At 34.5% G+C, this 72089-nt stretch overlaps 1 pseudogene across 1 annotated transcript; it reads left to right on the top strand.

The window, feature by feature from the left end:
- Window positions 1-23630: 23630 nt before the first annotated feature.
- Window positions 23631-51852, top strand: LOC309661967 (large ribosomal subunit protein uL23 pseudogene; annotated as a pseudogene). Its single transcript, XR_014268340.1, has 2 exons — window positions 23631-49916; window positions 49949-51852. The product of XR_014268340.1 is annotated as a large ribosomal subunit protein uL23 pseudogene (transcript).
- The last annotated feature ends 20237 nt before the right edge of the window (window positions 51853-72089 follow it).

The raw sequence follows: 72089 nt of genomic DNA, 5'->3' as shown, positions 1-72089 counted from the left end.
GCAAAACCCCCTTAGGCATCACAATAATTTCCCTGAATAAAGGCAGCCTTATTGTTTTAACAAAGGTCATAATAGTATTTTAGCATCTCCAAAATTAGAAAAACACTAGTGAACATCCAGATACCTCACTGTAAGCCAGATATATCCCAGTCTTAACTTAATGCCAGGCATACTCAGAACTGCCTGTGAAACTGTAGATGCTAAGCTAACACAGCATGGACTTGGCAGCTGGTAGAGGTGGGACCAGGGAGGGAAGAGCTGTGATTAGTACTGTGACATTTATCAGTAGATATTTACATGTCTTTTCCTAATTCTGAAAATGTTTGAGTGTGAATAGTTATGTCTGAACTAATTTATAAATCACCTTCAATGCTTAAATAAAATTCTGATTGATCAAAATAATTAAAATCTTAACCTTGTCTTTTGTTCAAAATAAACAGACAGTGACACATGTTTTCAAAAGTGAAAATGTTTCTGAAGTAAAATGCTTCTCATTTTATGGAGTTCTCATTTTTTGGCATTTAACATACATTTAGAGCCATATGTCTCTTCTGATTTAAAGGTCAGATGGAATGAGTTGAATTTAAAAAGGTTTTGGCATTTAGATGGTTACCCGCATAATACATTAATGAGTTAATTACATTTTCCTGAATCACACAAAGGGATTTGCACAGGTGAGTCAATATTAACTTTGGAGAGTGGACACATTATTGCTGAGTATTAGAATCTCACCTGAGTGTATCTGTGAGAATTATTTGTGGATATGGAGATGCAAATCATGAAAATACTTCAAAATGTCATATCAAAGAATAAACAGACTGATCGAAGAGAATACAGAGCTCAGAGACAAATCCAAGAAACTTATAAAATCTGTCTTGCAAATGCATTATATTCATAAAGCAAAATTATCTAACTATTATAAATATTATATTTCACTCAGGAAGGTTATCAAATTTAAAAATTAGTTTCAGGTCAGCTCCCCTACCTTATCACTGGCACAAAAGTTATGTTCCCCTATTATGTAAATAATATCATCATTTATACTCAAGATAATGTTTGTTGCTTTTAATTCTGTTTGTCCATCCCCTAAGAGGTTCACCTTACTGTGTAAATTCCCAGTAACAAGACATTTTATATGATTAAAATTTTAACTGTACTTTAATGGGGAGAACTTCAACACTATCTAATCCCCCATCTTGGCAGGAACAAAACCCTAATTTAGGCTCTTTGTGTATCCCATTCTCTTATTAGAGGAAGAACCAGAAGAAATCCAGGGATGAGACTTTCTAGCTTAAGTTGAAGGATTGGCTTTCCAACAAGACACTATTGTCTTTTTTAACATTAAATTACAAATAATGAGAGTAGAAACAGCATGTTTATCATGATCACATATTGTACTATATAAATAATTTAAATAATATCAAAATACCTTATTTTTCTCATAATTGAAAGAATTACAACTTGTTAAAAACCAGTAGGTATTTGGGCGAAAAAATTGCTGTCCTTTTCAAAAGCCCATGACAGGAGGTAATGCACATCAAAAATTTCATTTAGAACCTTTTGTTTTTTAAGTAATAGATTAGAAATATTCATGATTTATCACGATGCTGCTTTTACTCTTTATTTATATTGTGTATATATATATATATATATATATAGTATATTAGTATATACCATTAAATTAGGCATTGTAATTTGTTGGGGGTTGTTATTGTTGTTGATAAAAAGGAACAATCTACCTATATGTTATATTTAAATTATTGTCCTCTATTTCTGATTCTAACACATTCTTCTTGCTAGTTTTCTTATCATTCAATAACAGGTCAGGGTGAATTTGGCAATATATTACCTCTGTTATATAGAGTTAATGACTACTTTCCTAGAGGAATATTTTCATATATACTTATTTAATTTATTTATATATTTCTGTTTTTAATTTATTTTTAACTATTATTTTTAAAACATATGAATACTTCTTCAATTTAGATAAACATTGAGATCTTCAAGCATTATACCAAAATGTTCTTCCTAGAATCTAAATTTAGGCTCCCCTTTAAAATACAATTTCATAAATTCCTCTTACTTGATATATCCTCAAAAGCTGTTTTAAAAGTATAGAGTGTTCAAGTTCAGTTTTTTACTTATTACGTCTTAAGACCTCTTCTCCTCCTTATATCATATAAATCAAAGATTAATCTGGCACATTTCACCAGTAGCTTCAATAACACTATGCAGTGTTTAAAACTTATTAACATTATGTACCATCTGTTCCCAATTTAAATATCACACATTGAAATTTCTAAATTTGTACATCTTAAGATATTCTTATTTTTAAAATGTTTCTAGAATTTTCTTCATGTTCTTACAGTCGCCTAAACACAATTTTATTTTTCAGATCTGAGCTGTAATCTGAGTGAAATTATATTACAAATATGGGACAATGTGAATGAGGTGTTGAGTGAAAAGGGCAGAGATAGAGTCAGGCAGAATTCAAACTTGAATCTTGACTCTCTCATTTATTTCCACGGCAGTGTGTATAAATTCTTTTAATATCAGGTAGAGGTATTTCCTCCACTGCACAGTATTTACAAGGAGAAAATAAATACCAAACTGGTAAACTTGTTGTGAAAATTAATACTAATAAAATAATAATTAACAGTATTGTTATCACTATCAATCTAATGTTTTATATTTTTTAACTTTCCTCATAACAAGTCAGTGAGGTGGAAAACAATTGGCATTTCCATTTTACAGATGATAAAACTAAAGTGAAGAGAGGTAACTGCCTGATGTGATACAGTAAGTGATAAAGGGCATTCCAATTCAGATAGCCTGGCCCAATTATCTCATTGTCACTAAGATTAAAGAAGATAACACATGCCAATGCATGTCTGATCAGTGCTTTGCACACTTTTCATTGTTTCGTAGTTAATATTATTTATATTCTCATGAATTATAAAAAATAAATTAATTTCAACATTATGAAAATGTGGGTTCTGTAATAATAAGATTTTTGCGTTTACATTCTAAAAAGGACTTTACATGTATTACAGTTTTGGTTCACTTTTCTGCCATCACATAATTCTTCTCATGTTTCCAAGTTAATGGCAAAAAAAAAAAAAATGTATTTTGGACTTAAGATTCTAAGTTTAAATGAAAAATTTTAAGTGGAAAACTATTCTGTAAAAGCAAAAATGTAAAAGATAAAAGGAAGAAATTTCGGAAATGCAAACCAAAGAGTCATTTTAGGCAGAAATTCTGGCACAGAATCCTTCCTCTCCCTTGTTTCCATTTTCACTAAACATTTTGCTGGGTTTTAACTTTCTGGAGAAACTATAACAAATGAAAAATTAATTCTATGTAACAATAACAACAAAATCAAAGAACTTCACTATTCTTCCATGTGTGTTTATCTGTATCTGTATGTGTGACATTAAATAGGTTTGTCTTGAAACTACATCCATCACCCAAATTTTGTTGATTCAAAAGAATTCAGCAATTGTTATAGAAGTATGTACACTAGAATGCCGTTGGCTTACATATTAATCATTTAAGATACATATTAAAATGGTAAATTCTCATTTTCCACCTCCAGAAAAATGTATAATTTGTAATATTATTTATACCATACTTCTGTAATATAATTATATGCAAAGCATATAATCAACAACCTGTTACTTGAACATTTTATATTCCAGATCTCAAAACATTTTTTCCCCATCTTTGGTGGTTTCAATATTTACTCTTTATGTACTCTTATCCAATAATTATGTTTTCTGTCCGACTTAGCCAACACTCTGTTGTCATACGTGAAGTCTTGTTATTATCCATAACTGTACCATCTCCATAATATTGATTTCTAGTATCTCTCCTTTTGACCACTATCATCTGTCTTTCCAGATCATCCCTCTCTTCCTCTTACTTCAAAAGTTACTTGAGAGTATGGGGACAACCAGTCTATTGATTCAATCATCTTTGACCTTTTTTCTCTACCTCCACTTGAATCCTTTCTCTCTTATTTACCTACATAAATTTATCTCCTCTGGCCCATCATTATAATTGAGAGCTACTCTCCCTATTTAGTTACAGTTGTTAAATTACTGTCTCCAATATATTCTTCCCCCTGAAATGTACCTTAAATTTACCCCCTCCTGTTCACCAATATAATCTTTTAAAGGTTACCTGTTATCATAATATTACTAAATTCAGTGGTCAATCATCAGGAGACTTCTTACTGGACTTATCAGAATCATTTATCACAGTTGATCACTCCTGACATCTTAAAATATCTTCTTCATTAGTTTCCACCTTGTTTTGATTTTTTTTTCTTTTACTTTAATGCCACTTCTTATATTATTTTTATTGGTTTCTTTTCACCTCTCTGAAGTTGGAATTCAGATCTGCCTTCTGTAGCTATACTTCTACCATATATGTTATTACACATTTGGACAGCTTAAAACACCATCTTACGCCCATGGGTCTCAAATTTTTGTCTTTAGGCCATACTTCTCCTGCAAACTACCAATCAACATATGAAAATACCCATGGACATCTCCACTCAGATCTAAGTGAGGCATCTCATTCAACATCTCTAAATTATTAAATAAATGCAACTCAAAACTATAATGAGGTATCACCTCACTCCAGTCAGAATGACCATCATTAAAAACTCTACAAATAATCAGTGCTGGAGAGGATGGGGAGAAAAAGAAACCCTCCTACACTGTTGGTGGGAATGTAATTTGAAATGGTACAACTGCTATGGAAAACAGTATGGAGATTCCTAAAAGAATTAAAAGAGAGTTGCCATATGAGCCATAGATCCCATTCCTGGGCATATATCAGGAGAATACTCTAATTTGAAAAGATATATACACCCCAATGTTCATAGCAGCACTATTTACTATAGCCAACAAATGAAAGCAACCTTAGTGTCCACTGACAGAGGAATAGACAAAGAAGATGTGGTATACATACACAATGGGATTTTACTCAGCTATAAAAAATGAATGAAATAATACCATTTGCAGCAACATGGGTGGACCTATAAATTATCATATTAAGTGAAGTAAGTCAGACAAAGACAAATGTCATATGATATCATTATATGTGTAATCTAAAAAAGATACAAATTAACTTATTTACAAAACAGAAATAGATTCACAGACAAACTTATAGTTACTAAAGGAGGGAAGGGATAAATTAGGAGTTTGGGATTAAAGTATACACACTACTATATATAAAATAGATAACCAACAAGGACCTACTGCATAGCACAGGGAACTCTGCTCAATATATTGTAATAACCTATAAAGGAAGATAATCTGAAAAAATAAAATAGGTATATATGTATGTATAACTGAGTCACTTTGCTGTACACCTGAAACTAAAAGCTCATCGACCAGCAATCGTGAGAAAAGGAGAGTACAAATGCAGAATATTGGAAATGCATTTGAAATTAAAAGACCAGCAACTTAAAACAATCTTGTTTATGTATAGACTGCTATATCAAAACCTCACAGTAATTGCAAACCAAAAATCTACAATAGATACACACACAAAAAAGAAAAAGCAATCCAAACACAATGCTAAAGTTAGTCATCAAATCACAAGATAAGGAAAAAAAGAAGAAAGGGGAGAAAAAAGACCTACAAAAACAAATCTAAAACAATTAACAAAATGGCAATGAGAACATACATATAATTACCTTAAATGTAAACAGATTAAATGTTCCAACCAAAACACATAGACTGGCTGAATGGATACAAAACCAAGACCCATATATATGTTGTCTACAAAAGACCCACTTCAGATCTAGGGACACATACAGACTGAAAGTGAGGGGATCTAAAAAGCTATTCCATGCAAATAGAAATCAAAAAAAAAAAAAAAGCTTGAGTGGGAATACTCATATCAGACAAAATAGACCTTCAGATAAAGACTGTTATAAGTGACAAAGAAGGACACTACAAAATGATTAAGGGATCATTCGAAGGAAAAGCTATAATTGTAAATATATATGCACCCAACATAAGACCACCTCAATATATAAAGCAAATGCTAACAGCCATAAAAGAAGAAATTGACAGTAGCACAATCATAGTGGGGGACTTTAACACCCCACTCTCATCAATAGATAGATGATCAAAGGCCCTAAATGACACATTAGACCAGATGGACTTGACTGATATTTATAAAGAATTCCATCCAAAAGCAGCAGAATACACATTCTTTTCAAATGCACATGGCATATTCTCCAGGACTGATCACATGCTAGGCCACAAAGCAAGCCTCGGTAAATTTAAGAAAATTGAAATCATATCAAGTATCTTTTCTTACCACAGTGTGAGATTACAAATCAACTACAAGGAAAAACATAAACCACAAACTCTTGGAGGTAAACAGTATGCTACTAAACAATCAATGGATCACTGAAGAAATCAAAAAGGAAATTTAAAAATACCTAGAGACAAATGAAAATGAAAGCACGATAATCCAAAACCTATGGGATGCAGTAAAAGCAGTCTAAGAGGGAAATTTTTAACAATACAATCTTATCTCAGAAAACAAGAAAAATTTCAAATAACTTAACCTTTCACCTAAAGTAACTAGAGAAACAAGAGCAAACAAAACCCAAAGTTAGTAGAAGGAAAGAAATCACAAAGATCAGAGTGGAAATAAATGAAATAGATATGAACAAAACAATAGAAAAGATCAATGAAACTAAAAGGTGGTTCTTTGAAAAGATAAACAAAACTGGTAAACCTTTAGCCAGACTCATCAAGAAAGAAAGGGAGAGGGCTCAAATCAATAAAATTAGAAATAAAAAAGGAGAAGTTACAACAGACAGCACAGAAATACAAATGATCATAACAGACTACTACAAGCAACTGTATGCCAATAAAATAGACAATCTAGAAGAAATGAACAAAATTATGGAAACCTACACTCTCCCAAGACTGAACCAGGAAGAAACAGAAAATATGAACAGACCAATCACAAGTACTGAATTGAAACAGTGATTAAAAAACTCCCAACAGACAAAAGTTCAGGACCAGATGGCTTCACAGGCAAATTCTATCAAACATTTCGAGTAGAGTTAACACCTATCCTTCTGAAACTATTCCAAAAATTGCAGAGGAAGGAACACTCCCAAACTCATTCTATGAGGCCACCATCACCCTGATATCAAAACCAGACAATGACAGCACTAAAAAAGAAAACTACAGGCCAATATCACTGATGAACATAGATGCAAAAATCCTCAAGAAAATACTAGCAAACCAATTCAAGCAATATATTACAAGGATCATACACCAAGATCAAGTGGGATTTATCCCAGGGATGCAAGAATTTTTCAATATCCGCAAATCAATCAATGTGACAGACAACATTAACAAACTGAAGCATAAAAACCATATGATCATTTCAATAGATGCAGAAAAAGCTTTTGACAAAATTCAAAACCAATTTATAATAAAAAAATCTCTAGAAACTGGGCATAGAGGGAACCTACCTTAACATAATACAGACCATATATGAAAAACCTACAGCTAACATCATACTCAAAGGTGAAAAGCTGAAAGCATTTCCTCTGAAGTCAGGAAGAAGACAAGGATGTCCACTCATGCCACTTTTATTCAACATAGCTTTGGAAGTCCTAGCCATGGCAATCAGAGAAGAAATAAAAGGAATCCAAATTGAAAAAGAAGTAAAACTGTCACTGTTTGCAGAAGACATGATACTACACATGCCACCAGAAAAGTACTAGAATTCACAATGAATTCAGTAAATTTGTAAGATACAAAATTAATACACAGAAATCTGTTATAGTTCTATACACTAACAACAAAAGATCAGAAAGAGAAATTAAAAAAGCAATTCCATTTACTATTGCATCATAAAGAATAAAATACCTAGGAATAAACCTACCTAAGGAGGCAAAAACCTGTACTCCAAAAACTGTAAGATGCTGATGAAAGAAATCAGAGATGACAAAAACAGATGGAAATATATACTGTGTTCTTGGATTGGAAGAATCAATATTGTTAAAATCACCATACTACGCAAGGCAATCTAGATTCAATGCAATCCCTATCAAATTACCAGTGGCATTTTTTACAGAACTAGAAGAAAAAATTTTAAGATTTACATGGAAACACAAAAGAACCCGAATAGCCAAAGTAATCTTGAGAAAGAAGAACAGAGCTGGAGGAATCAGGCTCCCTGACTTCTGATTATACTACAAAGCTGCAGTCATCAAAAGAGTATGGTACTGGCACAAAAACAGAACTCTAAATCAATGGAACAGGATAGAAAGTTCAGAAATAAACCCATGCACCTATGGTCAATTAATCTATGACAAAAGAGGCAAGACTGTACAATGGAGAAAAGACAGTCTCTTCAATAAATGGTGCTCGGAAAGCTGGACAGTTACATGTAATAGAATGAAATTAGAACATTCTTTAACATCATACACAAAAATAAACTCAAAATGAATTAAAGACCTAAACGTAAGACTGGATACTATAAAACTCTTAAAGGAAAACATAGGCAGAATGCACTTTGACATAAATTGCAGCAATATCTTTTTTGATCCATCTCCTATAGTAATAGAAGTTAAAAAAAATAAACAAATGGGACATAATTAAACTCAAATACTTTTGCACAGCAAAAGAAACCATAAGCAAAATGAAAAGACAACCCACAGGATAGGAGAAAATATTTGCAAACAATGCAACTGACAAGGGATTAATGTCCAAAATTTACAAACAGCCCATGCAGCTCAATATAAAAGAAAAATAAAAAATAAAGAAAATGAGAAGACCTATATAGACATTTCTTCAAAGAATTATTAGAGAAATGCAAATCAAAACTAACGTGAGATATCACCTCACACTGGTCATAATGGCCATCATCAAAAAGTCTACGAACAATAAATGCTGGAGAGGGTGTGGAGAAAAGGGAACCCTCCTACATTGTTGGTGGGAATATAAATAGGTACAGCCAGTATGGAGAACAGTATTGAGGGACTTTAAAAAACTAAAAATAAAGCTACCATATGATCCAGCAATCCCACTCCTGGGCATATATCCAGAGAAAACTATGGTTCAAAAGGATACATGCATCCCAGTGTTCATTGCAGCACTATTTACAATAGCCAGGACATGGAAGCAACCTAAATGTCCATCAACAGAGGAATGGATAAAGAAGATGTGGTACATATATACAATGGAATATTACTCAGCCATTAGAAGGAATGAAATAATGTCATTTGCAGCAACATGGATAGACCTGGAAATTATCATACTAAGTGAGTAAGTCAGACAAAGAACAACAAATATCATATGATATAGCTTATATGTAGAATCTAAAAAAAATGGTACAGATGAACTTACTTACAAAACAGAAACAGACTCACAGACTTAGAGAATGAACTTATGGTTACCAGGGGGAAGGGTGTCGGGGATGGATAACCTGGAAGTTTGGGATTGACATGTACACGCTACTATATTTAAAATAGATAACCAACAAGGACCTATTGTTTAGCACAGGGAACGCTACTGAATATTCTGTAATAACCTAAATGGGAAAAGAACCTGAAAAAGAATAGATACGTGTATATGTATAACTGAATCACTTTGCTGTACACCTAAAACTAACACAACATTGTAAATCAAGTATATTCCAATATAAAATTAAAAATTAAAAAAAATACAAAATACATAGTGAATCAACTATATTTCAATAAAAATTTAAAGATATAATTAAAAAAATAAAAGAGGCATCTCAAAGATGAAGTCCAAAAGGGAACATCTTATTTTAATCCAAAGCATGGTCTTCCTTCAGTCTTTCCCACTTTAGAGATGACAACTTTATTCTTTCATTTACTAAGTCCCAAACTTAAAGTCCTCTTTAACACATATTCTTTTATACAACACTGTAACCCTGTCTCTTTAAACTTGTGTATGAGTATGTGTTTATATATGTGTGTGTGGTGTGTGTGTGTGTATGTGGGATATTGACCACTGCCCACCACATCTACCATTAATGTTCTAGACAAATTAACTAGTAAGTTTCATTGGATTACTACCACAGATTTATTACTAATGTCCTTTTTTCTACTCTTAACTTTTATTCTCTGTGTTCAACAAAGCAACCAGAGTTATCCTTACCAATAGATACCAGATCGTATTCTCAGTCCAAAATGGTTTCATTGCTTTCCATTTCACGGAGAGGAAAAGGCAGTCCTTATTTGGCCATATTTCTGCCCCTGCTAATTCACTGACATGTTTTACTGCATACCCCCCTCCCTTTGCTTGCACCAGACAAGCTGGCATCCTTGTTACTTTGCAATATGTAGGGCATGTGGTAGAGTCAGGTTTTTTGCACTTATTCCATATCTCTAGATGCTATTTCGCTAGATATTTGGATGACCTACTCCCTTACTTCCTTCAAGGTCTTGGCCTTATCAGAGAATCCTTCCCTTACTCTTTTCTATGTGCCAGTTATCACTTATTACCTATAAATGCCAAACCATCATTTATTGCTTGGTCTATGAAAATGAATCTGGGCTCCTTAAATACTTGTCCTTGTCTAGTCAGTAGTCTGCTAAGCTTTGTTAATAAAGAGCCAAACCATCATTCATTGCTTGGTCTATGAAAATGAATCTGGGCCCCTTAAATATTTGTCCTTGTCTAGTCAGTAGTCTGCTAAGCTTTGTTAATAAAGAGCCCTGGAGACACACGGAGGGACGGAGCTGTGCTTCCTAGTTCTGTGGTCCTCCTAGCTGCTTCCTGATGCTGGTGCGCTCCAGTCTGCGGCCCCCAGTGTGTTCAGCATCTTCACAACACCAGCTTGGTGGCCAGCAACGCTCAGCAGCCAGCACCTTCCCCCAGATCATCCCTAGGGGGATTCTTCACCTCTGGTGAAGTTTTTCCCAGCACTCTAGAGGACAGATTTCCAGGAAATTCCACTGGTGAGACACCACGGTGACTGGTTTGCCATTTGATGGTCCATCACCATACCCTCTCCAACAGAGACTGGATCACAGCCCTGTCCAAGGTGAGAGAAGCCTCTTTTGTGCTCCATCTCAGCCCTAGTGGGAGTGGATGCTACATCTACAATCGCCGTATTCTTTAGAATTTTCTTTACTTCCTAGTAGCCGATTCCTTGCAGTGACTCTAATCCCCTTTCATAGTGGCTAATTCTTAAAGTCGAACCTTTGCTATTCAAATTCCTGAGTGGTTTCTGTCTCCTAATCAGAAAGACTTTTCTTGACCACATTATATAAAATATCAATCTTGAGCCATATGGTTATTATTAATCTAATTTCCTCTGCTTTATTCATCTCCAAGACAATTACCATCATTTTTCTATATATTTGTATATTGTCTGCCTCCTCTCCCATGTAATGGAAAGTCCATTAAATATAGGCACTTTGTTGTTTTTATTGCTGTACCCATTGAACCTAGAACAGTGCCCGATAATCAATAGGTATTCAAGATATATTTGAGAGAATAAATTAATATTGTCCAAGGATAATACCTGGAAAAATATGTAGATCAGTCAGATATTGTAATCCCATTCTGATGGATGTTAGTGATAACACATGCAAAAATTTGTATAATATTTTAAAAAATCTATTGGTAATATTTTATAAAATATTAAGGTTTTTCTAAGCATGTAACAAGATGATTATTGTAAAGTGGGAATTGTTTTCTTTTTTGATAGCTATTCCATGTAATAACAGACATTGATAGAGAATGTAAAAAATTAATAACTTCTTGATAGAAACAAATTTAACCCATAGCATGATTTAAGATGTCAACTTTGATTCTTCAAATTATAAATTTCTAAAAGGCTTACTTTTTCAAGGATGTGTTCTGATTTTTATTACTAGAAAGAGTTAACTGAGAGAGATGTTGTGGTCACTGTGATTTTACATCAGCTTGTTAATATAGAAAACATTTCTTAGAAAATTTGGTTTATGATTAGATATACCAGTGTCATGACAAAGTTCCTTGGGAGTTCCCAACTCTTAGTGGTTGGTACTGGTCAAAAAAATTTCCTGATTTTCAATGTGAGTTTAGCCACAAGTGTCATGGGCCTGGGAAGAGGCCCCTTTCTTTATCCTCTACATTTATTAGACTTCCTTTCACACAATTACATAGATCACATATATCAGCAGTTTAATATAGACAAAGTGCAGTCATATATATATATAAATTTAAAAATAATGCATTTGTCTTATCTTCAATAGCATACTTAAAAAAAAGACATTTCTTATTAAGTTATTTTGTTTATAATGTCAAAGCAACTGAGTTTTGGAAATCCCTAGATTACTAAAAAGTGTAGGTTCTTTTCTTTTTTCTGTTTGATACTATGTAAAATAAATTGAGAAGTCAGTCATTTTTGAGGATTCATCCTAGATGTTTATGCATAGCACTGATGCATTGAATCATCTCACCAGAATATACAAGTGTGTATTTATTTCTGACACTTCTGGTTCCTGGACTTAAAAGTCTGAAATTTAAAAACAAATTAACTTTCAACGCTTCAAAGGCAGAATGACATTCATCCTCACTCTACTGCAGCTACAACAGTAGGAATTGAAGAAGAAAATGGTAAAGCAGATGTCAGGGCCCCTGAGCAATGTGGATTCAGCAGGCTACTTAGTGGAAAAAGACTATTGGGTCATAACTTTAATAACTTGCACATATCTGGTTTTAATTAGTCCTTGGCAGATTGGATGACCTCTTTAAAGCAGTTAAGGAATATTTCCATACTGTCAGCCCATTGAATAGTACCCATGAGTGACATACACTGCCTCTTTTCCTGGAAAAACACGACTTATTCCAGGATGTACAAGGAGCAGTCCAATTAGTCTCTGGCCTTGGTAGTTGCAGGCTTTTACAAACTTGCCAAAGTTCAGTTTCTTCCGAGCAAATCCTCTATGTATTCATTACCTCAATTTATATTTCAGTTTCTAAATAGCCTTTCCAATACATGTCAATTTGGTAATCTTCTCTTTAGATTTTCTGTCACTATAGAAATGAAAACAATTATTTCTATCATTCATCATATTATATTGTTATCTTTATCATATAAACTTTGAAGGTTAATATTATTGAATTTACATAAAATATAGCTGGGTCTAAGTATGTGTAGAATTGATTTTCCATGATCTTTTCTGTCATAACTTGGCAACAGTGATACCATTTTCATGCCTTTTTACAACAGTGATTTTAATCGCTGCCCTTGCCAAGTCCATATTCAATTTCATATTTACCTCTTTACCATTTCTCACAACAAAAATAATGCATACTAAAAGTAAACATAACAAAAATAACCAAAACGACAGACAAGCACTGTAGAAAAAATATCTTAAAATATCTTGTTGCAAATATTTCTTTCACTAAACCTTTCCTTAATGGACTTTTCAATATTCTCTCCAGTCCCTATACTCTAAGGAAGATTTCTGAAGTTACTCTAAATTTTATAGAAAAAAATTAAAAATAAAACCTTCCCAAAGTTCTTTAAAATAAGTGTGTGCTTCTAAAACAGCTCTATATTTTCTGAATAGATATTTTAATTAGATGACTGTAAGTCTCTTCAGTTTTATCTGTACTAGCAGCTTGGGTCTTCAGCAGGACTGCCTGCTGCCTTTTTCTTTAGAGTTTACTCTGCTCACTTTAATTTGTTTCCACAGATGAAGTGCAAAAAGGAGAATATTTTATAAGGAAAGAGGTAATTCTGTGAATATCTGAGAAAGAGCAAAGGAAGAAAGAACACAAATGTTCAGCAAAAAATGACGGCCGGGCACGTTCTTGTTAATGTTGAGTGTTCACGTAACATTATCTAGTTTCTGATGATTCTTATGCTATTTGCTCTGTAATGACATTAATATCACACCTCTCTGCCTGTCTCTTATAATAATGCCTTTGTCTCTGAGTTGAAAAATTAACACTGTCATTTTAATATAGAAAACTCCACACATCAAACATCATTTAACGTGTATGACTATATATTATAGGCACATTTCTACTGACAGTACATGCCACATGACCACTGAGTAAAATTAAATATATATAATTTAACTTTCCATGAAAAATTTTGCACCAAAGGGTGTTTGAGATTTTGTTTTGATTTGTTTTTAATATTATATAGATAAATCTGTAAATAATAAATAAAAAGATTCACAAAAGAACTGTGAAATAAAGCCAGAATAACAGTTATAAAACTCCTTGATATCTAGAAAATACATTTCCAACCCTTATATTTGACATGCAAACAACCTATGAAAGTCTGTGAAAGATAAAACTGACTTGGTTAGAAATAATAAGCCTATAACTAAAGATTGCACAAAGGATGTTTCACATGCATATATATCATTTTCTTTATAAGCTCATATCATTGTGAATTGAATTACATAATAAATAATAATTGAGCACCAATTATAAAGCCCAGAAGAGTATTTGATATTTTGGAAATATACAACCCCTACTTCCTAAGGCTAGCTGGGGATATGGTCCTAAATTTTATAGAACAAATCAGTAAAAATAGAAGATAGTTCATAACAAACACATGAATGATTTGTGTGGCTTTGTTTAAAATGATAGGGATTTAGTGGCAACGAGGATTTTAATTTAGCTAAATGTTCAGCGTTGATTCTTTGGAGAAACAAAGATAAGACTGGGACTGGAACTTGAGAGAGATCTGAAAGAAGGAAAGACATCCTGGGAGAGATGAACAAGAATGTGGCTGCCATTCCTCTTGGGAGATACCTCTGATGTATCCACTTATAAAAGCACCCCTTCCCCAACCAAGGGCCTACATTTTTACTTAGGAAATTCTAGTATTAATTTCAATTAAAGGGGTTACATCTATGTCTCTAAATAGATAAGTAATGAAGGGATATGTTTTTAGGCCTTTCCTTAAACACTGATAATTTTCTGTCCTGTGACGACTCTTCTTTTAAAATTCATGACCAAGTATGAACACTTTGTTTTTGATGGTTCCTGAAACATACAGCTGAATAAATGAGATCCCCAACTATCCTGAGGTGTCCGTCATACCAATGATAATATTGACAATAATAATAATAATGAGGAGGAGGAGGTGGTGGTGGGAAAAAAGGAGGGAGGAGGAAGAGGAGATATGAAGGAAAAAGATGTGAAAGAAGAGGAAGAAGAAAGTGAGAAGGACCACAATTCCCATATATAGCACATCCTACTATGGATCTACATAAATGATGATTCGATTCTCCCAAAATCCTATGAAGAAGGTGTTACAATTTTCCTTTTTATCACGAATAAATCAAGAGAGCATTTTAAGGACATTTGGGTGAGTTAAAAATCAGGAAACAGAACGTCTGTCTAATTCTACAAGCCTTACCCCTGACAGACATATTTTCCTTCAAAAAGGTAAATTTCTCCAACGTTCTTTATTTTGTTGACTACTGTATCTGTATGACCTACAAGAGCTTGTATATACATAATACGTTCTGAATAAAAATTTCTTGAGCAAAATATAATAAAATAATGGCCATATTGTGGGGAGAAAGTCAGCTTTCACCAAGGAATGAAATTATCTGCTTCATAGCCATCATCTGTAGGAAGCAAACAATAGTCCTTTTTGCTTTTGAAAGACCTCAACCAGATCCATTCTTGCCCAAAAGGAAGGGTAGACCTGACTTTCTTTAAATGTTGTTAGTGATTTCACGCATGGCCTCTAGACACTTAAAGTTCAATTGAGCTTTTCCCTTACTGTCCACAAAGGATTTGTATAAAACCAACAAACAGGAAACATAAGGGTGGTGTAGACAGGAATGTGTCAGAGATAGAAGCAGCAGCAGCAAAAGAGAAGATTGTTTAATGCAAAGGACATTACACCAGAGAAGTGACCTTAGAGAGAAAGACTGCTGTGAGGGTCACGGTCTGAGTGCTCAGAAGCGATGCTGAATCACACTCCTCTATGCCTGAAACCAGTCTCTGTAGGTGGGGAATTTCATAATGTCAGTATTCATGGTCTATAGATACCCGACAAAAATACCATCTTCATAAAGGTGGGGATTGTACTTTACTCAGCATCTACCACCCTCACCAGCACATCGACCAGTGGGGCAACCCCAGGACTTCCTTGTGGCATTTTCTGCTGTTTCTGACTCTTACATCCATATTTGAGATCTATTTTGTATACCCAAAGTTGGAGGAGAATGGATTCTAACGTCACAAAATAATTTCCCAAATCTATCTGGCAATCATAAGATGAGACTTTGGGGTTCCATAAAAATTCTCAAAGCTATTCATTCACTTGATAGTTTTCAAATTATTGAGAATGCAGATAGTTTCTAATTATATATTTATGTTCATAAAAATAATCTGTGTGGTAAATTTGAGAGTGTAGAAAAATGGTGCCACAAATTTTAAGGGAAAAAAAACAACTGGAAACTTAGTAAAAATATTTGTATTTGCAAAAGAGATGTCATCCAGGAAGTTGAAGATTGATGTTTAAAATACACATCATCCTCTGTGTACCTAGAATAAAAAAGAAAGTGTCTAGTTGCTATCCCTATTTTGTGAACACTGTGATACCCAATGCTTCCTGACTCCATCAAGTATTGAATCAAGACTAAAGTTCCAGTTGAACTTGGCCTTTCAGTATACAGAATTTTCAAATTAAGATTGGTTCACTTTACACACAAATTCTAAGATTTAGAGCTTTAGTCTATGTTTCTGGCTTGTAGGTTTAACTTAAATTTATTCTATATTTCACAATCTATTTATAAAAACAACCCAAGCAAAAAACAGGCAGAGGACCTAAAAAGACATTTTTCCAAAAAAGAAATACAGATGGCCAACAGACACATGAAGAGACGCTCAATATCACTAATTATCAGGGAAATGCAAATAAAAACCAGAATGAGATATCATCTCACATCTGCTCAGAATGGCAATTATCAAGAAGACAACAGAAAACAAGTGTTGGTAAGCATGTGGAGAAAAGGGAACCCTCTTGCACTGTTGGTGGGAATGTAAATTGATACAGCCACTATGGAAAACAGTATGGAGGTGCCTCAAAAAATTAAGATAGAACTACCATATGATCCAGCAATTCCACTTCTGGGTATTTTTCCAAAGAAAACAAAAGCACTAATTTGAAGAGATATATATTCACCCCTATGTTCATGGCAGCATTATTCACAATAGCCAAGATATGGAAGCAACCTAAGTGCTCATTGATAGATGAATAGATAAAGAAGGTGTGATATATATATATAGATAGATATAGATATAGATATATAGATATAGATATTGTTATATATGATATATATAATGGAATATCACTCAACCATAAAAAAGAATGGAATCTTGCATTTGTGAAAATATGGATGGACCTAGAATATATTATGCTAAGTGAAATAAGACAGAGAGAGACAAATACTATATGATTTCACTTATATGTGGAATCTAAAAAACAAATGAACAAACAAAACAGAAACAATCATAGATACAGAGAACAAGCATGTGGTTGCCAAAGGGGAAACAAGTGGGGAAATGAATGAAATAGGTGAGGGAGATTAAGAGGTACAAACTTCCAATTACAAAATAAATGTCACTGGGATGAAATATATGCTGTGGGGAATATAGTCCCTGACAATGTAGTATCTTTGTATGGAGACAAAGGTAGTCAAAAGGTAGATATTTCCAATTATAAGATAAATAAGTAATACGGATATAATGTACAACACTATGAATATAATTAACACTGCTGTATGTTACAAATGAAAGTTGTTAAGAGAATAAATCCTAAGAGTTCTCATCACAAGGAAAATTATTTTATTTATTTTTAAAATTTTGTATCTATGTAAGTGATGCATGGACTAAACTTGTGGTAATTGTTTCATGATGTATGTAAGTCAAATCATGATGCTGTACACCTTAAACTTATATAGTGCTGTATGTCAATGAAGTCTCAATAAAACTGGAAGAGAAAAAAAAAATTTCTTTCTCTAAAATTTTACTGACTGCTGCATTTTAAAAATATCTCCATCCTATATTTTCTTCCACAGCTCCACTCTTCCCTGGATTATTTCCAATTTTAAGACTGGTTATTCTCAGGATGTCTTGTGGTTTTCTATTTCTTCTCTCAGCCCCTAAATGTTGGCTTTCCTTGGTAGACCATACTCTATTTTCTAAACACTTTCCCTGGAAAATTTCATCTGTGTAAATGAGTTTAATTCCCATCTATTTTCTAAATCTATATTCATCTATATCAAAAAAAAATCTATATTTCTATTCCAGAATGCTCTTCAACCCCTGGACATGTATACAAATGCAACTGTTCCTGGATATTTTTAGTGGTGTGACCTACTAGCCTCACAAAGTCAGCTGTTCTGCAAATAAATTACTTTTTTTTTTTTTGCATACCCAAACTTAGTGAATGGACCCAGTATCTATTCTTGACCTTAGTGAGGAGCTGGTGACATATTGAAGATGTTCTCTCTCTCATTCCCCAGACCAATCACTATTTTTTTTTACTTGTGCCTTATTTTGGGTTGGTGCTCTTAATCAAGACCACTGTTGATATTGTCTAAGCACTTTTCTTTCTGTCTACATCAATCATCTCCATGTCATTTCACCCTCCTTATTCAAAGCCTGTTATCTTAAAATACAACCTCAGGTTGCTGCTGAAGATATCTATTTGGAATACAAATCTGAACATGGGGATCTTGTGATCTCAAGTATCCGATAGCTTCCTAGATTTTTACAGGATGGTTTCTAAATTCATTATCGTCGTACATGAAACATTTTGTTATCCTTACTTGCCTACCAATTCAGCCTGAGATTTTATTTTCTCTTCCTTCCACATCTTACACATTTGCCCATACACACACACACACACACACACACACACACACATTTTGGGTAAATAGCCCTGAGCTAATTCAGTTACTTCATACCATTACAAATGCTTTCCCTTCTGCTTTGTCAACCTGGCCATCCACCGTGAAGAGCTCTATCTGTGAAAAACTCCTCTGATCTTGCCCACAGATTTAGGAACAGCTTTACCTATGCAATCACTGCATATATGTAATTTCCTGTGCATATATCAATTAAAACCTTTTACAGTGCAGTGCTTTTTTTTTTCTTATATGTCTGTCTTATGATGACACTATTACATCTTGAATGTAAGAACCATGTTTTTCGTCTCTTTTCTACATCCTAGTAAAGTATCTGGAAGACATAGGAGCCTCAGTAATAAGTTTTTGAACAAAGAACTGAATAGGTCTTAGATAAAATAAAATTATTATAGTTTACATTTAATTTCATGAAAATACTTTTATACATTTATAAAATATTTTGTACTATCTTTATAATAAATGTTAACTTTTTAATGTGTATAGCTTTCTGTTGTTGTTTGGTTAAATCTGACCATGCAGTGTTTCCTGGGATACATACATTATATACTAAGTTTATTCATTCTCATAGAGTTCTCTAGCAAGGACATATTTTTTTTTTTCTTCTTCTTTTCAGGTAAGTGTTCTCAATGCACTGGAATAGTAGTTTATTTTAATAATTAGCATATATTCTGACACACTGTAAATTCATGAGACGGCCACATGAATGCCACAAGTTTTTTTTTAAATTATTTTCTTTGTAATCTGGTGTATTTACAATACCATTAAACTAATAACCTGAACTCTGCATTACTGAAAGGTGAGAACTCCCTTGAAGTATGTCCTTGGTTGAGATATTTTTGAGACTAATGGATAAGAATAGCATAATATTTGAGGATTGTGAGCAACTTGTTCCCTGGAAAAAAATAAATGCATTTCAAGGTTGAATTTTATACGAAAGAGTTTTATTTTTTTAAGATGCCAAAGAACTTGGTTTTTTCCTTTTGTAAATTAATGATTAGATAGCTAGCAAAATGGGGAGATAAAGAAATTTAGAAATGGATGTGTGTGTCTAGCAAATCTGTAAAATAATTAAAAACCAAATGATGAGTACAAGAAATATCTCATAAGGGCTCAACATCACATTGTAGAGAATCTCTAATTTTATAAACAAAACTAATATTATGTAATGAAAGGCCTTGTTAGTATGAATTCTGAGAAATATTCCAAATTTGCCTGATGAGAATAATCGTTATATTATATACTTTAAATACAGTAGATTTATATTAAGCCATTCATTTGTTAAAAGATGACTAGTCAAACACACTGAGATTAGGTACGCAAAAATTAATACTTGTTTTCAAATAATTTCACCCATCTTATTATAATTCTTTTTAAAAAATGCATTCACAGTGAGTTAGAATGATTCCCATAATTACAGAAAAACAATTTTAGATCACTCAGTTTTAGAGTCGGAGACTACCTAGTGTCCCCACTAGCATTATGGACTGCATCCTGTGAATTCTCCCCAGGGACAGAGAGCTGAATAGGTAGGCCCTCACTTCCTCTTTAGGTAGACACAGAAAATGATGCTTTCATTAAAAAAATCTATTTTAGATATTTTTCTCCTATCCTCATATATGATTTCCTCCAAATAAAAAGTTGAGGACAAGGAAACAATGGAGGACCTTCAATCATTCAACCAACTTTATAATATGATGAGGATATCAAATCAGAGGTGTTAGATTGCTTACCTCAAATCAGATAGCTCCCCAAAGCTTGGATTAAAGCAAAACTATGTAACTCCTAGTTCAGTACCCTGTTGGAATGTTTTATGAAAGATACAGTTCAGTCTTTAAAACTACTCTTCTCTCAGTAAATGTATTCATACTATTCTTGACTTTTCTTGCAAGATTCATGATGTCAAGAATAGTTTACACTATTCAGAAAGCGATGAAGCAGAGACATGGTTTACACCTTGGTCAGTTTGAGAGGTGTATGGGAATTTGACTTTTTAAGAGTCTAAAATGATGTAATGTAAACAGTTGATTTTAATTATTTATATCTCTTTTTGTATTTTTTATAGCTTTTTATTTAATTCTTCTTCTCCTGTATCCTCTCTCATAAAATCCTATATAGTGACTTGCCATTATTCCTCTTAATCTCCTCTAAAGCTATCTACCTCATTTATCTTCCTGATTTACACTTTCTATTTCTTTCCAGACCTAGCTTTCCCACTCAATAAACTTGCGAAAGTCTTCAATGAGGGATAATAGAACAAAGCAATATTTATATATTGATAAAACATATACATGGTTAGTACTCACCTAAACTATTGATTTACCTTTTTGCTAACTCCTGTGTGTTGGTGGTGAGGGAAGGTGTGGGAATGTATAAGCTGCTCAGCTAGAAACTATCAATGAAAGAATAATTAGACTAAAATTGTTCAGAAGAGATTAAGAAGAAAAATAATGAAATTGTTTGAGACTGTTAAACTAATATTAAAAAAAGGCTGAATGATTTGTTTTTGAATTTGGAGAAAGAAAGGGCTGACTGTTTTTTAATAGAGACATGAAATAAAACAAAATACCTGGGGATGATTTAATTAAGCAGTAATATAGAATACGTTAATAATTTTTATTGAAAAAGTAGGGAGAACGCCTCTGAGAGGAAAACTACCTTTAATAATTTTAAGGCATCTGCGTTAGAAATGTCCTCTATATCTTTAACTATTTTTTTATTTGTATATTAACTCATTCAACATTTTTGTTGAGTCATTATGAGAGTTTGGGGAACGTAAGACAGCAAAACCTCAGTCCTCTTTCCTCAAACGTTCATTCTGCAGTGGACCGGGCAGACAGATCCCAAGGTACTTACACAAAATGGAAAGGGGGAAGATGGAGACTGGTTTACAGATGAGTTACCTGTCAAGTATCCTAATGTGTTTCCTATAATTCCCTGAAATTAGAGGAGATACTGAATTTAAGAGACAACTAATGACTTACTGTGTAATCGGACATATTAGATTTAGGTCCCTTACTTGCAACATAGAAACCAATGTTCTAAGCTTCTTTTTTCTTCAAATTGCCATCCACTCTGCTTTGTAGTGAAAACTTCTCAAACTCTTTGCTAATTCATCTGCAACAACTTCATCTTGCCTTCCTTTCTACACTTTTAGCTCCCTTATAATCAAAATGTAAGCTCTCTCCCTTCTGCTGCTACTTGTTATTGTTTTTTGTTAATGAGTAAATAAATTTCATGTTTCAATCTACTACTGATCCGTGATAAATGAGGAACAATTGAAAGAATGAACAATGTTTAGGCTGGCAGGGGAGAATGTTTAGTGTATGGAAAAAGAGATCAGGCATGTTCCATACAATTCTGAGAAATAGAGCTAAAAAATGTTAAAATATCAGGATTATAGGATTTAATCGTTTGGCAAATATTGAATGCTAGTCATTGTGCTACATGCTTTTGAAAATGTTATTTATTAAAGATAGCTATTATTATCCACGTATCACAAGTGCAAAAATACTGCGTTGGGCTTCCCTGGTGGCGCAGTTGTTGGGAGTCCACCTGCCATTGCGGGCGACACGGGTTCGATCCCTGGTCCGGGAGGATCCCATGTGCCGTGGAGCAACTAGGCCTGTGCGCCACAACTACTGAGCCTGCACTCTAGAACCCACGAGCCACAACTACTGTGCCCATGTGCTGCAACTACTGAAGCCCGCGCACCTAAAGCTCGTGCTTTGCAACAAGAGAAGCCACCGCAATGAGGAGCCCGTGCACCACAACGAAGAGTAGCCCCCGCTCGCCGCAACTAGAGAAAGTCCACGCACAGCATCAAAGACCCAGCGCAGCACCCCCCCTCAAAAAAAAAAATTACTGCATTGATTGCTTTTTAAAATTAATCAGTGAACAAAGCTAAACAGCTTAAAGATATTAGTAAGAGAATTAGTCTTCTTTCCAGTTGAAGCAAAGGTGATTAAAAAGATAAATTTATAAAGAAAATATATGTTGTTTATTGAAGAAAGTATATAAAAGAAAGTTATATTTTTTATAATACTAAAATATGCTAGCCCTATTGACTGAAAATGCAATGGTCTCTTTCAAAACAGAGTAATGTTTCTGTCTGAATGCTTTAAGATAGGTTTATGTGAAATATATCAAGGATTAGTTGATATTTAAAATATGTTCTTATTTCCATGTGTATTATTACCTTAACATTTCCTTGTTTCAGAAACACACATTTATTAATAATAAAATCTTACAAGGTAACCAATACTGATTCATTAATATAATATCATTGTTTATGAGGATTTTGAGGTTTTGTTTTATTTTTAAAAAGAAAATGAAAAATAAAGTATAATTTTTAAGCCTCAATCTTTCAGAGAAATAGTATTCTCCTACTTTATTTCTCTTATAAGACATTTTTATCTGAATAATTTTCATCACTTCTCAGTTGATACAATCAACCTTTGCTTACCATCTTCTTCCTAAGTATCTCATCTTCTTCCAAGTTTCCCTAGCTTAAGTTAGGGATTTCTCAATTTTCACTGCAAACAAAGCATTCTCATAACCCCAATACTCATACGAATTACACTTTGCAATAGATCTTGACTCCACTTTTCCTTCATGTCCAACATCTTTCTGAACTACACAGTATATCAACCTGCTATTTCCTTTCCATGTTCAATGTAGCATCTTAATAAATATGTATATTAAAGCAACTGTTTTCTAAATAATTTTCTTCTTTAGCCTCACCCTCAACAAATCCATTCTAATATGTTCACTGTATCCTGTCATTTACCTGCTTAAACAATATCAATGTCTCTCTGTTACAAAGAAGACCAACGTCAAAATACTTACATCAATTAATGCTCTCCAAATCAAATCCATTCTTTTTAACCAATCTCTCACTAGTCCCTAAAATAAAGCCACCTTCCCAACTCAATTTACCCTATAAAAATGGCATATCTGAATCTAAGCCTTTTCTGAATGTCTTCAATATCTGTCTTGAATATCTATCTGTGGTTCTTTGCTTAATCAAGTACAACCTTCAAGTGCTTGAGTATTACTTTAATTACCCCCAATTTTTATAATATAAAACTATACTATTCTACCTTTGTCTGACCTCAGATTACATTTCTCATGTGTACCAAGTATTCTGCCATTAATTATATATTACTTTGTAATATTAAATGGCTAACTGAAGCCTTACCTCCCCTATCAGATTGAATGAATGGACTGCATTCCATTTATTTTATTTTCACTGTTACAGAATATAATTTATTTGGTACCTAATCCACAAATAATAACTTGCTGAATTATTGTTTAATGATGCCAGTAAAATTAATCTTATTAACTGCATGCTTTTTTTTTCCCTTTAGAATACTTTATTGTGATATATTGCCACACAAAAAGCTGTACATCATTAACATCTACAACTAGATGAGTTTAGAGATAAGTATACATCTGGGAAACCATCACCATCGTTATGCCATAAACATATCCATCACCTCCAAAAGTTTCTGCCCATTGACCCAGGCCAGACAGCCAGCCTGCGGTCCCCAGCAACCAGCCATCTCAGAATCTCTGGCCGGGCTGACTGGTGAAGGGCTTACTGTCATTTATGTACATATTTTCCCTCAAAAAAATTGATATGGAAGGGGATGTAAGATCATTTTTGAGATAAATTTTATACCATAATCTAACTGATAAACATATACAGTTGATGCTTGAACAACTTGGGTCTGAGCTGTGTGGATCGACTTATATGAGGATTTTTTCAATAGTAAATACTACAGTGCTACATCATCTGTGGTGTGTTGAATTTTTGGATATGGGTGTGTCTGTGCCCCTAACCCCTGCCTTGTTCAAGGGTCAACTGTATATCATATTAAAATGCTATAAAGTCATATTTTCTTTATCAATCTGTTTTCCTACTCTTGCTTATTTTTGTTAACATTGCTTTCTAAGTCACATATGCTTTTGAAATCATTCTTGTCTCTGTAGCCTTCACTCACATCCAGTGAATTGCCAAGATCCATAGTTTCTATCTTCACAATACTGTTACTTGCTGTCCCTCTCTGGAGCCCAAGACAAAAATTCATCAGTTTGAATGTCAATACTATGCATTTACTCTAAGCTTAATTCAAATGCCCCTCGTCCTTGTCCTTTAGATATTGTATTTACATTAATATACGCCACTGCTCATTTCACTTCATATTCTAATCCATTCATCCATCAAATTTCTACCTATTATTTGGACTCTATTTGAAATTCTATTCCTATTGTGAAGCCATTCCCAGTGGTTAGACCAGATGGGAAGAATCCAATATTTAAGTTCACATTTGTGGTAAATCCTAATAATGGCTCTTGGTATCTTCACCTGTCCTTTCTGTTCCCCCTCTATCATTTTATTGCCTAAATAATGTTGTGAAGCAAACAATCACAAAACCTTAGTTGCATATAATAATAATTATTGATTTTGCTCACAAATGTGTTCTGATCTGGGCTTGGCTTTGTTAACCTCTTGCTCATGTGTCTACAGGCAGGTACAGATCTGGATGGGTTCACCCACATATCTGGCGGTTGGCTTGTCTTCCTGATGCTGGACTGCCTCAAATGGAGCAACTAAAGTGACTCACCTCTCCTCCATGTGTTCTATTCTCCAGTGTGCTAGTCTGTAGCCATATTGTAAGTGGTAATGAATTTTAGTCATTAATGTAATTAATCTACCACATCATAGGACCTAAAAGGCCAAAAGCTTTGTTGCTAAGACAGTATAGTAATCTGGTTCTGTGTCCCGGATACAGTTTAGGTTATCTGAATGAGATCATCTTTTCTGGTTCACATGCAGAAAAGCAGGCTCCCACTGATGTGTTCTACTGTCTCATCACCAGTGAGATTGAAGAAGTTCTTATAAACGTAGGAAAAGACTGATTGTTCTGTATCCATGGTCACATGTAGCCCCCATGTAGTTCAATGAATAATGACAACTTGCCTCAGTGAATATACTTTGCAATGTCAGTCCCTCACCTCTGAATGCCAGTCGGTAAGCAATAGAGTCACACCAGAGGACGTCTCTGAGTGCCAAGGGGTGAACAAAAAGTCTCACCAGAGTAACCACACATCTACAGATGAGGCCAACTCGCCCCTCTAAAAGTCAACCAACCTCTAAACTCCATATGTGCCAAAATTCCTATGTAAAAATGTCACCTGCTCTGCTTAGAGCAGCATTCCTAAGCAGAGGAAGCAATGCATTCAGCATTGTTTTTTTAGTTTAGATGTTGAGTTGGGGTCTTGGCCACATGAGTGAGAAGCAGTCCCGCTATGCCTCTGGCTGTAGCAACATCAGTCTCCTGCTACATCTGGATAGCAACTAACTGCATGGATCTGAAGACATAATCTTCAAATCTTTTAAATAATATTTGTTAAATATAGACAATACGGATAATCAGTGATTTAATGATAGTAAATTAAAAAGCTCAGTATTATATCCATTAAAATAAATTTCACATATTTTATCCAAAATTGTTTCATGTATACTAAACTTTACATTCAAGTAAAAAGAGTATTCTTTGTGAATTTATTATTTTTTCCCATTTCATCACAGGTAACCAAACTCTCTGTAGGGGTCGAACACTCCATATCTATGAAAAATAAAGCAAATACTTTATTTGGCTTCAGTTATACTTTAGCTTATCTACCACTAAGAACTTTATCTAAAATGCCAGCATGAACTTTAAAATGCTTTATCCTGAACTGGAAGTGCAGTGTATCCTGATTTGAGTTGGTGAAATTTCTGAAAGGCAATCTGCAGTGGTCATTGTCTCTTTCATACTTTCACTGGGAAATTAGATAATGTTGGCTGTTCTAAGTTGTTTCTTGATTGTCATTTCCTTTTAAAAAATTATTATTCATATAGACTTGATTGATGGGTCAAATGTTATCTTTACTTCTTTTTTTATTGTATGGCTGCTATTTATCTTTGCTCCTTTTCCTTTTCTATTTTTTAATCTATCTTTCAATCAGTTCTCCTAGCCAGTCTTCTCTTAAACTCTAATGCCTTCTTGCTGAATGCCCTAGTTTCCAGCCCCACACAAGTTAAATCCTGTTATTTAAGACATCCATGAACAGAATTAAGAAGCAAGAAGTTGTAGGTACTCTCCCTCAATAATAAAAATAAGTGAATGAGATTCTCTGTATAATTCTAGTCCATTTTATGTACATAAATAAAAATGTATAATAAAAGAAATGTATAGCAATAATGGAAAATAAAATTAAATATGTCAACTGCACAACTCAGTTCTAATTCTCATGAAGTATGAAAGGGAAACTTCATGATTAATATTTGTCCTAATGTAAATTAATGCCTAGCATGTCTTTTTGTTGCATTACAGTTCATTTTATTTGATTTTCTAGCCAGTTTTACTACATGGGTACTTTGCAGAGATATACTAGAAGGGCCTAAATTAACCATGACATAAAATAAAGGCATACATTTTATATCTATCAAAGATATTATAAACATGAACTTACTGTTATTTGATCTTAAATGAGATCTCTTATTCCGCTAACTATAACCGTAAGAAATAGTTTCCTTAAAATTTTTTAAAACAAAATTTAAGGTATCAATATTACCTCTCATATTTACTTACAGACATAATATAAATCTATAAATCCATAAATATTCATAAATGTATAAATATAGGATTGTAGTAAATTGTCCAGTGTGAACTCCTGCTTTAAATTCAAATAAAATGTGATACCTAAACATATTTTATTTTTTATGATTTTGAAAAAATGATATATTTGGAAGGTCATTGGGCATAAAATATAAACAATTGGCAACGCTGTTGTATGTTGCACAGGGGTCAGGAAAATGCAATTGAAAAAGGCAACTGTCTTTGTCCAAGTCGCTCTGAAGGAGTGATCAATGGCAAAGTATGAGGCTAAGTCTATCTCTTTTTACAAAGCAGGAGAAAATATTGTCTCCTGCCCTAGAGGTGGCAGGAGCAGCAATGGTAAGTAAAGAAGCCCATAACAGACAGTGAGATCAACTCAGCTGGTGAGATCCTAAAAGGCCAGAAACTGGCAAAAGCAAAATGACAGTTTCTGTTTGGCTTGAGAGAAAACTTGCCCCTCTTAGGCAGAGCTTGCTTTAGTTTTCTGGTTGCGAAGGCTGAACTATGTTCTGAGAACAGATAAATCCAGTAAATAGGACAATGTTTGACTCTGGGAATGAGAATACAAAACTAATGTAAGGTTTCAGAGGGTAAAACACAGGTGAACTCCTAAGTAGCAACACCAGTGCCATGGACTTCTGTATCACAGAGTGGACGATTACTAAAATGAATTACGGCAATTGTTTGCTATTTGATTAGACTGCTTCCATGGTAACAGCGTGTGTTTGCATTATTTACATTCTGTAAAAGAGGGTATTACATTCAGTTTTCTGTTAAATCTTAAGAGCAGCTGATGAGTCTTAATTTTAATCAAAGTGTCTCTTATGAAAATAAGTAAAAAAAAGATTGAAGGCTACTGAGAGAACAAAGAATGGACAATGAAAGTCCCCGGCAAGCAACTTAGTATTGACAGAGGCATTCAGCCTTTATGATCTTCGCGTAGCAATTCATTGAAAGAAGATAGGTTAGAACTAGAGCACATGGGTTATTTTTATCTAAGTCAACTTTAATGTTTTGAATCAAAAGTTGAATCCAATATAAGATAACCTTGTTTAAAGTTGATGCTTTGAGGCCAAATACTGTGCTATGCGTTTTCTAGCCGTTATTTTGTCACCGGGTGGACGTGTGTTGTAATAAAATAGCTTCAACCGAGGTCAAAGGAAGGCCCGGACCAGCAATCTCGGTTCCACGGTAGTAAACAAAGAATTGCAAACTACCACATTAAGCTTAAGCACAGGGCAAAGTTTATTTAAGCATAGGTACACTCTGAGAGAGAGAGCTGTTTCTGCGAATCGAAAGCAGCATTTCTATACAAGCTTAAGGGCGCTTTTAAGAAGCACTTTGCAGGGAGGCGGGGGTGAGTGACAGGGGATCATTATTTGATTGACGGTCCCGAGCTGTATAACAAGTTTACTGCTGCGCATGCTCTCATCCTTGAATCGCTAAGAAACGCCCACTCAGGGGGGCAAAACCACAGGTAGATTTTATTATAATTATGGTATAAGGAGTTTGGGTTTACTATAGGTTATACACCTGTCTGATCTGGGCATGCGCAGCCCAGGGACGTCCCCTCGTATTACTGTGGTCCCTCTTTATCAGGATAAGCTGCCCACCACACGACCATAGTTTCAGCCCGATCTGAATGGGGTCAAGGGAGAGTCCCCAGATGGCTGGGTGTGTGACTCGATTTATTCTTCTTCTTTGCCTCACCACTGTCACCTCCTTGCTGCTAATGTCTGACTACCTACCTAACAATTTTATTGAATCCTCAGGTCAGTTCTGTGTAAGTTGTAACCAGAATTATGTTTACTTTTCAATGAAGAGTGTGACGCACAGAGACATTTTTAACTTGTCTAAAAAGTAGCATTGTTGTTAAATGACAGAGCCAGAATTTAACCTACGCAGTGCCCAGTGTCTTTTGAAGAATATTCTATTGTTGCTCAAAATATTCACTGATCCCCTGCCCTTTTGAATTTAGGAGGGGTCTTAGAACTTGCCTTGGTTAAAGAATTTGAGTAACAATGTCATGTGCCACTTGCAATCAAAAGCTTTAAGAGCTAGCCCAGGGACAGCTGTGCATCTTTCCCCTTTACATAAGACCAGTGAAATCACAGATCAAGGTCATTCAGTCAGTCAATCTGGATCCCAACATGAAGGCAGTGGGGAGCAGAATTTGTGCCAGTCTGAGATGAACCCACAGGATGAAAACACTCACGGTTATAAGCCTCTAAGAATTTTTACTGTTGCTTACTGCAACATAACCTAGTTATCGCAACTGATGCAGCTCAAAACCATTAACTATTTGGCTTTTCAATAAACAGAATGCACACACAGAGAACAACCCACTGTGCCCAGAGAGCGGGGTCCACATAAAAACACTGCAGCCCTCACAGCAGTTCTGTAAATAGTGATGAGGTTCCAATGCCCAGGTGAGGGGAAGAGAGAGCCTTAAGCAAGTAATCCACCATTCTGTTAATCCATCAAAGAATCATTTTGCAATGTTTATCAGTAATTTAGAAGTCTTCTCATTATGGTAACAAATGATCATTTATAGAAGTCTCTTGTCATTAATTGGAACTCAATGATTTCATTTTCTGAATAGGCAATTATGAATAGTCTTCTACTAAATTGTAATTCTCTACTTCCCTCTTATTAAAAACAAAAAAACTGTAATTATGGGTTGTAATTTTTGTAGTTAGCAGTATCTTTCCAGTTTCTACTTGCAACTAGAGACAATCTTGTGACACACTTCTGGCCAAACTACGGAAGTGTAACAAGGAGGAGCTTTGAAGAAAACATCTTAAGGAGTATATATCTTTTTGACTTTAGAAAACAATGTAAAGTCAAGTCCAGTTATTACATCTAGAGATGATTATATAAGTCAGTTTTTCTCAGAGTTCATATTCTCCAGATGACATTTATTTCTCCTTTAGTGTCATCGTAATCCCAATTTAGACTTTCTACGGTCTTTAGACTAAGTGTTATGTTTAATAAACTCCAAAACACAGAGCACAAAAAGGATTACTGAATAATCATAATAAACATTCTCATTTAAGAAAAGGACAAGTTTTTCACAAAGATGTTGCTGAAAGTAAAGAAGGAAACTCCTGACCCTCCCAAAGCTGAAGCCAAAGCAAAGGTTTTGAAGGCCAAGAAGGCAGTGCTCAAAGGTGTCCACAGCCACACAAAAATGAAAGACCCATATGTCACCCACCTTCTAGAGACCCAAGACACAGCAGCTCTGAAGGCGGCCCAAATATCCTTGGAAGACCGCCCCCACTACGCCATCATCAAGTTCCCCCTGACCACTAAGTCAGCCACGTAGAAGGTAGAAGACAACAATAAACAACAGACTTGCGTTCATCATGACCTCAACCCCAAGAGCACCAAATCCAGCAGGCTGTGGAGAAGCTCTATGACATGGAAGTGGCCAAGGTCAATACCCTAATCAAGCCCGATGGAGAGAAGAAGGCATATGTTCCACTAGGTCCTGACTGATGCTTTGGATGTTGCCAACAAAATTAGGTTCTTCTAAACTTATTTATAAAACAGAAACAGACTCACAGACATAGAAAACAAACTTATGGTTCCCAAAGGGGAAAGGTAGGGCGAGGGATAAATTAGGAGTTTGGAATTAACATATATATACTACTATATTTAAAATAGATAAACAACAAGGACCTGCTGTATAACACAGGGAATTCTACTCAATATTCTATAATAACTTATATGGGAAAAGAATCTGAAAAATAATAGACATGTGTATCACTCTGCTGTCACCTGAAACTAATACAACATTGTAAATCAACTATACTCCAATATAAAATAAAAATTAAATTTAAAAAAAACAAAAAAATAAACTGAATCCAGCTGGCTAATTCTAAATATAAATTTTTTCATCATAAAAAGGACAAAAGGGCACACACATACAAAAAGAGGAACAGAGAGTGGGCCCAACTCCATAGCATATACTATATTGTGCTAGAGTGAAATGCCAAGGTCTTCTAGCTGTGAAGTGAATGCTTTCACCAGAAATCTATCCACTCTTGTAATTTTCTCTGAGTGAATATTTTTTGCCCTTCCATCCATGTTTATATCTAAAAGGAGTGTAGAGGAGGACTTCACTTTCCAGAGCTGGATGGTGTTACCAGTGAGGCTTTCTTTTTCACAGGTATAAGAACTGAGCTGTATTCAGAGGTTGAGAAATCATAGATTCTTATTTGTCAATCTTCTTGTCAATAACTTCTCAAGATTTCATTAGCTGTGTAAGTATCTTTACAAGCAATTCAGAACTAGTAACTGCAATGACAATAGTTATCCGTTCATATTTTTAATATGGACCTCATTTTAAAAAAAAATTTCTCCTTGCTATTAACAGATGTGCTCCTTCTACAGTGGTTAGAGAGTAAATTAGTTTTTTTTCCCCTTAGCCCAGTCTGAGAATAAAATTTATAATACTTAAAACTGAGGGCTATATTATAGTAGAATGAGCAGAGTAACAACTTAAAGTAAGAGAATAACAAAAATCTTCACTATCTTCTGCCCTATTTTAATTCAGTCTGTTCCAGACTTTATGGTTTGCCATTTACAATGACCTACTCTGAGATCCAATTTCAATATTATGAAGGACTTGTGCATCAAATGTGATACAAAAATGATTTTTTATTAATATCAATAATGGAATGTATGTTTATGTAACAGAATGTTATGCTAATGCCTTGTCAGGTACGCCTAGATTTGGGAGCTGAAGTAATTACATTAGTGTTTTACGTCTCTATTTTGTGGGTGCCCTTTGCATTTCTTGCATTGAATTTGATGATAGCTTCTCTTTAAATAGAGTGAAAGACGGCTGTCATGAGCTTCACATTACTCTCTATATAGAACTCCTAACCTAAAATCAAAATGACTTTTCACAAAGCCTACACATTAATTCCAAGAAACATTGTGATTACATGTCTACCCTTTTATAAGGTGTTAGGAGTGACATAATTTATGACCTGTTCAAACTACAGAAATTGTTGCCTCTTTATAGATGAGCCTCAGAAAAGGTTAGGGAAAACCTGTTTTCTTTTTTGTTCAGCTTTATTGAGGTATAATTGACATATAAAATTGCGAGCTATTTAAAATGCACATGATGGTGATTTGATATACATTATGAAAGGATTCCTCCCATCTAGTCAATACATTCATTACCTCACATATTTATCTTTTTGTGTGTGAGACAACATTTTAGTAATAATAAATAAATCAAGCGATCACTGGTACAAGGAAGAATATCAAGGCACCAGTCTATAAACAGGGGGCCAAGGTCTGAACATTAAGGGCAGTGGAAACAGGCTTCAAGAGGCTGAACATGACTGGACCTTTAAAATCTAAGGTTTTGCTGTCTAACTCAGTTTGTTGTTAGGATGCTTTACCTAGCTCACTGAATATGTCATTCTATTGTCTTCTGGCCTCTACTTTTCCTGATTTGAAGTCAGCTGTTTTTATAGTATTGCTCCCAAATATGTAATATGCTGTTTTCCTCTTGCTATTTTACCTATTTTTTCCTTATTTTTGACTTTTGCCAATTTTACTATGATGTGTGTATATATGCATATTAATTTTCTACTGCTGCTGTATGTAACAAATTACCACAAACTGAACGGCTAAAAACAACACAAATTAATTATCTTATAGTTCCTGAGGTCATAAGTCTGAAATGAGTCTTACCAGGCTGAAATCAAGGTGTTGGTGGTGTTTTATTCCTTCTCGAGGCTCCAGGGGAGAATCTGTTTCCTTTTTTTCCAGTTTATAGAATCTATCCGCAGTCCTTAGCTTGCGGTTCTTTCTTCCATCTACAAAGTAGTTAACTCCAGCTCTGCTTCTATTACCATACATCTTTTTTCTCACTCTGTCCCTTCAACCTCCCTCTTATCAGAGCCCTTGTGATTGCATGGGGTCATCATGGATAATGCAGGGTAATCTTTACATCTCAAAATTCTTAATTCAAGCACTTCTGCAATCTCTTTTGCCACGTAAAGTAACATATTTATAGATTCTGGAGGTTAAGACATGAACATCTTTAGGGAGTATTATGTCTCGAGTGTCACAGTGTGGTATGCTGCTTTTATTTTACTTTGAATTTCTTGAGTTTCACGGGGCTGTAAATCAATGTTTTAAACAAATCTGGGATTCTTTTGGGCCATTATTAATTTGAGCATTGTTTCTACTTCTTTTTCTCCTCTCTTTTGAAACTATAATTTCACAAACGTTGGAACAATTGATATGTTCTAACAGATTTATAAGATTTTGTTCCTTTTCTTTCAATATTTCTTTGTTCTCCAGAAGGGATAACTGGATAACTGATCTATCATCAAGTTCACCACTTCTTTCTTCCACAGACTCAAATTTGCTGTTGATTCTACCTTGTGAAATGTTCATTGCTATTATTGTAAATATTGTCTCTAGAATTTCCATGTGGTTCTTTCTTAAAGTTTCCATTTTTCTGTTAATTTTCTGTATTTGTTAACTGGATAATGGAATAATTTTCTTCCCTTTTTTGGACACATTTATAATGTTTTCTTTGAAGACTTTTCTTTAATAAATTATTGTCTGGCCCCATTCAGAATCAGCTTCTGGTCACTGCTTTTCTTCCTGAGTTTCACATTTCAGTTTCTGTACATGTCTAATATTTTTGTTTGTTTTTAAAAAATTTTTATTGAAATATAGTTGATTTACAATGTTGTGTTAGTTTCAGGTGTACAGCACAGTGAGTCAGATAATATATATACATATATATATGAATATACATGTATATTTTTCAGATTCTTTTCCCTTATAGGTTATTACAAAATATTGAGTATAGTTCCCTGTGCTATACAGTAAGTCTCTGTTGATCATCTATTTTATATATAGTACTGTGTATATTTTAATCCCAAACTCCTAATTTAATCCCGCCCTTTCTACTATTTTTTTGGTTGGAAACTGGACATTGTAGATAAATTATTGTTGGACTCAGATTGTCATTTGTGCTATGAGACCTGCTGGTATTTACCTCAGTAGGCAATTATTTTGTCTTCACTGCAGGGTGCAGCCACAGATATCTATTCTCATTTTTTTCCTGGCTCCCTAGTGGTCTTCTCTATACCTGCACAGTTTAGAAGTCACCTGCTATTCATAAAGGGGACATTCACCTCAAGTCTCCAAAGGTTCCACCTTATGGTGCTCAATCTCTGCGTTCCTTGAAAAATGCATTCAAAGGTGCATTAAATTTGCAAACTCCCCAGATCTTCTGTCTTCCCCAGTATCCTCTGGGGCCCCTTACCTACTTTTCCTGTTCAGCACTCACTGAAGAATATGAGAAGAGTTGCTGTTGCTGCTACTGCAGTCTTGTGTTAATCTTTAACCTTCTGTAGCTTTCTCACTTCCAGAATCTCTCCATTAATATGCTCTCTTCTATGCCACATACTCTGGATCAAGACATCCATTTCTAGGGATGTGGAAATGGCCTGAGACAAGAAGCCCACAAATGCAATCACTGTTACTTGAGGCAGTGCTTCTCCTTCATGAGGAAACACTTCTCAAAATATCATCTATCTTTGGTCATTTTCTAGGGTCATGTAATAGTATTCTTGTCCAGTTTTATACTTATGTTCTACTTATGGGTATAGTATGGGAATTCATGCCACCAATTGCTAGATGTATTTGTCTGAGTTGCAGGGTTTTTTTTTTTTTTCTCCTTCTCTTCTTTAACTGTACTGATTTCAAATAGGCATTTTAGCAAGTATCAATTTTACCAAACTCAGTATTATAGTAAGTGAACCTAATTCCAGTTTAAATATATTTTCATTTGTATTTATGGAGGAAAGCTTAGTTAGTGTTGGAAAAAACCTTAAACTTTAAGCTATTAAACAAAATACAGGGTGATTATGATTTTATATGCAATACCTTATATAATTTCTTATTTTTGAATAGATAACCCTTTTAATCTTCTTGCTTATACTTATCAACCTGGAAGCTAGGATTCTGAACTATTGAGATGCTTTAACATGATGTGAAACAACCAAATATTAGTTGATCAAAATGTTTTCATCTGAAAGGGGGTTTTCCTTTAAGACATCAGGGATAAAATGTTAACAGTTATACAACCTGAAAACATCAGGACTATAGTTTGAAGGCACAAAAATAGGTAGGCAAAGTTGGGACTGAAGGATAATCATAGTAATTTGTATTATTTGTTTACAATCATTCATTCCCTCTTATTCTTCATCATGCTTCTCTGTAGGTATAATAGACCTTCCCAAACTATTGAGTTGCAACTCTTGAACATTTCACATGCTTTGACTAATGAGGTATGAAAGATGTGACATTTGTTGTATCTGAGTGAAATGCCTTAATGTATTTTATAGTTTGTGGAACTTCTGCCTTTCACCGTAAAAACAAAATGACCTAGATAGTCACTGCTCCTCCAAATTTTGTTCCAGGGTGAGAACTCACATAGAGCTGAGTCCAGCCAAGCCCAGAAAAACCAGGAGAGACCAGAAGAAGACTTGTAGTTGACCCACATCCTTTTTGTAATGTGAGCAAAGAAAAAACTGCATTTGTAAGCCACTGAGCTATTGGTGATTTCTGTTACTATAGCAAAAAATGACCTAAAAGAGCAGTCTTCTATATTTCCTTGAATATTTAAAATAAAGAGAGTGCAATCTGCTTCCTACCTTAAAAGGTAAATAATAAGAATATTATGAAATTAAATGTATAAATGAGAATTTAGAGTAATGGCATATTTGAGTACAGATAAATCATCACTAAAATTGAGGTAAAATTATTAAAGATTAATATTACTATTGGCTTATAATCCCCTTACATAATTTAAGGAAATCATAACAGTATTATCTAGATTTCTATTTCATTTTTACTGTAGCTAATGATATAGCATATTTATGTAGTTTCACTGAGAATTTGTATAAGTCTAATAAAGCTCTGATAATTATCAGTCCCTTGTTTTAGGAACAATAATTTATACTCAAGGTGTATCCGTGGCAGTGAAATAAAACAAATTAAACATAGGAAGCAGGAAAAAATTGCATATCTAAAGTGAAATAGTCACTTAGGATATTTCATACTAAACATTACTAGAACAGTATTAGCTTAACTTTTTTGGTTGTAATTCCTTTGTTTATGATATTGAGAAGTGCTGTGACAGCCACAGATAGATTCATTATTTAAGGACAGATGAAAAACTGCACAGTATGAAGGAATAGATTCTCAGAAAAAATTCAGGGGATATAATTTCTAATCATGTCTCTGTCACTGACAAGTTCACAGTAAAATGTAAATAATCACTACAAGAAAATTGCATATACTGTTCAACTTGATTCTGTAATTGTTAATTACACAATTATATTTAAATTGCACAATTAAAATTCACAACAAAATTTGAATCATTGAAAAAAGTCATTACTACATATTATATAAAATATAAAATTTTAAAAATATAAATATATAAAAATATAAAAATTTAAATTGCGATATTAAAATTCACAAGAAAATTTGAATCACTGGGAAAAAATGGTTACTACATATTATAAAAAGTATTAAAAGAGTATATATTTTTGGCATTTGTGTAATTTAAAAAAATGAACCTCTCTCATTTGATTCTCCATGGATGTTTTCTATACTAATAGAGAAAAGAAATCTTATGATCTATTTTTATGCAGTTCCACAGAAGATTTCATTTCAAATTCTCTAAACAGTGAGTACTCAGGCATTTTGGAGAGAGTTTCATTCTTTGAGGGACTGTGTCTGAGATCATTTTACTTGCACTGTATTATCTCTACAAATTAAAAGAAAGCAAGCACCAAGTATTGCACCTCCCGCCGTGGGGTGGCAAATACAATAGCAAGAAAATAAACTGCCTTCACTGTGCTGTCTTTTGATGTACTGCTTAACAGTAGCTGGCCCTCCTCTGATCACTGGTTAACTGCCTTTAGAAGCAGTTCAATGCAGTTCAGAAGGGGGACTCCTAGGAACTTTATAATTGGGGCAGAGTCCAAGGACTCTACTAAGTGTGATACCTTAAGGAAAACAGGAGACACTTAGAGTATCAGAGGCTATTTATGACAGGAAAAACAAAAAAACCCCAAAAAACCAGAGAATCAACCCAAAGTGATCATTTTCTAATACATTTTCCCCTCAGGTATACAATATCATGTGTGCAAATAAACTTCAATAGCAGTTTTTCATGATCAGGCTATTATGATCTTCTTTTTATAATTCATTTATTTTATATGGAAAGCTTCAAACAAGTTTACCCACAGTTTCTGCATACCCATAGGCACTGGTGAATAGTACTATATTCTTTCCTTACTTTTACCCCAGACCTTCTTTTTTCTCCATATCTCCTAACCAACGCTGTCGCTCACAATTTCAGAAATATAATCAGAAAATGATAAAACATAATATAAAGAATAAACATTTTTACTCTTAGGTAATAAAATATTGATATCATATATTTTGCTAGGCTCCTGCTAGGAATTTTGAATATAATATTTTTCTCACTTTTTCTCATTTTCTAGTTTGAGAAAATCAGAGCAGAAGCAAGGTTGACCAGCTAGTAATTGCCAAATTCAGGTTTTAAATCTCAGTATGTCTGACTATAGGATCCATATCATTGTTACGTTAAACAAATTACTTACAGAATGAAATATTTTATCACGTATCGTGATATAATGATGGAATGACTGAACTTCTGGATCTATCTATATACAGATATACACACATATTTGTAAATTATATTGTGCCTACCTATAGTAAAAATAATAATTTTTCACTTTAAGAAAAAAGATTTATGAATTTCTGATCATATTAAAGTAAATATTAGTAAATATAGTAAATATTACAGACAGTAAATCCATATTGATGGTTTTGTTCATTGCTTTGTAGGAGAGGAAGCTCAGACCCAAGATTATGACCCTATTCAGCTATTGAAAAGTGAATTGTGGCATGTTTCTCATGCAGCCTTGTCTGGTGCAGGTTGCCTAAGTTTACCTTTAAAATTTTTCACACCCTGATTTCCTTTCTTATATACCCCTTCCAAATGTGGTATCGGTTTATTTTGTTTTATCTCATGTTAGAAATAATACACAGGAGTATTTTTGGGATCTAGGGGAAGGCATAGATCCTTTTAATCCTCATATTAAACTTGATACCAAAAGTATAATTTATAAAAGTACTCATATATTGTACTTCCAAATTAAAAGCATTTTCTCTGTTAAAGGACAAATTAAAGGAATGAAAAGGAAAATTATACACTGGGAGAAAATACATACAAACTACATATCTAACAAAGGACAGAATCTAGATTATGTAAAGAGTTGTCAAAACTCAAGACTTAAAAACAATCCAATTAGAAAATGGGTAAAGGATAAGAAGGGACATTTTCCCACAGATGATATACAGATGGCAAATGAGTATAGGAAAACATGTTCAACTTCATTAGCCATTAGAGAAATACAAATTAAAACCACAATGGATATCACATCTATCAGAATGGCTTTAGAAAAATAGTGACAATACCAAATGTTGGTTAGAATGGACAGAAACTGGATTACTCATACATTACTGATAGGAATGTGAAACATGGACTTTCCGGAAAACAGTTTAGTAGCTTCTTAAAATAACTCAGCATGCAACTACCACACAATCCAATAAATGCACACTTGGATATTACTCCTAGAGAAATAAAAACATACATCAACATAAAAACTTGAACATAAATGTTTATAGCAGTTTTATTTATAATAGTCAAAAACTGGAGACGACCCAGATGTCTCTCAATGGATAAACAATTAAGCAAAGTGTCCTACAGGGAATGATGTCAGCATCATGGCAGTATGAGGAGTCCCTCCTATTCGATCCCCCACTTAACAGCTAAAATTCAGCCTCCATCCCTGAACAAATGTACCTCTGTGGGAGATGTTGTATCCAGCACCATATGCCAAGGGATCTGGGAGGGGTCTCACCCACCTCTGCATCAGGTAATGGGCAGACAGACCTCATATAGGCTGCAGAACCAGTAAGAATCTGTGAACCAGCTCAAACTCTCTTGGCCACAGTCAGGGACAACTAGAGAGTGCTGACTTGGCCAGATACCCACTGGTAAGAGAACTTTTGTAGAAGTCCAGGATTACTGAGGTTAGCTTCCAGTACTTCATTAGAACAAAAAGTTATACAAGTTTGGACACATTGGAGAGGGTAAGAGGAACTTTGCCAGCACTGCCCCTCCCGCTAAGGAGGCACAGCGTGAGGCTGAACTAGGCAGTGGTGACTTTTCCCCTGGGGGAAAGGGAGAGCCTGAGTGAGCTCCTGGCTTCCCTAGTTTGCAGGACACTGCTAGAGAAACTTATTTCTCTCCTGCAGCACCAAGTATTGAGGTGCGATCCCCATGACTAGGAGGAAGAAAGGGATCCTGTAAGAGGAAGAGAAGAATACTATAGGGTATTAAATGGATGTGGTTCCTGTTGTGTTGTGAACTCTGGCAGGAAACCCATCCATAGTCACTGGGAAATCCTCACTCAAGGATACACTTACCAGGCCCTCATGGCAACCACGATGCACTAGTTACCAAACCCACACACCTCCCACTATGAGACTGACTCCTTGTGTGTGCTCCTGAGGGCTGCATTGACCATGAGTGGTAGAAAGGGAGTGCACACGGAAAAAAGGCCAGGGTCTGTGGTCAAGGGAGAAACCACAAATGAATTGAGGTGCCACCTTCAGAGAAACAAAAGAGAGGCTTCCAGCAGCTGGTCTGGCGAGTAGTAAGATCCAGAGAAAATATACAAACTGAAGAATTCTGCCACAAGAGGGAGCAAGAAGCATGGAGCAAGTGTACCCAAACAAGGTAGGAGAAAGCCCCAGATATAAATTGGACAAATGGCAAGTATCTCCCACCTGAAGGCAACTAGTGAAGATTAGAAGAGGTGACAGAGAAGACTCAACTATAGGATGTCTACAAGAGACATACTTCAGCTTTAAGGACAACAGAGAATCAAAGTGAGGGGATGGAAAAAGTTATTCTGTGCAGAAGTTCAACTCATCAAAAATATAACAGTTGTAAAAATATACACACCCAACATCAGAGCACCTACTTATATTAAGTAACTACTAACAGAACTGAAAGGATAGTCAATGATACATTAATAGTAGGGGATTTCAGTACCTCCCTTTCAACAATGGATAGCTCATCCAGACAGAAAATCAACAAGGAAATGTTGAACCAAATGTATTTTATATATATATATATATATATATATATATATATATATATATATATATACACACACACACACACACACACACACACACACATACTCATCCAGTAGCAGCAGAATACACATTCTTCTCAAGTGCACATGGAACATTCTCCATGATAGATCATAAGATAGGCCAAAAAACAAGTTGTAGTAAATTTAGAAAGACTGAAATCATACCAAGTATCTTCTCCAACCACAATGGAATAAAATGAGAAATCAAGAGTAAGAGGAAAGCTGGAAAATTTACAAACATGTTGAAACTAAACAACAGACTCCTGAATAACCAATAGATCAAAGAAGAAATCAAAAGGGAAATCAAAAAATATTAAGAAAGAGATGAAAATGGACACATCACACACCACAACCTATGGTGTGTGATGCAAAAGCAGTTCTTAGCAAGATGTTTATAGCAATAAATACATATATTAAGAAAACAGAAATAACTCAAATAAACAACCTAACCTTACTTCTTAAGGAACTAAAAAATGAAGAACAAATTAAGCCCAAAGTTAGTAGAAAGAAGGAAAGAAAAAAATATCAGAGCAGAAACAACTACAATATAGACCAGAAAAAAACAATTTTAAAAGATCAATGAAACAAAGAGCTGACTTATTTAAAAAGATAAACAAAATTAACAAATCTTTAGCTAGACTAAGAAAAAAGAGAGAAGACTCAAATAAAATCAGAAATGTCAGAGGAGACATTATAACTGATACTGTACTATGACCATAGAAATACATAGAATTACAAGAGACTACTATAGGTAATTATATGCCAACAAATTGGATAACCTAGAAGAAATCAATAAATTTCTAGAAACATTCAACCTACCAAGACAAAAAGTATGATGAAATAGAAAATCTGAACAGACTTGTAATGAGTAAGGAACTGAATTAGTAACCAAAAACTCCCCAATGCAGAAGAGCCCAGGACCAGATGGTTTTACTGGTGAATTCTACAAAACATTGAAAGAAGAATTATTGCCAGTCCTTTTCAAATACTTCCAAAAAACTGAAGATGAGGAAACACTTCCAAACTCATTTTATGAAGCCAGCATTATCCTGATACCAAAGCCAGATAAAAACACTACAAGAAAAGAAAATTATAGGCCAATATCCCTGATAAATATAGGATGCAAAAATTCTCAACCAAATGTTAGTAAACTGAATTCAACAACACATTAAAAGGATTAATTACCATGACTAAGTGGGGTTTATCCTGTGGATGCAAGGCTGATTCAAAATACACAAATCAATAAATGTGCTACACCACATTAAGAGAATGAAAGATAAAAATCATATTCTCATCTTCACAGATGCAGAAAAAGCCTTTGACAAAATGTTATATCCTTTCATGATAAAAACACTTAACTAACTGGGTAAGAAGGATCAGACCTCGATATAATAAAAGGCATTTATGACAAACCCACAGCTAGCATCACACTCAATGGTGAAAGGTTGAAATCTTTTTCTTTAAGATCAGTAATATGAAAAGTGTGCCCACTCTCACCACTCTTATTGGACATTTTACTGGAAATCCTAGTTAGAGTAATTGGGCAAGATAAAAAAAATAAAGAGCATCCAAATAGGAAAGAAAAGAGTGAAATTTGCAGATGATATGATCTTACATACAATCATTAAAACTCAACAAAAACTTGTTGGAACTAATTAACCAATTCTGTAAAATTGCAGGATATAAAATTAACATACAGAAATCAGTTGTGGTTCTAAACACTAACAATGAAACTCCTGAAAAAGATACAAAGAAAACTATGCCATTCACAATAGCATCAAAATAATAAAATACTTAAGAATAAATTTAACTAAAGAAGTGGAAGATCTGTACAATGAAAATAGCAAGACTGTGATTAAATAAATTGAAGATGACACAAGCAAATGGAAAGATATTCCATGTTCATGGATCATAAGAATATTGTTAAAACATCCATACTGCCCAAATCCATCTATAGATTCAGTGCAATCCATATCAAAATTCCAACGGCATTTTTCACAAAAATAGGAAAAGTAATCCTCACATTTTTATGAATCTACAAAAGACCCCTATTATCAAAAGAAATCATAAGAAAGAAGAACAAAATCAGGGGTGTGACTTTTTCTGATTTAAAACTATACTAGGAAGCTATAGTATTAAAACAGTATGATACTTGCATAAAAAATAGACACATAGACCAAGTGAACAGAATAGAAAGACCAGAAATAAACCCACAAATATATGGTCAACTAATATTTTATTTGACAAGGGAGCCAAGAAGACTCAAAGGGAAAAGGATATTCTCTTCAACAAATCATGTTGGGAAAACAGGAGAGCCATGTGCAAAATAATGTAATTGGACCCCTATAAAACACCACCACAAAAATTAACTTGAAATTTATTAAACACTTCAACATAAGACATGATATTGTAAAATTCCCAGAAGAAAATATATGGAAGAAGTTTCTTGACATCGGTCTTGTCAATGATTTTTTTGGATATGACACCAAAAGCACAAGCAATGAAAGCAAAAATCAACAAGTGGGACTACATTAAACTGAAAAGCTTCTGCACAGCAAAGGAAACCATCAACAAAATGAAAAGGCAACCTACAGAACGAGAAAAAAAAAATTCAACACCACTAATCATCAGGAAAATGGAAATCAAAACCATAATGAGATATCATCTGATACCTGTTAGAATGTCCATCATCAAGAAGACAAGAGGTAACAAGTATTGACCAAGGTGTGGAGAAGAGCAAACCCTCGTGCCCTATGGGTGGGAATGTAAATTGATGCAGCCTCTATTGAAAACAGTATGGTGCTTCCTCCAAAAATTAAAGATAGAACTACCATAAGATCCAGCAATCTCACTTCTGGGGATATATCCAAAGGAAATGAAAACAAAATATCAAAAAGATAGCTGCATTCCCATGTTTACTGTAGAATTATGCACAATAGCCAATATATGGAAACAACCTAAGTGTTTGTCAATGAATGAATGGATAAAGATCTTTTGGTGTACACATACAATGGAATATTATTCAACCATGAGAAAGAAGGAAATCCTACCATTTGCAAGAACATAGATGGAAATGAGTGCATTTTACTGAGATTACCCAGACAGAGAGGATAAATATTGTATGATCTCACTAATATGTGGAAGGTAAAAAAATTGAACTAGTAGAAACAGAATAGAATGGTAGTTATCAGTGGTAGGTCGGGGGGGTGGCTGAATTGGGGAGATGCTGTTAACAGGTACAAGCTTGCAACTAGAAGATGAATAAGTTCTGGAAACCTAATGCACATCATAGTGATTATAGTCAACAATACTTTTATCATATGCATCAAAAGTTGCTAAGAGACTAGATCTTAAATGTTCTCACCACAAAAAAGCAATGAATAATTATGTGACATGATAGAGGTGTTATCTAACATTACAGAGGTAATCATACTGCAATATATAAATGTATCAAATCAACACGTTGTACACCTTAAACTTACACAATGTTATGTATCAATTTATCTCCAAAAAAAGAGTACACTTAAAGCACAAAACAATCTAGTGTAGAGGGTATGGAGTCAAAGGCTTGGGTGTTCTTTGATAATCTTTAGTTTTATTACCTGTGAAATGGATCAATAATACTTCAATACTTCATATAGTAGCTGTGAGAATTGTTACGTGTGCCTATGAGATGCTTAGCATAAAAACTGATCATAATATGTATCCAGTGACAAGCAGTTATTATGATTTACTTTGACAATTTTACATGTAGTTATGGAAATATATAAAGTAACAAGGGAACAATTACAAATGCATCTATTCACTGGTGCAAATATACTATGTTATACAAATACCTATAATTGCCTAGGGAATATGGTATTGAAGTGTTTATAATGGAGGAGGTTAATAAGGCTGAATTATTTAGGGAAAGGAATTGGGAACCAAGTCTTGGAAACTATTATTTATATAAACGAAGAAAAGAGAAAGCATTAAAAAAACAAACAAAACTGTTTTGTACCCTTACAATGAAGTATAACTAAGCAATAAAAGAGTACAGACTATGAAAATACAGAACAATCTGGATGAAACCCCAGAGAATTTTGCTGAGTGATAAAGGACAATCCCTAAATGTCACATTCTGTATCATTCCATTAAACAGCATCTTTGAAATGGCAAACTTACAGAAATAAAACATATTAGTGGTTGTCAGGATATAAGTAGGTGGTGGAGGTAAGGAAGTTCAGAGATACAAAAAAGCAACATGAGGAATCCTTGTGGTGATGGAAATGTTCTTTGTGATATTGTTCAATAGTTTTGCAAGTTATCATTGGGGGAACTAAGTAAAGATGGCTCAGGATCTCTGTGTATTATTTCTTACAACTGCCTGTAAATCTACAATTATCTTAACATTTTTAACAATTAACTAAAAATACACAAGCAAATCAAATTGAAGAGGATTAAATTCTTATTTTAGATTTGTGTAAAGCACAACAGTTTCTAGCAATCATAACTCTATGCATTATCTCTATACCACATCAGACATTATATCCCCTGCTTGAAGCAATACTGGATTGCTCTCATTTATATGAACACTGAGTTTGCATCAGTGATAATTTTTCTACCTTTCTTCCTAAATATATTCTATTACTTCAGAAATGATGGGACAAAATGTTTGAATAGCATATAAAACAAAATAAGTGTGAACATCCATAAGGTATAATTGTTTACCTCATTTTACAAATATATATCTACCTCTCTTACTAATGGAAAACAAAGGAACTAGATGGCCACATCAATAGCAGAATTAAGAATAAAATTGCAGGTGTCAAGCTGTCTCTAAATTTAACAAAAGTATTATGAAGCACAGTATTTAATGCAAATAAAGTAAAAGCATCTTCAAATGAGAGAAAAAGAATGATTTAAGATGTGATTTTAACAAAGTACAGATAACTAGAAAAAAGCACAACATTCATTACTTTAAATAACAATTTGTAATTTGTTGGAATACGTTGGAAGCATGTATCTTTGGAAAATAATTTTGATGATTCAAACTCACAATTAAATCCTTGATTACTATTAAACAATTCAAATATTTATGTCTACAAATCATCCACATCAAATCTTAAAAAATAAAATTCACGATATTAATCTGAAACTTAAGCCAATCTTTTGAACAGTCTTTCAAGGGGGGTTGTTTCAGTTGGGGAAATAATTCTATAGTCTCTCATAATGCACCATTTTTTTAGGATATGTTTCTCTGAGCTTTACGAGGATGATTTTGCTTTAAAAATACACCCAGACAGACTTCTCTGGTGGCGCAGTGGTTAAGAATCCGCGTGCCAGTGCAGGGGACACGGGTTTGAGCCCTGGTCCGGGAAAATCCCACATGCCACGGAGCAACTAAGCCCGTGTGCCACAACTACTGAGCCTGCGCTCTAGAGTCCAGGAGCCACAACTACTGAGCCCGTCTGCTGCAACTACTGAAGCCTGCGCACCTAGAGCCCGCGCACTGCATGAAAGAGAAGCCACTGCAATGAGAAGCCCGTGCACCGCAAGGAAGAGTAGCCCTCCCGCTGGCCACAACTAGAGAAAGTCCGCATGCAGCAACGAAGACCCAATGCAGCCATAAATAAATAAATAAATTTATATATATAAAAAAATACACCCAGATGAACATTTATAATCTAAATACTTAACACACACATCCTCAGTTTAAAAACCAAGTAGACTTTGCTTCCTAGCATACAGAAAATGCAATCTTATCTACACAAGTATACAACAAAGTAATCTTGGGACTTTGGATTTTTAGTTCTGCCTGTAAGGAGCTTGGAAATCACCATTTCACCCTCACAAGTAAAAAACTGAACAGACTGAAAAATTGACAGCTTTTCTCGGATCCATATGAGAGGTAAGAACACGGCAAACCACAGTCTCTAAGATTGGAGAGACAGGCGAATAAAGAAGTCAGCTTACCAGAGCAGAGACTCCGTAATGGAAATCACTGGCGGAACCAGACCTGGGCCAGGAAAACCTGCACTGTAATTGACCAAGTGCTGGAAGCTCCGTGCAGACAACTCTGAGAGTTAAAATCTTCAGGGGCACCCAGTCATGGCGGCCCCACAAACTTGTGAGATTTACCTACAGGAGCTCCACCAGGTTCTCACAGTAAATATTGGAGAAAATTCCCCGTGTACTTCCAGCAAGAGGAGGGGAAAAGGAACCATTTTGAAAGACGCCAGAGCACTTTGCTCCTCTTAATAAGCCCTGCCCTCAGGGGAAACTAGTTAACCAGAGCCTAACCAGCTGCATGTTATAAGAGCCTAATTGACCTGGGGGAAGGGAAATACAGCAGGTCCTCTGTATCCAGGGATGCGAAACCCATAGACGCAGAAGACCTACTGTACTTTGCCATTTTGTGTAAGGGACTTGAACATTTGCAGATTTTGGTACCCCTGGGGTGGGGCTGGGGGTCCTGAAACCAATCCTCCCCAGATATTGAGGTATGACTACCCAGCTTCAGTCAGCTCCAGCCATCCCGTCCCACCTAAGGAGGGAGGAAAAACTGAGAAACACCTGGGAAGCTCACAGTCTGGAGGCATAAACTCACTGCGAGGCTGAGACCTAATCACAGGACCATAGGACGCTGTCCCTCCCCCTCCACCTCACACCTCACCACCGAATTACCAAAGAGATATTTATAGCAGTTCCTTATGCATTATGGCCAGCTATCAAGAAAAAATTACAAGGCACACAAAAAGGCAGAAAACACAATTTGAAGAGACAGAGCAAGCATCAGAACTAGACATGGCAGGGATGTTGGAAATACCAGACTGAAATGTAAAACAACTATCATTAATATCCAAGCACTCTGATGGATAAAGTAGACAGCATGTGAGAACACATGCATGATGTAAGCAGAAATGGAAACCCTAAGAAAGAATGAGAAATCTCTGAATTTTTTTTTTTATCAGTTTTGCTTTGAACCAAAAAGTGCTTTAAGAAAAATCATAAAAAGTAAGAGACAATCTTTCTTTTCTCAGTAAAGGCAAGTTATCTGCTAAATGTGAAAGAAAAATTAAAAAACAGGTGATCAAGTTATCTTCTATCATGACTATTTTACGTTTCTATTCAGAAGCCTGGAATACATGTAAGAAAATAATTAGATTTGCATGTTAAGAATTGACTAAGTGGTATAAACAATGAAATTCTGAGACACTAAAAAGGTACTAATTAACTGTAATTCTTAAAGCTATAATATATCCATAAAAATTTAGTAATTAATTTTCTCCTAATGAATATCCATCTAAATTTATATTACATGCAAATGTGATATAATTTAACAATTGGTCTTATATACCAAATAAATGTATTTCTCTGACAGGATAATATTTAATTTAGAAAAAATATAAATTTGAAAAGAATCTAATGAACCGATTTAAGACAAAATTTAATTCTTAGTAGATCTAAGCACTGTGTTAAGTATTTGGAATCTAATATTAATATTATCTGTTTTCTGATATTATTAAACAGGCAAATTAATAAAGGAAATAGACACATTGAAAAATAACAACTATTTTAAAATTAGATGTATTATATAGTAGTATAATATAATAAGAAAATGCATCTGATTATACTTCTGTGAGTATCATAAAATATAATATAGGACAAGATATTTCAAGGTGTTTATCAAAGATGTAGAATTTTATTAGCTGAAAACTAGAAGAAAATTATCTAGGCCATGGAACTGTTGAAACAGAGACATTTGTTGTGAAGGAACGTTGCATGTGTAAGAAATAATTGAAATTTTTCAGGTGACTAGAGAATACATTTCATTACTTTAGTGATACAACTAAGACAGTTATGTACACTGTATTTCAGAGGTGTCCAAAATAGGCTGAATACCCACAAAAGAGTATTCTAGATGATTCATAATGGTTGAGGGAGAAAGCTCATATTTTTATTCAAAAATAAAACAAGTATTATTTTGGGATATTTTGTCATAAACTAATTCTAAAATACTTAGAGAAAATCCAAAGACTAAACTTAACCAAAAATGATAATTCCAAAGAACAAAGGTGGGGAGAGAAACTTGCCTCATTAGATTTGAAACATGCAATGAAAATTATAGGTATTAAGTCAGTTCTGATTTTGTGTAGAATTTGACAAATTGATTAAAATAACAGACTATAGAGCAAAGAGTCAGATGTATACTTTTATGTAAATTCCTTTTATGATAAATATTTCTTTGCAGACAAATGTGGAAAGGATCAGCATTTCAATAAATTTGCTGGGGCAACTGATTTTCCATACAAAGAAAAAGTGAACGCTGATCATACATAATCCACCAAAAAATAATTTTAGGAAAGAATATGAGTTCAGGTAGGAAGATTTCTTAAGTGACACATAAGACATGGACATAATAAAGGGAATATTTGATTTTATAAATATAAAGTGCTTTTTATATAATAGTTCATAATAATCAAAGACATGATAAAGACAAGCAACAAACTTGGAGAAGTCATTTGGAGCACTAGCGATAAATAAAGGGTTAAATATAAAGAATAGGTATATTGTCTGAATTAGTAAAAGAATATACACAATCTACTAGAAAACAAAAGGAAAAGAACAGAAATTTTGAAAAGATGAAGCAAAAAAAAAGCATCCATTTAGGAAAACATGGTATTAACTATTAAGGAAATGCAAAGAAAAACCATTATGATGTGTTAATTACTTCCTCAGAAAAAAATATCCAAGTCTGATAACACTAAGTGGAGGAAAGAGAGCCCTCATTTTCTACTGGTTTTGATAATATAGACAAGTAGAACCTGTTTGGATACAGTCAGGAATTATTTAATAATTATAAAAACATTTATACCCATGAATATTATAGTATGTTGGTCTACATTTGTACAGCTTAGTAAGTAGTTGATTGCTGGCCTACATTCTGATAGGGCACTGCCAGTGACATTACAGTGGTTAAATATTCTGAATACCATTCCTGCCCAAACTTTATAACAGAAAGCCTGTTCCCAGGTGAATATCTGTACACTCTTGCCATTTCCCAGGTGAAGATCTGTAAAGTCTTGCCCTTGTCTAAAGCAGTGTCATAGATCATCGTGGATGCTATAACAAAAATACCATAGACTATGTAGCTTATAAACAACAGAATTTATTTCTCATAGTTCTGGAGGCTGGTGGTCCAATATCAGGGTGCCAGCATGGGCAGGTTCTGTTGAGAACCGGTTTCCTTGTTCATTGATAACACCTTCTAGCTGAAACCTCACATGGCAGAAGGGAGGAAGGAGCTCTTTCAGGAATCACATGCAAGGGCACAAATCCTATCCATGAGAACTCCCCCCTCATGCCCTAATCAAATCCCAAAGACTTCACTTCCTATACCATCATCTTGAGGGTTAGGATATCAACAGATGAATTTGGGGGAGACACAAACATTCAGACTATAGCACATAGACATGTCCAAAAAGTTTTATAGCAGTATTTTTTAATAATAGCAAACTTTGGAAACAAAGAATTGTCTAGAAAAGAACAGAAAATTAAATTATTGTATATTTATCTATTGTCATACTAGACAAAAGAAATGTCACAGAAAAATGTGAACAGTGTGATATTTATATAAACTACCCTAACATGGAATGCCGCCTGATACATTTAACATTCTATCACAGGTGATAGTGTCATCCATGATGTGATACTTTTTCCTAAATTAAGAACAACTTTTGATAAAGATCCAAATCAAAGTACAAACTTATTTCAATATAAATGCATTCCTGGAAAATTCAGTGTATGTTAAAACTGTGCAAAAAATATTTCTATAGGTTAAATTAGGTTAGGATTTAGGACCAAATAATTATAAACCATTTTTCACCTGCATAGAAAATATGTATATATTTTCTATATGTAAATGATTCTCCTGAGCACTTCAGGAAGGCTAGAACTAGCACTCCTGGCCCTGGCCAACTGAATATCAATAAGGACCCCCAATCATTGTAACCAAAAAAGTACACCTTTTCCAACATGACCTCACATGATTACCAGCCCCACAGAGGATCACTACACTAGTTACCAAGTAAAATCTAGGTGATTTAGGCTTTTTTAATGAATAGAATATGGCAAATAGTGATCCAGCTAGAGTGAAATGTCAGTACCCAAGAAAAGACCTATGGATAGGCTAAACATTAGACTTCTTTCCTCGGACACTTTTTATTTTGGGGTTGCCGTGAGAATAAAACTAGAGAAGATATTTTACAGTTAACAAAAAATATGTGTAAGTTTGCCTCTCTGAGACTAATTTGTACCAGGCATTGCTTGACATCCATGGTTTGGTAGCTTGGAATGTAGGCAATAATACATCCTGAAGTTGTTTGAGCTAAATCATGTCTCTCGATATTATCCTGAGACTTGGAGTTGCCAGGGTAATGGCAGGATGAGCGCTCCTTCTGGCAACAGCTAGATTTTCCACCTCCTGGGATGCAGTAAGTCTGGTCTGATAGTTCTAGGAAATTGTATGTATTCTGTAAAGCAAGGTTAAAAACTGAAAAGAAAATACTATGACATTATTTTTCTTCTTTGACAATAAAAATTACTTAAGGAAAATAGAGGAATGAAAATGATCAAAATGAAGACTGAAACATGAAAAAAATTCACTTTTACACCACAGTAGTATCAGAATACATGCAGGAAAATTATAAAAACGAAAACTGAAATATGAAAAAAAATGACTGCTACTCACTAGGGATGACAGAATGGCAAACCGTCAAGAACATAAGTCTCTGATGACTTATTCTATACCAGCCCTGGACAGCTGACTTCTGAATTTTTAACTGAGAGACTTAAACCTTATCAGTTTAAGCTTCTGTTATTTGAACTTTTATTTTTTCACTCATTGCCAAATTGAACCTTAATTAATATAGAATTCCATACCTGGACACAGCTTATTATAAATGACTATAGTCTAAACCATCTATATCCCAAAGAGAAATGATGATTATCAGTTGCTCATAATGGTGTCCTTAACATCACGGTCCCCATACATTTTTTAAACACCTACATAAATAGTCCCCACATAGCCTGGCATCAGGGCTAGTATAGCAGCAAAGATCTGATTAAGAGTGTCATTTGCCTCAGATGACCACAGAAGAGCTACCAGTCAGGCTGTGGTGATGGTGGCCATGATACTAAGCCCAGTAAGTAAAAGACCAGGGTCTTCAGGCTTTATGTCTGTATAGTATTTGCCTATGGTTGCCCATTTGCAGAACTGCCCAGAAGCAAAACAACTGAAGTCTGTTAATTTTGTGGAAATTTTTATTGCCACAGAGATAAAAAGTCTAACCTGAAATATTCCATAGTTGTTTAATCCCTGAAGAAACTCTTGGGCTCTCAAAAATACACCAGCAGGATAGAGGCCGTAAAGGCTCTGTAGCCACCAAGACAAGCATGTGCTCAACGCCCACTTCTAATTCTTCTTTGTGGGTTACTGAGGATAAAGACCTTCCCAAAAAGCAGAGTCATGGTCCCTGGAGGATGCTGGTGAAAGGAACTTCTTCCTAGAAAAGCAGCAGGCAGTGCCAAATGGGCTAAATGAGGAACCTCGTCCCCTGCACAGAAAGGGATCTTCACAATTTCAGCTCAGTGGAATTTGGGGAAACTCTACCTAATGCACTGTGGAAACCTAAATGGGAGAGAAGTCCAAAAGGGAGGGGATATCTGTATGTGTACGGCTGATTCATTTTGTCGTGCAGTGGAGGCTAGCACAACATTGTCAAGCAACCGAACTCCAATAAAAATGAATTTTAAAAAAAAAGGGCTATGGATCAGTGACTGCTCTGTTTCCCACACTCCTTTCCGCCAAGTAGGTCTTGCCAGGTGAAGTGTTTCTTTCTTTTCTTTGTGTTAGGGACAATAATATGTCCTTTATTATAGGTCACAAGACCATGAAGAGTTACAGCTTTTGATGAGAAGGCTAAATATAATCCTGAGGTCATAAACTTTGAGCTGAAAGCAGTAACTGGATTGTGCGTCTTCCTTAGGGAGGTGAGTATAGGCATTTACGGGCATCCAAATAGACAGGCTACGACAGAGATTGATAGTTGTTCCACAATATCTGTTCTCTTTTATTCTATGAAAAAACCTCAAATTTTTTGTGGGCATGTGGCTGCCCAAAATAAGAGTCCATTTCTTAGTTTTCTTAGCAGCTGGATGTAGTCGTGTGACAAAGTTCTGGCCAATTGTATGTGAGCTGAACTTCCACGAAGCATTCTTAAAACCAGGGGCAATGGCCTCCTCTTCCCTTTCTGACTTCCTGATGGCTGAGGGTGGGTATGGAGCCTGGAGCTGCCACAGTCATTCTGAAGCACGAGCGTAACTGTCAGAGCTTAGTTAGGACAGAACTGGAGGGTAGAAAGCTTTTGGTTCTTTGACAACCTTGTGTAACTGCCATAATCAGCCACAGAAGAATAATTTCTGGGCAGGAGAGATTTTTTTCTTAAAGTGGTTTTCTGCGATTTCCAACCTAATAGTAAACAGTATTCCTTTTGGTTTCTCATGATTCAGATAGTTTCTGAAGAAATTCTTTTAGAAATACCAGCAGGAGACAGCTACTTAAAACAATTTGACATGTGGTAGTTCTATTTTCATTTTTTTAAGGAGCCTCCATACTGTTCTCCATAGTGGCTGTATCAATTTACATTCCCACCAACAGTGCAAGAGGGTTCCCTTTTCTCCACACCCTCTCCAGCATTTATTGTTTGTAGATTTTTTGATGATGGCCATTCTGACTGGTGTGAGATGATACCTCATTGTAGTTTTGATTTTCATTTCTCTAATGATTCGTGATGTTGAGCATCCTTTCATGTGTTTGTTGGCAATCTGTATATCTTCTCTGGAGAAATGAGGTGTGGGATAGGGAGGGTGGGAGGGAGACACAAGAGGGAGGGGATGTGGGGATGTATGTATACATATAGCTGATTCACTTTGTTATACAGCAGAAACTAACACAACATTGTAAAGCAACTATACTCCAATAAAGATGTTAAAAAAAAAAAAAAACAATTTGACATCAGTTCTTATTTATAAACTTCAGCTACCATTTGCTTGGAGCATTTATTCAGGATATATAAATGAGGAGTGACAGAAACCCTGTGGCTATTACTAGTAAGCAGTTTTGAAAAGTTCTGATTTTCATTATATTGTGCTAAACCACAAAAAACTCTATCGCTGAGATACTGTGTCATCCAAAGTGGAAGAAAAGTATTGGGCTGAAGAGGATTTGTGTGTGCTTTTATATTTTCCTCGTTTAGTAAAATGTACATTGTCCTGACTATTAATTTTGTATGATGAGTACCAAAAACAGAATACAAATATGTAACAGAGTCATGGTATTTTTATTAAAATATTTATCTACTTTCCAGGGGTAAATAAATATTTAAAGCATAGGACAATCCTTATACCCTCTCCACCATATTACTCTACTCAACCACATTTCTTCTTTTTGGCCTGCCTGTTTATTTTTAAATTATTTATTTATTTTTTTTATTTTTCTAGTCTCAGATTCTTACTCTAGCTTCAGGGTGATAATGACTCAAAATGGAACTGACAATAGCAGGTATTATATTTAAAAACACTTAATAGAGCACAATATAAAATTTCATAAAAAACTCAAATGCTTCTCCACTTATGACTTAGATGGCTCAACTTCAAATTGGATAGGGCAGAGCAGTTTAATAAGCAGCCTTGTGAACAAAATCACTATAAATATCACTGTTTTGCTTGCCCGGAAAATTCATACTGCTGGTTTTAAAAGTTCTTCTGGCTCCCAGATGAAATTGTTTTTGAAAGTTCAAGTAAGTCTTTTCACAACTCAGAGGCTTCAAAATAATAATAATATGATGAAGAGTGGGAGAAGAAAAATATAGGTATACTATAGTCTGTTCTTATTTCATTTGTATCTGTGTATACTGATTGGGTGCATATACCTAGTTTATAATTAAGGTTCTTCCCCTGGAATTTTTGGTAGCCAACAGTGGATGTGATTTGTGATTTTTTGAGACTTTATTTGATGTAGTTTATAAGTGTTATAGTAATGGCATATAGAAGTCAAAATTATGAAACCATACTTTTAAATTCAGATACACTTAATATTAAAGTTGAAACCAAAAGTCAGACAATTTTCAGTAGCAGATTCCTTGAGAGAACTGGAATCAATGTTTTTAATACAAGTGATTTGATGCTTATATGCATGTCCTTGTAGGAATTTGTATTTATTAATTTTTTTAAATAAGAAATTTATTTTGAATTTACTCATTAGCCTTATAATTGCCAATCTAATAATTAAATCTCAGATCTCATACTAACTAAATCATCCAATAAAATACTGTTCATATTTTCTTGGTATTGGAAGAAATGCTTACTGCTCTTCTATCAAGTGTCAGTTGTAGCGAAAATTTAAAAATTTTGACAATAGAAAATACATTTTTAAAAGACCATACAGACCTTCCATTTTTGCTTAATAAATGGAGCCATGGGATTCCCTGGAATTGCAGGCTCTCCTTGAAGGAATATAATAGTATTTCTTAAACTCAAGGTTAAGTTGAGGAGCATAAAAAACGAAGATTCTCTGGCAACAACCATACTGACTGATTGAAATTTTTATTCCATGGACCTGAAATCTGCATTTGCTCAAGCTCTCAGGGTTATCATGAGGTCCACTGAAGTTAAAGAATAATCATATTAAAATGCAGGATCATCTTTTGTTGTTGTTTTTTCTCTTGTCATTTCATTCTCTTCGGACCAGCACCACTTAAGCACTGTAATATCTGCCAGGAGAAGACAGATCGGGTCACACACTTTGCTGCTCATGTGCTGTGTATGCCCCTGTGTTAGTATTTCCTCTTCTTTATTCCCTCCCCTCTACCTGCTATTACACATTTATTACGAAACACACTGAAAATAGGATGTAACTTGACTGTAGCTGGGGGAAACCTCTCTGATCCTAGGGGGCATGACAACCCTCACACAAAGAAGGCTTATTTGATGGTGGAAGTTAAAAAAGTATATATAGTATTTCATATCTTACCTCTCTATTCCTAGTATGTTACTTGTACATATACTCATCAAATTTCCTTTTAAAAGTATCTTAAAGTATCACAAGTTGCCATAAACTCTTACTTATCACTCAACATAAATTTATCAGCACTGATGCATTATATCTTATCTGAATGTTACATCCTTTAACTTTAGGTCTTTGAATTAATTTTAAATCTCATGTTTATATTCTTATTTTTAAAAATTAAACTTTAATTCCTATTAAAAGATTAATGCAGAGAAATCAATAATTCAAAAAGAGCCATGCACCCCAATGTCCACTGCAGCATTATTTACAATAGCCAAGACATGGAAGCAACCTAAACATCCAACGACAGATGAATGGATAAAGAAGATGTGGTACATATATACAATGAAATATTACTCGGCCATAAAAATGAATGAAATAATGCCATTTGCAGCTACATGGATGGACTTAGAGATTATCATACTAAGTGAAGTAAGCCAGACAGAGAAAGACAAATATCACATGGTATTGTTATATATAGACTCTAAAACAAACAAACAAAAAGAACAAATGAACTTATTTACAAAGCAGAAATAGACCCACAGACGTAGAAAACAAACTTATGGTTAACTAAGGGGAAAGGGTGGGGGAGAGATAAATTAGGAGCTTGGGATTAACATACACACACTACTATACATAAAATAGATAACCAACAAGGACCCACCACATAGCACAGGGAATTATTCTCAATATATTGTAATAACCTAGAAGGGAAAAGAATCTGAAAAAGAATATATATATAACTGTACACTGTGCTGTACACCTGAAACTAACACAACATTGTAAAACAAATATACTTCAATAAAAAAGACTAATGCTTTTATAATTTATGCCATTTTAATCTTTAAAGATTTTTTCATCCTATTTTTTCCTATAATTTTTCAACATTTTTTTCTCCATTTATAATTTAAAAAATACTTTGCCATCTTTTATGTTTTCCTTTTATGTGTGCACATTGATTTTTTTTTTTTTTTGGTCCTTGTTTTGTATTTTGGTTTTTGTTTATAATAAAGAGTGGCAAGAAAGAACACCACAGCAGTGGTGGTGAAGAAGACAAATGACACAGAGAATTAGAATGTCTTTCTTCCCTCAGGTTTTCTCAGCACACAGCTCTTTGGTTTTTTCTTAGTGGTTTTGCAAGACAATAATATACTTTAAAAAATCACTATGACTGTAGACACTCACTGTTCATCCCCACTGTATTTCTTCTTGCAATTGGAACATCTGTTTATTAATAAAGTGATTTTTCTCAGATATTTCAGCCTGTCTAATCATTACAAATACAGCATCATTGTCAATCTCCATTCTCTTCAATAAGCACAGTGAAGATTTTAAAAATTGGCAAAGTATCTCCAAAAAGGTCTTACATGCAAAATATTTTAAAGACATGTTCTGTCAAACATTCAATCAAAGATATAACTGATGTTATTTAAATTATTAGACCTCTTGCGAGGGAGGAGAGACAAATCTAGCCAATTTCGCTGGTTTGTTTTTCTTTCCCTTTTTAGTAGTTTAGTGGAGAAATGGTTCAGCAGGTTTGAATTGAATCAAGAGGAAATTAGGCTGACTCCAGCTGCTGAGAGATTAAGGATTCAAGAGAATCCTTAATATTCATGAGGTTACTTCCCTGATCAGGGGCTTCCACTGTTACATGATCCCTAATGCTTCCTACCCCGATCGGTATACATAAATAGATGATTATGGAGCATAGTGTTTCTCAGTCAGGGTACTGGTCGTGGTCCCCCCAGACCATCTGCGAGTAATGAAAATTTGGGAGTTTGTGTGTGCTCTACCGATTTATTACTAGTAACATTTTTTTGCCAATAAACCCATTCTGTATGTGCATTGTGCAGTGCTACTGGTGCACACTCAGACCCATTTATACAGATGAAACGAAAAGATGAACTTGTCTGAGGCTGAACTGCTAAGCCGAGCCTTTCAGGGCACAGGTGAGACCAGTCAGGACCTGAAACCCACAAGGTAGGGAGACTTAGGCTCTACTGATTGACAACCATTTTGATCGAATGTGGGGCGGTAAAGCAGGATCGGAGACTGAGGTTCTCACGGGCCAAATAGTGGCAACTTCTAGGCCAGAGCCCCAGTCCTTGATATATTAGAGAAGCAATCGGAGCTGGCTCCATCAAGTAGATTAAAAACCTGTCACCCAGAGGTAGAATGCTGGTTGTTTCCCAGATGAAGTGGTGCTGCTACAGCTCTTGTCCCTGTAAGACTCTCCCAATAAAAGCTACACCTGGATTATATGCTATGTCATCATCTGCTACTGTTTGCTTGACACAAATATCCCCAAATGTACATACCAACATGCTAATTCAATCAGTGCTTCTAGCTGTCAAAAACTGAAATGAATGTCTGACAATGAAAAGCTAATATGATAAATAACCATGCATTCATTCATTAAAATGCTATAAAGACATTAAAATAATATTAGACACATACTTATTGGATTCTAAGTAGAATCAGATTCTACAAACTATTAGAAAACTAGTTTGTTTTATGAGTCCATTTATATAATTACAGAGAGTTATACACCCAAATATTAACACTTGCCTGTACACAGATTTCCATTTTACCTGTGTTTTCTAATGTTTTACAATAAGCATGGAATACGAATAGAAACTGATAGGATACGTTCCTAATGGTAATTTAACTAAAAAATATTTTTAGGGCATTCACTTTCCTGGTTTGCCTAAGATTATTCCAGTTTTAGCACTGAAAGTCCCAAGAAGCCTCATCAGCTTCCAGCAAACCAGGTGGTTGGTTATCTATATACACAGCTCCATTAATAAACATTCCAGGTACACAGAAGGCACTTAATAAACATTTGTTGAATAACTTACTACTAAGTTAATGAAATAATCATCTCTGGAAACTGAAGTAACATGATCAGAAGTAGATCCAACAAACCCTATTTAAGACCAGAGATTAGTGTAACATGTGTGACCCAGAATACCTGGCGTCCCCAAGACGTCTATTTCTCATTCTTCTCCCAGACATATAGCTATATCACTTTTGCCAGCCTGCCTTGCAAGGTAAGTTCTGATGGTGTGACTGAGTTTGGGGTAATACAATGGACCCATGCTGGGTCCTGGCCCATACAAACCTTTTGTAAATTCTGCCATGTTTTATTGCCCCATCTTTTGCCAGAGGCAGAGTATCTAGTACCTACATGCAGAGTATGTAGCTCTAGCAGAGGGCTCTGAAGTTCCAGGTAATGGCCAAGCCCAACTTCAAGGGAACATGGGTCCCTGAATGACTGCAAAATGCCACAAGCAATCAAGAAAAAAAAAATAGACTTTACATGAGAAAAAAAAATGAATTTTTGTTAACTTCAGTTACTGACTTTTAGGGCTTAATTCAGAAACCACAGTTATTTATCAAATGCAGTAACCATGCTATGTAGTATCTATGGTTTGTTGCATGTGTTCTTTTACACAAGTCCATTTTAACAAACTATATAATTTTCACAAAAATGTATATTCATCCATTCTTAATAAGCCATTCTTCTTATTATTTTAAAAATATTTCCCCATTAATTGAGGGTAAATACTTTTTAAAAATAAAATCCTAGTTAAACTTAAAAACTTTTGCACATAAAAGGAAACAATAAACAAAACAAAAAGACAACCCTCAGAATGGGAGAAAATATTTGCAAACAAAGCAACTGACAAGGGATTAATCTCCAAAATATACAAACAGCTCATGCAGCTCAATATCAAAAAAACCAAACAACCCAATCAAAAATGGGCAGAAGATCTAAATAGACATTTCTCCAAAGAAGACATACATTTGGCCAAAAATCACATGAAAAGATGCTCAACATCACTAAATATTAGAGAAATGCAAATCAAAACTACAATGAGGTATCACCTCACACCAGTCAGAATGGCCGTCATCAAAAAAATCTACAAACAATAAATGCTGGAGAGGGTGTGGAGAACAGGGAACCCTCCTACACTGTTGGTGGGAATGTAAACTGGTAAAGCCACTATGGAGAACAGTATGGAGGTTCCTTAAAAAACTCAAAATAGAGCTACCATATGATCCAGCAATCACACTCCTGGGCATATTTCCAGAGAAAACCATAATTTGAAAAGATACATACATCCCAATATTCATTGCAGCACTATCTACAATAGCCAGGACATGGAAGCAACCTAAATGTCCATCAACAGAGGAATGGATAAAGAAGATGTGGTACATGTATACCATGGAATATTACTCAGCCATAAAAAAGAACAAAATAATGCCATTTGCAGCAACATAGATGGACCTAGAGACTGTCATACTGAGTGAAGCAAGTCAGACAGAGAAAGACAAATACATGATATCGCTTATATGTGGAATCTAAAAACAGGGTACAAAGGAACTTATATATTGTACAAAACAGAAATAGAGTCACAGATGTAGAAAACAAACTTATGGTTGGAGGGGGGGAAAGGGAGGGGAAGGGATAAATTGGGAGATTAGGACTGATACATACACACTACAATATATAAAATAGATAACTAAGAAGGACCTACTGTATGGTACAGTACAGGGAACTCTACTCAATACTCTGTAATAACCTATATGGGAAAAGAATCTAAAGATGAACAGATATATGTATATGTATAACTGATTCACTTTGCTATACAGCAGAAACTAACACAACATTGTAAATCAACTATACTTCAATAAAAATTTTTTAAAAATCCTAGTGAAATTTCTGATGGTCCAAGTAAGTATGTCAGGAAAGCATTACTTTTTACCTTTGTAAGTGATGTTTCATAAGGACTATTAACAACTAGGTATCACCCAGCTTACAAACACACAAATATGTACATGCTTACTCACAAACACAAATAAGTTTTTCATTTATATAGAAACCTAAAGAAGTTTCTAAGCTTTCACTGAATTTATACTTACAGGATTACTTGAACTTGCCATTGTCTTAAGAACTGGCTTTCCTAATCAGAATAGATATTTATTTTCAATTGAAATATGTGATTATGTGATCTATGAGAACAGTTTACAAGTAATGAGAGTTAATATTTCCCTTTTCTGCTTTTACTTTTTCCAAAAAGTAAAAATAGTTGGCCCTGTATCCTTATTTCCATACACCTATGAAACTGACCTTGTAAGTATATTTTAATTTAACAATGAGAAACTTAATTCAGGTTTATGTCTAAAGAGTATAAGTGGAACTGTTTTCACCTTATCTGCCCAATTAGATCAACATAGACAGTTAGACAGGGTAATTTGTGCAATTTTTATCTAATGATATGCAGAAATCCATGGATTCTCAGATCTTGAAATGTTTACAACATTGCCCACTTAAAAAGAGCAGCTATATCACTAAGGTCATGATAAATTAAATGAGACAATTTAAATGTATTAAATGAGCCACGTTGCTATCTATATATCGTATCATAGGTGCTAAACTGAATGACGCCTCTTTTTGTGTGTCCCTTGAATTTGATGTTGAGATTTGATTTCCATGAAGGCTAGCTATTTTGCCCTTTGTCAAGTTCTCTAGTCAAAAGGTTGTCTGCCTCATTTCCATAAATAAAAAGAACGTGCTGTTAAAGTTTAACTAGATTATCTTAAGGGCAAAAAGTGAATGTAACTGTGAACTGTGGTTTTTCAAATAGCTAGATTGATTGATCAACAATTATAAGTGTTTTTATGTACCATTCCCCTTTTTGTTAATTTTTTATTGTTTTTAATGATTGAAATTAAGGAAAACGTATAAGTAGTGATTTTCAAATCTGAGCTCTAATCAAATGATTTAATCAAGTAAAATTGAACACAATGCAATAATAATCAAGATGAATAACTTTACAAGTACAGCTATGGTTATTTTTATTGTTATGTAAATATATTTTATATTTACCAGTAGGAACAACTGAGATGAGTTGTATTCTGTAATAATAAAATGAAATGTAGAGAAAAACTCAAAAATCCTTGGTCAGGACTTGCTCACATAGAGGGCAACTTCATTAAATTTATGAATTCTTAACATTTTCTTCATCACAAATAGATTTATTCTTACACCATTAGCCTATTTGTAAGCACGTATTGTAAATACTTATTTTTAAATGATTAACAAGTATATCATTTACATTGGTTTTCCTAGTATTTACAATACACTTAATTTACCATACCGTATTTCATATGGGACCTCAGTGAATTAAATGGTCTTTATATCTGCATACGGGCATGTCTATCAGGTTGTTAGGGTGATGGTCACTACAATCAGATGTTGACCCGTGTTTATGTTGTGTTGTCACTATCATTACCTTAGTGTAGCTCTTATTTCAACGTCTTCTGATGGTCAGCTATTCTTGCCTTGTGTTCAGAGTAGGGGCTGGGGTCCTGAGGGTTTCTTAACCATTTGACTGCTGCCCCTCGGCTTTCATCTGACCGCAGACATCGTCTCTCTTCATGCTATTGGCCCTCCTCCACAGGTAGATTCAGTGTTGTCTGCTACTTGATGCAGAGCCTGTGATGGGGACAGGGGTGTTCTCTGTTGTCATGGTACAGCTACAGTCTTAGGTGGAGTCCCAGTTCTCAGGACTGATGTAATTTTGAGCCTTCCCCTTCCTTCAGCCCAAGACAGTCAAACCCAAGTATTTCTGCTTGGTCTTGGGCATCAGATCCCTAACTCCCATACACAGAGAGAAGACCACTGCTTGGTTTAGGTACCGGATCCTCTGTCCAAGATCCTTTGCTGTCCCTTCTCCGGGAGAGGGATTTTTTTTTTCTTTCTTCCTCTGAACTTCAAAGGAAATTTGACTTTATCTTGGGAGCCAGAGGGTTGCCTATTTGTCCTACAGAAGTAGATCAGTTTTGTTTTTACTCATCTCTTAGAATCAGTTATGGGTTTTTTGTTCTTTTTCTCTACTGGGTTTTGAAAGACAGAATTTGCAGCTTCTCCCTCCACAGCTTAAGAATTTTACTTCTTAGGAGAAAAGGTCATAGGTATACGAGTGGGGCTTTGTGCTTATCCTCTAGGGACCACCCATCACCTACCGAACATCTGTTCCACCCAGGGAAGCTCTCTATGGACTCCTGCACTGCCCAGTCTTTTTCATAAGCACTCAGTGGAAAACCACAGAAAAGAGCTTTGTGAGGGTTTGGAACCCTCATCTTGACATGATACACCCCAATTTTTGCAAACTCACATGACAGCTCAACCTTGGCTTTAACGTGTTTTTAAAACTTTAGCTGATTTCTTCTAATTTGGTTTTAAGATAGCTACCTTTTAATAGCTAAGTTTTTAATTTAAGATAGCTAAGCTTTTAATTTGGTTTAAGATAGCTAAGATAGCTTTCTCCCTTTCTCACTTTGCTCTGGCAAAATTGAAATGTACCCTGACACTATTTCAATGACTTCTCCCTCTTAGGAAGTCAGGGTATTCCGCTGTCCTCTGAAGTCAACTCTCTGATGTGCTCAAGATAAGTTATAATCAGAAACAGGCACACAAAGAGGAAAGACCACATGAGGACACTGCAAGAATGTAGTTGTCTGCCAGACAAGGAGAGAGACCTCAGAAGAAACCAACCCTGCTGACACCTTGATCTGGTTAGATTACTGGAAGCAACATCATTTAAAATGTTGTATGCCTTAAATCTCTGGTTGCTTTTTAGTTTTGTTCTTTTTCTCTGATTCTAGCAACTTGATTATGATGTGTCTTCATGTGCTTTTCTTCATGTTTCTTCTGCCTGGAATTTGTTGAACTTACTGAATATGCAGGTTTGATAGTCAGAATAATGAGCCCCCAAAGATATCCAAGTCCAAATCCAAAGACACTGTTAATATGTTATGTTACATGGAAAAGGGGGATTAAGGTGGCAGATGGAGTTAAGGCTGCTAATAATCTGACTTTAAGGTAGGGAGATTATCAAAGATCATCCAGAAGGGGCCACTGTAATGTTAATATTAAAAACAAAATGGAGAACAGATTTAAGAATTTTCTGAGCAGACAAACTATTTAAGCCACGTAAGCAAAAGTAAATCTAGTTTATTTCATGAACATAAATGAAACTTATGTTATTTCTTGTAAATGTCTCTGATAATCATAAAAGCAATTTTAGTCATCTCCCTAAAAATGGTATGAGATAGTCATGTTTAACCAATCCCCTGCCATCTGGAAACCCCCATGGGAATAGCCAATCATTGTACAGATTAAACAACTTCCTCATTTTCATTTTATAGTCATCCTGCAACTTCATGCCTCTGAGCTCCAAAACAGTTTTTATTTTCGAAAGTTCCCAGTTTGTGAACTGTTCTTATATGCAAAATAAACCCTTACGAAATCCTATTTATTAATTTAGTGGCTTTATTTTTTCACTATTTCTGGATTTGGGCAGTAATTATAAGAGTCCTTAAAAGTGGAAGCTGGAGAAAGAAGAGTCAGTATCAGAGTGATGCAACGTGAAAAACCTTCACTGGCCATTGGTGGCTTTGAAGATGGAAGAGGGGCACCAGCCAAGGAATGCATGTAGCCTCTAGAAGCTGGAAAAGGCAAAAAATAACCTGATTGTAGAGCCTCTACCTGATTGTAGAAAAAAGAATGTGATACTGCTTACACCTTGATATCAGCCCAGTGAGGCCAATTTTGGGATTCAGATCACTACTAATTTAAGATAACAAACTTGTGTCATTTTAAGCCACCAAGTTGTGATAATTTATTACAGCAGCAGTGTGAAACTAATACACTGGGTTTATATTTCTTCAAAAATACAACCATTTTTCTTCAAATAACATATTCAAATATATTCAATATATTTTCCACTTTCCTTCCCCTATTCTCTCCTCTTCTTCTGGGATTCCAGTTGTATGATGTTAGTCCAACTGATATTAACCCACAACTCATTGGTGCTCTGTTCACTGTTTCTTTTTCTTTGTTTTAGTCTGTTTCTTGTCAGGGGTCTATTTGGATAGTTTCTTTTGTGATGTCCTTTAAGCACAGTAATTTTTCCTTCTGTCGTGTTCAATGTGCTGTTACCCCATTCAATGTACTTTTCATTTAAGATATTATATTTTTCACCACTAGTAGTTTCATGTCTCTTCTCCTCACATTCATGTTTCTGTCTACTTTCTTAAACATATGGTGTATACTCACAATAGGAGTATTAATATCCATGTCTGTCTGTTCTATCGTCTGGGTTATTTCTAAATATGTCTGTTTTTGCTGATTTTTATCCTGGTTATGGGTCTATTTGTCTACTTGTGTAGATGACTGGTGATTTTTTTATTGGGTGCTGGCCATTTTAGATTTTACTCTGGTTGGTGCCAAATTCTGTTATACTTAAAATATCATGGACTTTATTCAGGTTTAGTTAATTTACTTCTAATATATTTAATTCTTTTTAAATAAGTTTTATTGGAGTATAGTTGATTTACAGTGTTGTGTTAGTTTCAGGTGTACAGCAAAGTGACTCAGTTATACATATAAATATATCCACTCTTGTTTTTTTTTTTTGGATTCTTTTCCCATGTAGGCCATTACAGAGTATTGAGTGGAGTTCCCTGTGCTATACAGCAGGTTCTTATTAGTTATCTATTTTATATATGGCAGTGTACATGTCAACCCCAATCTCCCAGTTTATCCTCCCCACCTTATCTCCTGGTAACCATAAGTTTGTTTTCTATATCTGCGCCTCTACTTCTGTTTTGTAAATAAGTTCATTTGTACACTTTGTTTTAGATTCCACATATAAGCGATATCATATGATATGTACTTCTTTAGAGAGCTCCCGTTAAGCTTTGTTAGGGGAGGTCCAGAGCAGCCTTTACTCGAGTGCTGATTTTATACATCAAGTAAAACAAAAATATTCTGAACATTCTATGAGGTGCCACATGATTGAAGAGGTTTTTCTCTCTGGTTGATTGGAGCACAATCTAGTCACTAACTCGTGAGAGCACCAGGGACTATCCTGCCAACTTGTTCTCTGTCCCTCCTTCCCTGGCTGAGGAAATTTCTTTCCATTCATGCATAGTTCAGAACTCTGCTCAGGACCCAAGCAGACAGTTAAATGCAGATCTCCTGAGCTCCTCTCTTTGTGCAGTATCTTCATCTCCACTACGTTTCCCTCTAAGTTCGACCCATCTAAGCTTCTCTGAACTCTGTCTCCTCAACTCAGCAAGCCCCCCAAACTCTGTGTGAGTTCTCCCTCTCTGTTTTGTAACATGGAAATTCTCTCTAGGCAATAACCTGGACAAATGGAGGGTTTACCAACTTCATGTCCCTTTTCTCCAGAATCAATTTCCTGTGTTGCCTGTTTTCTAGTATTTGAAACTGTTTATCATACCTGTTTTTGATTTTCTATTTAAAGAAGAAGGGCAATTCCAGCTCCTACAACTACTTGGTAGCCAGAAGCACAAATGCAGAATATTTTTCTTTCTCTGTCCTCTATTTATCCAGGAAATATAAACTAGTTTCAAATAGCCTAAACAGAATGAAAGTAAAATAACAAATCTAAATGTTACCAAAAGTCTTAGTATATACCAAAACCAACAAAACAATTCCATTTTTTAATAAAAGTCTAGATTAGAAACTGGAAAAATGTACTACTCTAAAGTAACACATATATGCTAATTTATATTACAGAATATATTTTATTAATAAGCCCCAAGAGTACATCTATTTTCCAAGAAGAGCATAAATGATATACAGTGATACATTAAAAAACATTGAATTATGAATGAACCAAGAGTTCACTTAAGAGTTCACTTAGTCTCCAAATGTCTATGTAAATAGAGGAACTCTATTAATATTGATTATTATCTAAAAGTAGACATCTAGTGGGGGCTATCAGCAAAATTATTTTATTTTGCAATTTTAATCACTATCATGTAAGATAAATCTATTATAAAATAATAGCTATTTTGTACAATACATTATTGTAATAGCCGTAATGAATAAGATAAAAAACAATTGTAAATAAATTGCATTTAAAACTTTTTCATTTATAAGGATTTTTTTTCTTAGGAAAATGGGGGCAAATTAACTACTTAAGCAATATCATTGACAAATAAAGTTAATAATTATTAAAACAAAAACAAGCTTTAGTTTTTCTTAAATTGTATTAAATACAATTATTACATTACATAGACACAGGTAATAATCTCACCAATAAGATAATCTTACAAAAATGACACATTAGTTTTGTAGTTACCTCCCTTCTATCTTATCTGACTTGAATAATCAAAAGGTTATAAAAAAATTCATAAACTCAGAAATTAGCAGTACAGACAGAAAAGTATAATTGTATATGAGACATTTTCCTATCAATATTAATATACAAATTGTTTATAGAGAAAAAAACCTTAACTTGTTTGAATCTTTCTATATTCTTAATTTCATTATGACTATATATGAACCAAAATGAAGAGACAATCAAACTAACTCACTGGGATTTTAAGTCATACTACTTTCTAGCCATTGGACCTACACTGTAGCCAGTTGATTGACTCTTTTGATATTAAAAAGACAAAGAACCATGGAATATAATGGTATACCACTATACCATGAATACTTTATCTGTAAAGGTTTCCAATGTTTTCACAATATCTAAACCTTTGTCAAATATTGAGTAATGCTATAGATCTCATCTGAGCAGGAAGAGGAAATAATTTATTCTTACCATATACCTTGTTGATGAGGCTTTTTTTTTTTTCTCTTTCTCTTTTCTGTTCATGAAAGTCTGTATTTTCTAGTGAATTCTAAATTTATTCACTAAAGGCAAATATTTGTATTTTCAGACTGCTTGAAATGGAATTAGAAAAATTATTTTGGAAATCCTGAGGGGGAAGGTGGGGAGGCGTGAGGAGAAATGAGCCCACATAAAGAAAAACAAAGGATATTCTCAAGACTGAATATTCTTTACAGGGTCAGATTTGTCTTTTCCTTGACAATACATAATTTGTGCCAGATTCTTTTATAAATACTTTCCCTTCAGGAAAATGTTATCTTCGGCCAAAATACAATTTGTCTTTCTATGGCATTATTTGAGGGAAGTTAGTAAAGCTTTCATGAATGAAAATATATCGTTCTCAGAGTTACACAAGTTTTATTATTCATACATATATTCTCATTCCTATTATCTCATTTACTTAAAAAACACTGCAGCCTCCATCCTGGTGGTGTTTCCATCCTTTCTCTTAGATCACTGTCTCTGGGGGGAGCAAGCTGCCATATTTGAGCAGCTCTATGAAGAGGCTTCATGGTGAGAACCTGGAGTCTCCAGTCTCTTCATGGTGAGAACACCAGAGAGGATGGAAGCCTTGCCAAAAGTCACAAGTGGATCTTTCTACCTCAGTTGAGTCTCAGGTGACTATAGCCACATACTAGGTAGATTTTCACCTCATAAACGACCCTAGCCAAAACCCCCAGCTAAGCTGCTCCTGTATTCCTGACCCTCAGAGACTTTGAGACTATAGAGGTCTGTTGCTTTAAGCTCCTAAATTTGGGGATATCTTTTATGAGTCAGTAGATAACTAATGTAAGTCATAACGAATTTATAAAGAAACTGAGGGTGAGAAGAATTAATTGACTTCTCAACATTACTCAGGCAGCCAGTGACTATGTTAGACACTCATTCTTGCCTAAAAATATCAATTTCTCCCACCGTATCCCTTTCTAATATAAACCCAATGACATTGTGCTTCAGAGAAAAATAAGCCTTTCGCAAAACCCAGGCAATGATTCTTAATTAAGCTAATACATCATGGTAATTCTATTTCCTTTATGTTGACTGGTTGAAATTTTAGAGAAAAGGATGTGGCAAAATACTAGCAAACAAGAGGACGTCTGATGAAGAGCATCTGAGTCAGGATATTTTTCTGATTAAAAAGAGGTGCTAGGGTAGAAAAGCTTCTTTTACTTTTGCTTGACATTATTATACCTGCATCCAATACCTGAAAGCACAGCAGATATCTTAGGGACATTGAGAAGTGGCAGACTTGTTACAGATTAAATGTTTGTGGTTCCCCAAAATTCATATATTGAAGCCCTGACTGGAGTATGATGGTACTTGGAGGTGGGGCCTTTGGGAGGTAATTAAGTTTAGATGAAGTCGTGAGAGAGGGGCCCCCCATGATGGGATTCGTGTCCTCATAAAAAGACAAGATGAGAACCTAGAGACATTTAGTTTTGTGTATCAACAAAGCTTGTGTCTCAATTTTAAATCAAAAATACAAACGTGGCTTCATCCTTAATTTTTTTTCAGTGTGGAAGATTAAGATAAAAGAAAAAAAAATCCCCATAGTCACAAGGACCACAGGGACCATGAACATAAGCTGTGTTACCTACGTGAAGTTCACAGGGAGTGATAAGTAAAAATAGAGGAGGAACTATTTGGACTTCTAAGTCCACTGACTAAATGATGTAGCATTTTGGGAAAATAATCTATCTCTAAAGAATTTATATTTTTGAGTGTAATTGATAGTGAGTATAAATTAACTCATTTAATAGGCCATGATGTCCTTTAATTGTTTTTCTTAGTGGTAAGTTTCATTAACATACAAGCAGTTATCTCTCATGCCTCTCCAAAGCTCTGCTCCTATGCTGAGTTTCCTTGCAGTATCAAATTACCACAAACTTGAAAAAAACAAACAAACAAGTAAAGCCCAAAATATGAATTGACATTAGAACTATAACATAATTCAAAATGGATAAAATATTCAATACAATCCACTATGTTAAATAAATACATGAATTAATTAACTCAACCTATGGATTGGTTTTCTGAGCTAGAGACCAGGACAAATGTAACAGTGTTAATAATGAAAGATCTAATATTAAAATAAACCTGTACTAAGCTGAATAAAGTCCTGTGTTTCTAGATCAAAAAAGCTCACTGAAGAGCAGGCAAAGTAAATGAAATAATATAAACATTTACACATAATGGGCAAAACATTTAAATTTAAAACTGAAGAAAAAATATAGCCAGAGATTTGCAAAGGAAACATTAAGTTTTCATTAGGACTATCCTCCAGAACACTTCCATCCAATAGACCACAGCACAAAATATCTAGTGTTCTAAAGGAAGAAAGATTACAAAGTAAGAATTTGATAAGCAAGTAGACATTCATTCTTTAGTTAACAGGCCATTTTTGTTATGCAAAATAATTTAAAAATTGTCTAATAACAATCCTCCATAAAAACAACAAACACTGAGTTTCAGGCAGTGTGAAACTTAACTGCTGAACCATATAATTTTTTTAAAAAATGCTTTGTGTGTGGATTGCATGTAATCATGCGATTTTGGGGTATCCTGGAGATCCACAGTACAAAGGATCTATGATATTATGTTGCCCTCCTACTGGAAATGTATTTAACCTCATTAAATATTTAAGGTATGGCTGAGTGTTACAAAGCTGCCATTAAACTTTGACTAATATGACTCAATAACTTAAAGCTTCTGGATAATATAATTAATAGAGTGGCTCTTTAAAATTGGTATAATGTTTTAACAAATGGTGTTAATAGGCTATATTAATTTAGAAATAAAGAGTTATTTCATATCATGAAGATATATCTTTCCTAAGTGGCATATTCTGTCATTATAAATGGCAGGAAACAATTTTGTATATGGTCTATACACATCTATAATTAGACATGCTAGTAGCAAAAGAAAAATAATTAAAAACAAGATTTAAACTTACTTTATACATAGTGTCATATGTAACGCTTATAAACCAAAATATTCTATGCAAAATATATTGGTATATGGTGTGTTATTTTTCCAAGAAAAAAACATTACTTTCCATTGTTTTTTAATCTACCTTGTAAAAATTTTATCACAAAATATATGACTGATAAAAATGAATGTAACCACACATACTTTTGAGAAAGCTGCCTTCATATGGAGCAATAGCTTTTCAATTTTTTAAATTGTATTTACTTAACAATTACAAACTTAATTCAGTTTTTACAGAGGTTTAAAATATAGTATTAAAAGTTGATGTTTTATTTTAATTGGATAAAACAATTTACAACTGTTTTTTTTTTTTTTTTTAACTCATAAGAAATGTTTTCTATAAATCTGCTGTCAAGTTACATGGTGAAAATAAATCTTTCCAGCTTGGCAAGAACTTTGCTATCAGAAGTATATATTTCTATGGAAATAATCAGTTATATTATTCAATAAATGGATGAAACTTGCTAGAAAATATCAAGGCAAGGTTTTAGATTTTTTTTCTTTTGAAGCCCATAAGGTAGAAAGTGAAATTAATTACATCAATGGACAGAATATTTCTACTTAAGTTTAAATATTTTGCGGATAGATATACAATTATGAGCTGTTAGTAGCTAACAAAAAGCAGTCTCTCATAGAAATTCAAGAGGGATATTTTCCTGTTGCCTCTAAGAATTTACTCATTCTTTCCTTTATTTGACAAATATTTGTTGGGGAACTACTATTACATTGTCTAACAAATATTTGTTGAGTACATACTACTCCAGCATGGCAAGCACTGTTATAGACTGTGGGTATACTGAAACCATACATCTTAATCGTTGAGCTCCTGGAGTCTACAGTTTAATAGGGAAGAAGTAAAATATACAAATAAACATATAAATAATGGGTTCCAAGTGCAATGAAGCAAAATGAAATAGGGTAAGGGTAGTGACTGCCAGAGAAAGAAGTTGTTTATATCGTGTGATGAGACCAAATTTTTCATAAGTGACTATAGATTGTAGGTCTAAAGTAAAAGGAAAGATAATTGGGAAAAGAGTATGATGACTGAAATAACAGAAAATGCAAATATGCTACAATGTTCTAGATGAAAGGGTAAACATTAGCAAATTGAGTGTAAACTATAACCAGATAAAGATGTATCTGGTGTACCACTTGGAAAAGATTAATATTGTAAAAATGATATATTTATAGGCGCACACCGCTGGTAAAGTGGGAGTGTGCAGTTTTGGAAAATGTTAAGGGGTCAGGGCCTGATAACATGATGTGAGGAAGGAACCTTACGTGCTCAGTCATCACGCATGGTGAGTAAAGCAAGTTGGAACTGAAAAGGCCCCCAGTACTCAGGCTCCCACGCAGAGTTCAGACTCCAGG

Source organism: Balaenoptera physalus (assembly GCF_965194825.1).
Source record: "Balaenoptera physalus genome assembly, chromosome: 1".
In the NCBI taxonomy this organism is placed as follows: Eukaryota; Metazoa; Chordata; class Mammalia; order Artiodactyla; family Balaenopteridae; genus Balaenoptera; species Balaenoptera physalus.
This window is presented reverse-complemented; position numbering and strand designations above follow the sequence as displayed.